Here is a 65,666-nt window from a genome sequence, read left to right as displayed (position 1 = left end):
CCTCAGTCCTGTTCACATGTAATCCCAGGTGGACCACTTCCATCTGATGACATAATGTTCTGAGCCTTCCCCACATTAAGGCTTGGGAGGTTCACGAAGTGAAGCCGTGATGCCCAGTTGTGGCCACATGGTCCCGGGGTATCCCATAGGCAAGCATTGTGTCTCTACTCGGGCCCTGCAAAGCGATGGCACAGGATTATTTTCCTAAAGGTGCACAGTTCTCCACTGCAGAAGATGTGGCCTTGCCTCTGTGCCCCAGCAGTCTCTGTTGTGGTTCTCCCACCAGGGCTTATCACATGGCATCTCTTCCCACTGCTGATACCTCCACTGTCATAGATTCTGCTGAGCCTTAGGACCCAAGTGGTAGGGCTGCTTGCTCTGTATCTCAACCCTGCTGCACAGTCCTTCTCTTCTCTGAGTCCTTCTCAAATCTGGAAGCCTTGGACCTCCCTGCTGGTACAGTGGTTAAGAATCCACCTGCCAATGCAGGGGACACAGGTTCAATCCTTGGTCTAGGAAGATTCCACACGCCTCAGGGCAGCTAAGCCTGTGTGCTCCAATGACTGAGCCTACATGGTGCAACAACTAAAGCCCATGTGATTAGAGTGTGTGCTCCACAGTAAGAGAAGCCACCACAGTGAGAAGCCTGTGTACCTCAGTGAAGAGTAGCCCCCGCTCGCTGCAACTACAGAAAACCTGAGCACAGCAATGAAGACCCAGTGCACCCCAGTAAATAAATAAATTGTCATTTAAAAAAATAAACGTAGAAAAATCTGGCAGCTCTAATGTGGTTCAGTATGTGAGTCAGAGAAATATTCCCAGGTTGAAAAGAAGCTTTGCAGAAGCCTAGCAAGTACTGGATTTTCTCCTTTGTGGTGAAATATGCAAAGACACAATGTTTTGTCCTTGACTTTGGATGGACTGTCCCAGTACTCTCTTGATCACTAGACCCTTGAAGTTTGTACTGAAATGGAAAGCCCTGAATTTTCATAAGTTTTATTTCCTACCCACTGGGATACATGTGAACTACCCAGGCCTTGAGTGTGTTGGGCATTTTTTGCTTATCTGGTTTAATGAGTATGGTATCATTAACTCAGTGGGTCAACCTGCTATTCTCCAGAGTGTCCAGATGGTCCAGATGCCTTTATATTTGTCTTCTATTGTGACCTGGGGTTGGAGATTTAACAGAGCTTTGCAGAAAACCTCTAACTGCAGACTACGTCCATCCCATGCTAGGGCAAATGGTTTCTGATCCTCCTTTCTGACTGGGTGGAAAATAACACATTCACCAAATCCATGGCTACATACCATGGACATAAGGCCATGTTTATCCACTCTTTCAAGGACTCCACATCTGCCATGTCAGCTACAATAGGAGCTGCTGCTACTTGGTTGAGTTTGTCTGCCATTTTGACACCTCTGCCATTCTCTGTGATCTCAGTGTTTTTTTCAGTGGACATTAACTGACGAACACAGTGAGGTCATGATGGAGACCACCACCTCTACATCCTTCAATTTATTTATTTTTCTCTGCATCCTTTGGATCTTTAAGAGTGACACTAACATCTGCCACTGTCATTTGCCATTGGTACAAATGTTAACATTTGACCTGCCACTTTGTGCTGGGGGCTATTTATGCTCAACCTGCCACCAGTAATGGGTCCCACTCCTGCCTGGGCAGATACAAAACCTTATCTTTGTGCCAGCTTTCTTGAACCATTCCAGCTACTGACTGTTGCAGGTCAGGTTTCTCAGGAATTAGACTTGGAGACAGTTCAGTGTGCAGGGTGTTTACTAAGGAACACCCTTAGAATCAAAGACTGTGGAGGGGAAGGGATAGAAACAGGACTAAGTAGATGGAGAAGTTGAACTGTGATTCAGACCCACAAGTGTCTGACCAATCCCATAGGAGCTAAAATGTTCCTTCAGAGTTCAGGCCAAGATGTCCAGGCCTTTGTGTTACACCCATTAATTATTATATATCTTCTCCCTTGTCCCTCGGGAAAGCTCATGACTTGGGCAAGGTAGAACTCCCTTAATGGGCTTTCAATGCAGTCAGCAGAACCCCAGCCCCTAGTTAACAGGCCCTTCTCAGTGGGTCTCAGTGTGTATCTGTGTCCACCACAGCGTGGTTTGCAGCTTCTGCTCCCGTGACTATATCCTCACTCTCTCACCAAGTCTTCTTCATTCAAGTTCACAGAAGAGAATCAGATTCAACTAATCCAAGTATCATGAACTGACAGCCAGCTGTGGGTTGGGATGACTTTCGAAGGAGTCAGATGCAAAGGAAGCAGGCTGAGCTTTGGCCTTCTAGTGCTCTTATCTGTACGATGGAGATGTCACCACCTATTTGTCACAGCACTGCTGGGGAAAGTCAATGCAGTTACCTATGCTGCATGGCTAGTGTACAGTAGGCACGAAGCTAGTGTAAGCTTTCTTATACCATTCCTCTCTTCACCCTGAAATCGAGACCACTTCATTTCAACTCATTTCCTTCATTTCAATCAGTTCAACTCAACAAAGGTACACTATGGCAGCCAAGGTCTGCTGTCTACTCTACAGGCATGCCTTAACTGTCTCCCAGATCACCCCAATGAGTCCCATCTCCTGATTCACATTGATGTAGTCCGACCCCACACTGGGCCAGGGTTGGTCTTTGTGACCGGTAGAATAGAGCAGAAGGTAGCATGTTATTTTTGATATTAGGTTATAAAACACATTGCAGCTTCCATCTTGCCCCTCCTCCTCTTTTTCTCTCCTCCCTCCTTCCTTCCCAACACTCTGGCCCAGCTCACTCACTCTGGAGAGGCCAGCTGTCACATCATGAACAGCCTTATGGAGAAGCCCACATGACAAGGAACTGAAGTCTTTTGCCAACAAACACAGAAGTGATCTTGAAAGCAGATCCTCTGGCCCCAGTCCAGCCTTCAGCTGACTACAGCCCAACCAACAGCTGGACTAAAACCTCATGAGAGATCCTGAGCCAAAACCACCTTGCTAAACTGCTCCCAGATTTCTGATCCTCATATGAGCCTATATGAGACAATGTTTATTGTTTTAAATTGTTGATTTTGGAGTAACTTAATATCCAGCAACAAATTATATACTCCTCGCGACTGCTCCCCACTTCTTCTAACAGAACCATGATTTTCCAGGTGTCTGGGAGATCCTTATGTTCAGGGAAGACAGTTCTTTATTGCAATTCATAATCAGAATCGTGACTTTAAAAAAAAAAAGAGTCATAATTTAATTAAAGCAGTTTTGGAAGCTTCCTTCTGCTTGGGCAGTGACTGGCCTACAGCATGAATATCTGACCTGTTTTGACCAAATCAAGGAGAGTAGGAGAGAGCCCCACTTCACAAATAAAAAGATATAGGTTTGAGAAGAGATGGCCTTTGCCCTCTTGTCTTCACCCTCCTCTGTCCCTGAACTTAAAGCCCTGAGCACAACTCTCTTCCATCCATGGCACGATAGGGATGAGGGAAAAGCCAAGAGAATCATCCACACACTGGCTCTGACGTCATCAGGGCAATGGACCAACACTGGGATCCCTCACTTTCAGATTTATTCTGTGAAAAGAAATTAAACAATCGCAAATGAATACAACCTTAATTGAATTATCTAAGCTCCTACTATTTTTGGAGCACAGTATAGGACACTGAGAACAGAGCAGTGAACCAAACAGCCATGGTCCTGCCTTTGTGAAGTTTAAACCTTTGCTCAGGACAGAGTTCAGTTCAGTTCAGTCCCTCAGTCCTGTCCGACTCTTTGAGACCCCATGAATCGCAGCAAGCCAGGCCTCCCTGTCCATCACAAACTCCCAGAGTTCACTCAAACTCACGTCCATCGAGTCAGTGATGCCATCCAGCCATCTCATGCTGCGTCATCCCCTACTTCTCCTATCCCCAATCCCTCTCAGCAGAAAAGTCTTTTCGAATGAGTCAACTCTTCACATGAGGTGGCCAAAGTACTGGAGTTTCAGCTTTAGCATCAGTCCTTCCAATGAACATTCAGGACTGATCTCCTTAGGATGGACTGGTTGGATCTCCTTGCAGTCCAAGGGACTCTCAAGAGTCTTCTCCAACACCACAGTTCACAAGCATCAATTCTTCAGCGCTCAGCTTTCTTCACAGTCCAACTCTCACATCCATACATGACCACTGGAAAAACCATAGCCTTGACTACACAGACCTTTGTTGGCAAAGTAATGTCTCTGCTTTTGAATATGCTGTCTAGGTTGGTCATAACTTTCCTTCCAAGGAGTAAGTGTCTTTTAATTTCATGGCTGCAATCACCATCTGCAGTGATTTTGGAGCCCCAAAACAAAAAGTCTGACACTGTTTCCACTGTTTCCCCATTTGTTTGCCATGACGTGATGAGACCGGATGCCATGATCTTCATTTTCTGAATGTTGAGCTTTAAGCCAACTTTTTCACTCTCCTCTTTCACTTTCATCAAGAGGCTTTTTAGTTCCTCTTCACTTTCTGCCATAAGGGTGGTGTCATCTGCATATCTGAGGTTATTGATGTTTCTCCCGGCAATCTTGATTCCAGCTTCTGCTTCTTACAGGCCAGCATTTCTCATGATGTACTCTGCATATAAGTTAAATAAGCAGGGTGACAATATACAGCCTTGAAGTACTCCTTTTCCTATTTGGAACAAGTCTGTTATTCCATGTCCAGTTCTAACTGTTGCTTCCTGCCTTAATACAGGTTTCTCAAGAGGCAGGTCAGGTGGTATGGGATTCCCATCTCTTTCAGAATTTTCCACAGTTTATTGTGATCCACACAGTCAAAGGCTTTGGTGGAGTCAATTAAACAGAAATAGATGTTTTTCTGGAACTCTTGCTTTTTTGATGATCCAGTAGATGTTGGCAATTTGACCTCGGGTTCCTCTGCCATTTCTAAAACCAGCTTGAACATCAGGAAGTTCACGGTTCATGTATTGCTGAAGCCTGGCTTGGAGAATTTTCAGCATTAATTTGCTGGCGTGTGAGATGAGTGCAATTGTGCAGTAGTTAGATCATTCTTTGGCATTGCGTTTCTTTGGGATTGGAATGAAAACTGACCTTTTCCAGTCCTAGGGCCACTGCTGAGTTTTCCAAATTTGCTGGCATACTGAATGCAGCACTTTCAGAGCATCATCTTTCAGGATTTGAAACAGCTCAACTGGGATTCCATCATCTCCACTAGCTTTGTTCGTAGTGATGCTTTCTAAGGCCCACTTGACTTTGCATTCCAGGATGTCTGGCTCCAGGTGAGTGATCACACCATTGTGATTATCTTGGTCATGAAGATCTTTTTTGTACAGTTCTTCTGTGTATTCTTGCCACCTCTTCTTGATATCTTCTGCTTCTGTTAGGTCCATATCATTTCTGTCCTTTATTGAGCCCATCTTTGCATGAAATATTCCCTTGGTATCTCTAATTTTCTTGAAGAGATCTCTATTCTTTCCCATTCTATTGTTTTCCTCTATTTCTTTACATTGACCCCTGAGGAAGGCTTTCTTATCTCTTCTTGCTGTTCTTTGGAATTCTGCATTCAAATGCTTATATCTTTCCTTTTCTCCTTTGCTTTTCGCTTCTCTTCTTTTCACAGCTATTTGTAAGGCCTCCCCACACAGTCATTTTGCCTTTTTGCATTTCTTTTCCATAGGGATAATCTTGATCCCTGTCTCCTGTACAATGTCACGAACCTCCACCCATAGTTCATCAGACACTCTGTCTATCAGATCTAGTCCCTTAAATCTATTTCTGACTTCCACTCTATAATCATAAGGGATTTGATTTAGGTCATACTTGAATGGTCTAGTGGTTTTCCCTACTTTCTTCAATATAAGTCTGAATTTGGCAATAAGGAGTTCATGATCTGAGCCACAGTAGCTCCCGGTCTTGTTTTGGCTGACTGTATAGAGCTTCTCCATCTTTGGCTGCAAAGAATATAGTCAATCTGATTTTGGTGTTGACCATCTGGTGATGTCCATGTGTAGAGTCTTCTCTTGTGTTGTTGGAAGAGGGTGTTTGCTATTACTGGTACGTTCTCTTGGCAAAACTCTATTAGCCTTTGCCCTGCTTCATTCCGTATTCCAAGGCCAATTTTGCCTGTTACTCCCGGTATTTCTTGATTTCCTACTTTTGCATTCAAGTCCCCTATAATGAAAAGAACATCTTTTTGGGGTGTTAGTTCTAAAAGGTCTAGTAGGTCTTCATAGAACCATTAAATTCAGCTTCTTCAGTGTTACTGGTTGGGGCATAGACTTGGATTACTGTGATATTGAATGATTTGCCTTGGAAACGAACAGAGATCATTCTGTCGTTTTTGAGATTGCATCCAAGTACTGCATTTTGGACTCTTTTGTTGACTATGATGGCTACTTCATTTCTTCGAATGGATTCCTGCCTGCAGTAGTAGATATAATGGTCATCTGTGTTAAATTCACCCATTCCAGTCCATTTTGGTTTGCTGATTCCTAGAATGTCAACGTTCACTCTTGCCATCTCCTGTTTGACCACTTCCAGTTTGCCTTGATTCATGGACCTGACATTCCAGGTTCCTATGCAATATTGCTCTTTACAGCATCGGACCTTGCTTCTATCACCAGTCACATCCACAACTGGGTATTGTTTTTGCTTTGGCTCCATCCCTTCATTCTTTCTGGAGTTATTTCTCCACTGATCTCCAGTAACATATTGGGCACCTACTGACCTGGGGAGTTCCTGTTTCAGTATCCTATCATTTTGCCTTTTCAAACTGTTCATGGTGTTCTCAAGGCAAGAATACTGAAGTGGCTTGCCATTCCCTTCTCTTCAGGACAGAGATAACAGTCAAAAATCTGATGGACCTTTCAAAATATTGTAAAAGGAAAAATAAAGCTGCTACGGGAGGCAAACCACAGGGTTGCCTGATCAAGCCTGAACTCTGGGGCAGATCCCACCACAAGCGTCTTTTAAGGGGAGACCAGAAGGGTGGGTGGGAGTTGGCTGGGGAGGGAAGACAGTCCAATAAGCGTCCCAGAGATAACAGAATATTGGCGTCCGTCCATCCACCCGCCCCAGAGGGGCGGGGGATGCTGGTCAGCGAGGACATGGCGACCGGCCCGCGGGGGGCAAGACCGGGACCCAACCCTCGCTTGGGCAAGCGCACTGGGGCAGGGGCACGGCGGAAGCGGGGAGGGGCACATCGGGGGACATGAGGAAATGGAAATTTGGTGACAGCTCACGTTCTAGGGGGACTCTTGAGCCACTGTAAGAATTTAGGACTTTAGCCTAAGAGCACTAAAGAAGTTATGGGAATTTCCAACAGAGCAGGGATAGACTAAGGTTTGCTTTTTCGTTTGTTTGTAGCTTTTCTTTTTAAAAAATTTGTGGCTGCTCTGGGTCTTCATTGCTGCACGAAGGCTTTTTCTAGGTGGGGCAAGTAGGAGCTACGCTCTAGTTGGTGTGTGGGCTTCTCATTGCTTTGGCTTCTCTTGCTGGGGAGCACAGACTCTAGGGCACACGGGCTTCAATAGTTGTGGTGCATAGGCTTAGTTGGCCCTCCCAGACCACGGACTGAATCCGTGACCTTATACCAGTCTGCACTGGCAGGTGGACTGTTAACCACTGGACCACCAGGAAAGCCCCAGATTTGCTTTTTGACCAGACGGCTCAGGCTGTCACACTAAGAAGGCTGGAGACAGGGTTATAACAGAGTAGGAAATCATTTGGATGAAGCTGATGCTGGAGGGGACTATGGTGGTGACAGTGGGGTGAGAAAAGTGAGTACATTCCAGACATGTTTAAAGGATACAATCACAGAGCCTACCATCATACTTGGGTTTCTCTTACCTTGAAAGTAGGGTGTCTCTTCACAGCTGCTGCAGCCAAGTGCAACCGCTGCCCCTGACCTTGGACACGGGGTAGTTCCTCTCCACCGCTCCTGCAGCTAACCCAAGTAGGAAGGTAAGCGCTGAGAGAGGGCATCAGAGGGCAGACAGACTGAAACCACAATCACAGACAACTAGCCAATCTGATCACACAGACCACAACTTGTCTAATTCAATGAAACTAAGCCATCCCATTGGGGCCACCCAGGATGGACGGGCCATGGTGGAGAGGTCTGACAGAATGTGGTTCATTGAAGAAGGGAATGGCACACCACTTCAGTATTCTTGCCTTGAGAACCCCATGTACAGTATGAAAAGGCAAAAAGATAGGATACTGAAAGATGAATTCAGCAGGTCAGTAGGTGCCCAGTATGCTACTGGAGATCAGTGGAGAGAAAACTCCAGCAAGAATGCAGAGACAGAGCCAAAGCAAAAACAACACCCTGTTGTGGACGTGACTGGTGATAGAAGCAAGGTCCAATGCTGTAAAGAGCAATATTGCATAGGAACCTGGAATGTCAGGTCCATGAATCAAGGCAAGTTGGAAGTGGTCAAACAGGAGACTGCAAGACTGAACGTCGACATTCTAGGAATCAGCAAACTAAAATGGACTGGAATGGGTGAATTTAACACAGATGACCATTATATCTACTACTATGGGCAAGAATCCCTTCAAAGAAATGGAGTAGCCATCATGGTCAACAAAAGAGTCCGAAATGCAATACTTGGATGCAATCTCAAAAATGACAGAATGATCTCTGTTCGTTTCCAAGGCAAATCATTCAATATCACAGTAATCCAAGTCTATGCCCCAACCAGTAACGCTGAAGAAGCTGAAGTTGGACGGTTCTATGAAGACCTACAAGACCTTTTAGAACTAACACCCCCAAAAGATGTCCTTCTCTTTATAGGGGACAGGAATGCAAAAGTAGGAAGTCAAGAAACACCTGGAGTAACAGGCAAATTTGGCCTTGGAAGACAGAATGAAGCAGGGCAAAGGCTAATAGAGTTTTGCCAAGAGAACACACCAGTCATAGCAAACACCCTCTTCCAACAACACAAGAGAAGACTCTACACATGGACATCACCAGATGGTCAACACCAAAATCAGATTGACTATATTCTTTGCAGCCAAAGATGGAGAAGCTCTATACAGTCAGCCAAAACAAGACCGGGAGCTACTGTGGCTCAGATCATGAATTCCTTATTGCCAAATTCAGACTTATATTGAAGAAAGTAGGGAAAACCACTAGACCATTCAAGTATGACCTAAATCAAATCCCTTATGATTATAGAGTGGAAGTCAGAAATAGATTTAAGGGACTAGATCTGATAGACAGAGTGTCTGATGAACTATGGATGGAGGTTCGTGACATTGTACAGGAGACAGGGATCAAGACCATCCCTATGGAAAAGAAATGTAAAAAGGCAAAATGGCTGTCTGGGCAGGCCTTACAAATAGCTGTGAAAAGAAGAGAAGCGAAAAGCAAAGGAGAAAATGAAAGATATAAGCATTTGAATGCAGAGTTCCAAAGAATAGCAAGGAGATATAAGAAAGCCTTTCTCAGTGATCAGTGCAAAGAAATAGAGGAAAACAACAGAATGGGAAAAACTAGAGATCTCTTCAAGAAATTAGAGATACCAAGGGAACATTTCATGCAAAGATGGGCTGGATAAAGGACAGAAATAGTAGGGACCTAACAGAAACAGAAGATACTAAGAAGTGGTGGCAAGAATACACAGAAGTATACAAAAAAGATCTTCATGACCCAGATAATCATGATGGTGTGATCACTCACCTGGAGCCAGACATCCTGGAATGCAAAGTCAAGTGAGCCTTAGGAAGTACCACTACGAATAAAGCGAGTGGAGGTGATGGAATTCCAGTTGAGCTATTTCAAATCCTAAAAGATGATGCTGTGAAAGTGCTGCACTAAATATGTCAGCAAATTTGGAAAACTCAACAGTGGCCACAGGAATAGGAAAGGTCACTTTTCACTCCAAACCCAAAGAAAGGCAATGCCAAAGAACGATCTAACTACCACACAATTGCACTCATCTCACACACCAGCAAAGTAATGCTGAAAATTCTCCAAGCCAGTCTTCAGCAATATGTGAACCATGAACTTTAAGATGTTCAAGCTGGTTTTAGAAATGGCAGAGGAACCCGAGATCAAATTGCCAACATCTGCTGAATCATCAAAAAAGCAAGAGAGTTCCAGAAAAGCATCTAGTTCTGCTTTATTGACTATGCCAAAGCCTTTGTGTGGGTCACAACAAACTGCGGAAAATTCTGAAAGAGATGGGAATCCCAGACCACCTGACCTGCCTCCTGAGAAATTTGTATGCAGGTCAAGAAGCAACAGTTAGAATTGGACATGGAACAACACACTGGTCCCAAATAGGAAAAGGAGCATGTCAAGGCTGTATATTGTCACCTTGCTTATTTAACTTATATGCAGAGTACATCATGAGAAATGCTGGGCTGTAAGAAACACAAGCTGGAAGCAAGATTGCCAGGAGAAATATCAATAACTTCAGATATGCAGATGACACCACCCTTATGGCAGAAACCGAAGAAGAACTAAAGAGCCTCTTGATGAAAGTGAAAGAGGAGAGTGAAAAAGTTGGCTTGAAGATCAACATTCAGAAAACGAAGATCATGGCATCTGGTCCCATCACTTCATGGGAAATAGATGGGGAAACAGTGGCTAACTTTATTTTTCTGGGCTCCAAAATCACTGCAGATGGTGACTGCAGCCATGAAATTAAAAGATGCTTACTCCTTGGAAGGAATGTATGACCAACCTAGACATCATACTAAAAAGCAGAAACATTACTTTGCCAACAAAGGTCCATGTAGTCAAGGCTATGGTTTTTCCAGTGGTCAGGTATGGATGTGAGAGTTGGACTGTGAAGAAAGCTGAGCGCCGAAGAATTGATGCTTTTGAACTGTGGTGTTGGAGAAGAATCTTGAGAGTCCCTTGGACTGCAAGGAGATCCAAGAAGTCCATCCTAAGGGAAATCAGTCCTGTGTGTTCTTTGACAGGACTGATGCTGCAGCTGAAACTCCAATATTTTGGCCACTTGATGTGAAGAGCTGAATCATTTGAAAAGACCCTGATGTTTGGAAAGATTGAAAGCAGGAGGAGAAGGGGATGACAGAAGTTGAGATGGTTAGATGTCATTACCAACTCAATGGACATGAGTTTGAGTAAACTCCGGGAGTTGGTGATGGGCAGGGAGGCCTGGAGTGCTGCCGTTCATGGGGTTGCAAAGATTCAGAGATGACTGAGCGGCTGAACTGAACTGAACTGAATCACAGAGCACTGGATGATATCATCACAGAACCCTGCAGAGCTGGGAGCGGTGGCCCCAGGCATTTCTTTGTGTAGCTGAGTCGATGGATGGGGTGCAGGAGCAGGCCTCGGGGCAGACGATACCTCCAGGGCAGTTGCTATCACCACTCCTCTCCCTCCTCCCATTGCTCTCCCTGGACCATCTCAATGACTTTGCCCTGGACCACTAGCTCTTCCAGGGCCAGAGAAGCTCCCCCCTCATATCTCCCCACTGGCAGGGGCACCTGTGCCAAAAACAGGGAACTGCAAATGAGGACAGATAACCATGCAGGAAACCATCTCTGTTTTTCAAGGGTGGGTCAAGTCAGTGGTAGAGATACCAGGAACCCAGCTGTGTGGTTTGGAGTCATGAGGAAGATAAGAGCCTGTCAGGGTTTCATCACTGCAGAGACAGATAAAACAACTGCCTTCATGTGATGAAGTCCAGGAAAATCCCTGCATGACAAACCAGGCTCCCTCCTCAAATGCTGGGCTGTTTCACAGGGTCTCTGGGCAGTGGAGTTCGAAGCTAAGAGGCTCCAGGCGATCACTAGTGACAGACAGCTGTTGCCCAAGGAGAAGGGTGTCCCCACCCCTGATTACAGTGACAGTGAAAGCTGGTTTGATCTGAAGCATTGCTATCAAGGGGGAGCTGGGCCCCATGCCCCAGGGCTGGGACCCAGGGTACCAGGTGCAAGATTAGGGAAGCCAGCTGGGATGGGGCAGAGGTTGGGGTGTAGACAGAATAGGCACACCTCCAACTTGAGCTTTAAAGATTTTTTAAAACTTTTCTTTAGAGCAATTTTAGGCTCACAGCAACCTTGAGAGGAAAGTATAGAGATTTCCCATATACCTGTCCTACATCTGGGCAGCTTCCCCAGTGAACCAGACCTACACATTAGTCACTAGTGATGAACCTGCACTGAAACATCAGTCCAGTTCAGTTCAGTCGCTCAGTCGTATCTGACTCTTTGCGACCCCATGGACTGCAGCCCATCAGGCCTCCCTGTCCATCACCAACTTCTGGAGTTTACTCAAGCTCATGTCCATTGAGTTGGTGATGCCATCTAACCATCTTATCCTCTGTCGTCCCCTTATCTTCCTGCCTTCAATCGTTCCCAGCATCAGGGTCTTTTTAAATGAGTCAGTTCTTTGCATCAGGTGGCTAAAGTATTGGAGTTTCAGCTTCAGCATCAGTACTTCCAGTGAATATTCAGAACTGATTTCCTTTAGCATGGACTGGTTGGGTCTCTTTGCAGTCCAAGGGACTCTTAAGAGTCTTCTCCAACACCACAGTTCAAAAGCATCAATTCTTCAGCGCTAAGCTTTCTTTATAGTCCAACTCTCACATCCATACATGACTACTGGAAAAACCACAGCTTTGACTAGACAGACCTTCATCAGCAAAGTAATGTCTTTGCTTTTCAATATGCAGTCTAGGTTGGTCATAATTATTCTTCCAAGGAGAAAGCATCTTTTAATTTCATGGCTGCAGTCACCATCTGCAGTGGAGTCCAAGAAAATGAAGTCTGTCACTGTATCCACTGTTTCCCCATTTATTTGCTATGAAGTGATGGGAACAGATGCCATGATCTTAGTTTTCTGAATGTTAAGTTCTAAGCCAACTTTTTCACTCTTCTCTTTCACTTTCATCAAGAGGCTCTTTAGTTCTTCCTCGCTTTCTCCCATAAAGGTGGTGTCATCTGCATATCTGAGGTTATTGATATTTCTCCCGGCAATCTTGATTCCAGCTTGTGTTTCTTCCAGTTCAGCATTTCTCATGAAGTACTCTGCATATAAGTTAAATAAGCACGGTGACAATATACAGGCTTGATGTACTCCTTTCCTGATTTGGAACTAGTCATTTGCTCCATGTCCATTTTTAACTGTTGCTTCTTGACCTGCATACAGATTTCTCAGGAGGCAAGTCAAGTGGTCTGGGAGTCCCATCTCTCGAAGAATTTTCCGCAGTTTGTTGTGATCCACACAGTCAAAGGCTTTGGCAGAGTCAATAAGGCAGAATTAGATGTTTTTCTGGAACTCTCTTGCTTTTTCAATGATCCAGTGGATGTTGGCAACTTGATCTCTGGTTCCTCTGCTTTTTCTAAATCCAGCTTGAACATCTGGAAGTTCATGGATCATGTACTGTTGAGGCCTCACTTGGAGAATTTTGAGCATTACTTTGCTGGCGTGTGAGATGAGTGCAATTGTATGGTAGTTTGAGCATTCTTTGGCATTGCCTTTCTTTGGGATTGTAATGAAAACTGACCTTTACCAGTCCTGTGGCCACTGCTGAGTTTTCCAAATTTGTTGGTGTATTGAGTGCAGCACTTTCAGAGCATCATCTTTCAGGATTTGAAACAGCTCAACTGGAATTCCATCACCTCCATTTGCTTTGCTCATAGTGATGCTTCCTAAGGCCCACTTGACTTCACATTCCAGAATGTCTGGCTCTAGGTGAGTGATCACACCATCGTGATTATCTGGGTCATGAAGATCTTTTTTGTACAGTTCTTCTGTGTATTCTTGCCACCTCTTCTTAATATCTTCTGCTTCTGTTAGGTCCATACCATTTCTGTCCTTTATCGAGCCCATCTTTGCATGAAATTTTCCCTTGGTATCTCTAATTTTCTTGAAGAGATCTATATTCTTTCCCATTCTGTTGTTTTCCTCTATTTCTTTGAACTGATCACTGAGGAAGCCTTTTTTTTTTTTAATCTCTCCTTGCTATTCTTTGGAACTTTGCATTCAGATACTTATATCTTTCCTTTTCTCCTTTGCTTTTTGCTTCTCTTCTTTTCACAGCTATTTGTAAGGCCTCCCCAGACAGCCATTTTGTTTTTTTGCATTTCTTTTCCATGGGGATGGTCTTGATCCCTGTCTCCTGCACAATGTCACGAACCTCTGTCCGTAGTATATCAGGTACTCTGTGAGATCTAGTCCCTTAAATCTATTTCTCACTTCTACTGTACAATCATAAGGGATATGATTTAGGTCATACCTGAATGGTCTAGTGGTTTTCCCTACTTTCTTCAATGTAAGTCTGAATTTGGCAATAAGGAGTTCATGATCTGAGCCACAGTAGCTCCCGGTCTTGTTTTGGCTGACTGTATAGAGCTTCTCCATCTTTGGCTGCAAAGAAAAAATCAATCTGATTTTGGTGTTGACCATCTGGTGATGTCCATGTGTAGAGTCTTCTCTTGTGTTGTTGGAAGAGGGTGTTTGCTATGACTGGTGTGTTCTCTTGGCAAAACTCTATTAGCCTTTGCCCTGCTTCATTCTGTCTTCCAAGGCCAAATTTGCCTGTTACTCCAGGTGTTTCTTGACGTCCTACTTTTGCATTCCTGTCCCCTATAAAGAGAAGGACATCTTTTGGGGGTGTTAGTTCTAAAAGGTCTTGTAGATCTTCACAGAACTGTCCAACTTCAGCTTCTTCAGTGTTACTGGTTGGGGCATAGACTTGGATTACTGTGATATTGAATGATTTGCCTTGGAAACAAACAGAGATCATTCTGTCGTTCTTGAGATTGCATCCAAGTATTGCATTTCGGACTCTTTTGTTGACCATGATGGCTACTCCATTTCTTCAAAGGGATTCCTGCCCGCAGTAGTAGATATAATGGTCATCTGTGTTAAATTCACCCATTCCAGTCCATTTTGGTTCGCTGATTCCTAGAATGTCGATGTTCACTCTTGCAACCTCCTGTTTGACCACTTCCAATTTGCCTTGATTCATGGACCTGACATTCCAGGTTCCTCTGCAATATTGCTCTTTACAGCATCGGACCTTGCTTCTATCACCAGTCACATCCACAGCTGGGTATTCTTTTTGCTTTGGCTCCATTCCTTCATTCTTTCTGGAGTTATTTCTCCACTGATCTCCAGAAGCATATTGGGCACCTTGACCTGGGGAATTTCTCTTTCAGTATCCTATCATTTTGCCTTTTCATACTGTTCATGGGGTTCTCAAGGCAAGAATACTGAAGTGGTTTGCCATTCCCTTCTCCAGTGGACCACATTCTGTCAGACCTCTCCACCATGACCCATCCATGTTGGGTGGCCCTACATGGCATGGCTCAGAGCCATGCTCAGTAAATCTTTAATCCAGTTTTCTGTTGAATGGTAGGACTGTGTTCCCTCCCTGTTATTTGACCTGAGGCCAAACTATGGTTGAGGTAATGAAGATAATGGTGACCTCCTTCAAAAGGTCCCATGCACATACTGCTACACTCAGTGCCCCCAACCCTGCAGCAGGCCACTGCTGACCCACACCTCTGCCAGAGACTCCTTGACACTTATGGGCAAGTCTGGGTCAGTCTTTTATGGGGTCACTTCTCCTTTCTCCTAAGTCCTGGTGTGCACAAGTTTCTGTTTGTGCCTTCCAAGAGTCTGTTTCCCCAGTCCTATGTAAGTTCTGGTGGCTCAATGGTGGGGTTAATGGCAACATCCTCCAAGAGAGCTTTTGCCATACCCAGATCTGCTGCACCCAGAGCCCCTGTCATTGCAGCAGTCCACTTCTGACCTGTATCTCCTCAGGAGACACTCAAACACAGTTCTGTCTCAGTCTCTGTGGGGTCTCTTGGTCCTAGTATGCACAAGGTTTGAGCCCTCTGAGTATCTCTGGCAGATATGGGATTTGATTCTAAACATGGTTTTGACCCTTCTACCATCTTGCTGGGGCTTCTCCTTTGCCCTTGGACATGGGGTATCTCCTCAAGTCACTCCAGCACGTGCAGCCACAGCTCCAGCACTGGAAAGGAGACTTAGAGACTCAATTCAGTTCAGTGGCTCAGTCATGTCCGACTCTTTGCGACCCCATGAATCGCAGCACGCCAGGCCTCCCTGTCCATCACCAACTCCCAGAGCTCACTCAAACTCACATCCATCGAGTCAGTGATGCCATCCAGCCATCTCATCCTCTGTCATCCCCTTCTCCTCCTGCCCTGAATCCCTCCCAGTATCAGAGTCTTTTCCAATGAGTCAGCTCTTCGCCTGAGGTGGCCAAAGTACTGGAGTTTCAGCTTCAGCATCAGTCCTTCCAATGAACACCCAGGACTGATCTCCTTTAGAATGGACAGGTTGGATCTCCTTGCAGTCCAAGGGACTCTCAAGAGTCTTCTCCAACACCACAATTCAAAAGCATCAATTCTACACTCAGCTTTCTTTATAGTCCAACCCTGACCACTGGAAAAACCATAGCCTTGACTGGACGAAACTTTGTTGGCAAAGTAATGTCTCTGCTTTTGCATATGCTATCTAGGTTGGTCATAACTTTCCTTCCAAGGAGTAAGCATCTTTTAATTTCATGGCTGCAGTCACCATCTGCCATGATTTTGGAGCCCCCCAAAATAAAGTCTGACACTGTTTCCACTGTTTCCCCATCTATTTGCCATGAAGTGATGGGACCAGATGCCATGATCTTCATTTTCTGAATGCTGAATTTTCACTCTCCTCTTTCATTTTCATCAAGAGACTTTTTAGTTCCTCTTCACTTTTTGCCATAAGGGTGGTGTCATCTGCATATCTGAGGTTATTGATATTTTTCCTGGCAATCTTGACTCCAGCTTATGCTTCTTGCACTGTCTCCCAAAGTCCATAGCTTAAATTAGGGTTCACGCTTGGTGTTGTACATTCTGGGTTTGGACAAATGTCTAATGATATTTATCCACCATTACAGTATCACAGCAGCTGCAAAAATCCTCTGTGCTCCACGTATTCATTTCTCTCCTAACCTTTGGCCATCACTGATCTTTTTACTGTCTCTGCCGGGGTCCAGCCCCGGCTGATCCAGAGAGTTCGAAGCAGGGACGACGTCAGCGAGGGTCAGGATACAATAGGTTCAATTAGATATTAATTAAAGATGTAAAGAGTAATAGAATGAGGATAGCTCAGTAGGAAAATTCAGTGGAGAAAAGAGGCTGAGTAGCTTGGTTTACGCGGGAAACCAATAAAACTTCAAGACAAGAAGTTTGCACCACTTACATAGGCCACAGGCATCCTTCCGTTCTCCCGAAGGAGAGGAGACACTGAGGCCTCCCCGGTCGGATCTTAGAAGCCCAGGCATAATTAGTAAGCATGGTGGGTTCCACGCTCCAGATGGAGACTCAACCAGAGTGAGAGAGAGAGAGACATGGGGAGACCAGTATTTCGAGGAACTGATCCCAATTCTTTATTTTCCAGAGTCTGTTTTTATACACTGAGATGTTATACAAAAGTCAAGCGGGGACAGCAGTCCTGACTTTTATTAAAGTCAGGTGCTTCACACAAATGTATACAGAGGTCTTAGGGGTGTTACATCATCTTCTGGCCAGGGGGACCTGCTGACAATTTTACGACCCTCTCCTTGTGACAGCGGTCAGTCAACACTTATTTCTCCAGGAGTGATTATTCTTAAAACAGATGTCACTCAAATAAAGTTACATTCCTATAGGATGAGGGTGTAGTGGGTTTTAGTTAAGGAAAGAATTTACTTAGCCTAAGGTCTAACATGATTAATATCAAAGGTTAATACTTATTTCTTCTATATATTCATTAATGTGTGTAAGGGCAGGGGATGTGGAGACTTAGCAACAAACATTGGCTCAACAAATGAAAAACCCTTCACCGATACAATTTCTAATCAGCCCATTATACTTATACTAATAGTTTTCTAACTTTTCTAAGGAACCTGTTTTTAGAAGGTTTAAAGCATCTCATGCCTCTCCCGGTTGGGAGGCTGTGAGCAATCACATGTGGCCGGACAAGCCTGTCAGGCAGGCCAGAGAACCTTCAGAGGAGTTTGTAGGTTAAAACACTCTTGTCACACCCAGGAGTTTTTATTAACTGGAGCTCTAGGTTAACTCCTTCTCCGAAAGAGGTGGTGGGGGACAGCCCCCCGTAAAGTCAGAGGTGTAGGTGAGAGCACAAAGTAGTAAAGTAGGCAGGCTCTGGTTATGGGGGTAGATGCTCGAGGATTTCCAGGGGGACTCCTGAGGCTCGATCCCGCCTTTGCGTATGTCGAGCCTCCTTCCTCATGACCTTTGCCACAGGCGGAGTACCTCACTCTGGCCCCCAACATGTCTCCATGGTTTTTCCTTTTCCAGAATGTCATATGGTTGGAATCACACAGTATGTAGCCTTTTCAGATGGCCTTCTTTCATTAGTAATGTGCATTTAAGTTTCTTCTGTGTCTTTTCACGTCTTCATAACTAATCTTTTTTTTTTTTTTTTTTTTAGTACTGAGTGATACTCCACTGTCTGAATGTATCCCAGCTTATTTGTCCATTCACTTGCTGAAGAGTGGGCTTCCTTGGTGGCTCAGCTGGTAAAGAATCTGTCTGAAATGCAGGAAACCTGGGTTCTATCCCTGGGTTGGGAAGATCCCCTGGAGAAGGGGAAGGCTACCCACTCCAATATTCTGGCCTGGAGAATTCCATGGACTGTAGAGTCCATGGGGTCACAAAGAGTTGGACACAGCTGAGTGACTTTTACTTTCACATTCACTGTACTGAAGAGCATCTTGATCACTTCCAAGTTTGGGCAACTCTAAATGAAGCTGCTATAAACATCTATATGCAGGTTTTTGTGTGAACGTAAGTTTTCACCTCCTTTGGAAGAAACCACCAAACTGTCTTCCTAAGTGGCTGTACCATTTTGCAGTCCCATCAGCAGTGAATAAACTTTCCTACTGCTCCTCATCTTCACCAGCACTTGGTGTTGTCAATGTTCTGGATTTTGGCCATTGTAATAGACGTGTAATGATGTTTTGGCCATTCTAATAGGTGTGTAAATTTGTTGTTTTAATTTGCATTTCCCTGATGACATTATCTTCTTTGGTGAGGCATCTGTTAAAGTCTTGATTTATTTTTTAATCATGTTGTTAATTTTCTTATTGTTGAGTTTGAAGGGTTTCTTTGAGTATTTTGTATAATAGTCTTTTATCAAATGCGTCTTTTGCAAATATTTTCTCCCACTCTGTGGCTTGTCCTTTCATTCTCTTAACATTGTCTTTCACAGAGCAGATATTTTTTAATTTTAATGGAGTCCAACCTACCAGTTTTTTCTTCCATGGATTGTACTTTTGGTGGCATGCACCTAAAAAGGCATCACCACACCTAAGTCATCTAGACTTTCTCTTGTGTTACCTTCCAGGAATTTGATAGTTTTGCATTTTATACCAAGATCTACAGAACGATCCACTTGGAGTCAATTTTTGTTAAGGATATAAAGTCTTTGTCTAGATTCAATTTGTGCAGCACCATTTGTGAAAAAACTATCTTTTCTCCATTGTATTGCATTTGCTCCTTTGTCGAAGATCAATTGACTATATCTCTGTGGGTCTATTAAGCTCTGTATTCTAGTCCATTGATCTATTTGTCTGTTCTTTCACCAATACTGCACTGTCTTGATTATTGTAGTTTTTACAGTGAGTCAAAATTAGGTGGTGTTGGTCCTCCAACTTGTTTTCCTTCAATATAGTGTTGACTATTCTCGGTCTTTTGCTTCTCCATATTAACTTCAGAATCATTTTGGTAATATCTGCAAAATAACTTCCAGGGATTTTGATTGGGATGGGATTGACTCTATAGATCAATCTGGGAAGAACTGACATCTTTACAAGATTGAGTGTGTCTGCCCATGAATATGGAATATCTCTCCATATATTTAGTTTTTTTTTATTTTGTTCATCAGAGTTTTCCCCATGTAGATCTTGTACATATTTTGTTAGCTTTATACCTAAGTATTTCATTTGGGGGTGCTAACATAAATGATATTTCATTTTAATTTCAAATTCAACTTAGTCATTGCTAGTACACAGGAAAGTGATTTACTTTTGAATATTAATCTTGTATCTTACAAATGCTGTAATTGCTTATTATTTTCAGGACAATATTTTGGGCCAATTCTTTTGATTTTCTACACAGATCATCATGTCAGCTACTAACAAAGACTGTTTTATTTCTTTCTTCCCAATCTGTGCACCTTTTATTTCCTTTTTTTGTCTTATTGCATAAGCTAGACCTTTCAGTATAATGTTGGAAAGGAGTACTGGGAGGGGATATCCTTATTTTGTTCCCGATCTTAGGGGGAAAGTTTCAAGTTTCTCACCATTAATATGAAGTTAGTGGTAGGTCTTTTGGTAGATATTCTTTATGAATTTGAGGATCATCTTGAGTTTTTAGAATAGAGAGTTTGTCATGGAGAGGAATGCAGGGATTCAGTTGTTAGGCATAAGTACCTCTGGCTCTCAGAAACAAGGTTGGACCCGGAGGCAAGAACAGAGTCTTAAGGAGGTCTGGGAAACTTCTACAACTCTGTTTATTCTTCCTGTTGTAGGTCAGGATGGATCTGAGCCTCCAGCTGGGGAATGAGGAGTGAGGAGACAGTGGCTAGCCATGAGGAAATGAGACCTAGGAACATCACTGATAATGCTCTCCTGCGAGACTGAAGACTGTGCTCCAGGCAAGAATTCAGAGACCCCTGGAAGGCATCTTGGGGAGAGGCCTGGACAAAGAGATCCTGTGAATGTGACTCTGATCAAAGGAATCTGAAGGCAGATGTCTGACGGAGTAGTCAGGAGAAGGGGTTGTGAAGCGCTGGGCTCAGAGAGAGCAGCCTAGTCTGGGATCCTGCACAGTCTTAGGGAACCAGAATCACTAGCTCTGGTTGGGGGAGCTGACAGAGAGATGGGAGGTAACTTAAGCCCCTCATGGCCCCCTTTCCCATCCAGAGGATCACCATCTCACCCCACCATTGGCAGGGACCTGCCCAAGACTCAGGGAGTGCTCATCCTCTGTTCCTAAGTTTAGCTGCATTTTCTCAGGGGTACTGCATAAGATCCTGCTTCTCTCTAAACTGTGGTTTTGGTGCTATATCTAGACTGAACTCTCTGTTACATAATTTGATTCTTTTGAATTGATAATTTCTTGAGTACAAAAGAGGAAGTGTAAAGCATGTGTCTTAGGGTGATTAGCATGGGAGTAGGGAAACTGACTGGACAGATGGGGTTTCTCACATGAGATGGTCAGGCAATGAGGCCAGGTGGGGGTTAGAATTTGGTGGGAAGGCAGATGAGGAGAGCGAAGTAGATTCAGATGCATGGGGTCATCAGCTCTGGCTAGGGTCCAAGGCCATCTGGGCCTCTCCCATCTGAGTGCTGCCCCAGGACCTGACCCCCAGCACTGCTCTCTCCTTCCAGCCTGGTTGATGGGGTGGCTTTTCATGCAGCTAGTTCTCCTGTGGGCTTCAGAAAGTCTCTGTATCACTATCTCTCTTCAAGGGACCACTCCCTCTGTAGCCTCAATACCCACTAAGGCAAGAGGCCTCAAAAGTGCCATAGGGCATTCCGCATTCTTGGGACTTTGTTTCCCTGATAATTACAAGATAAAACTTGACAGAGGTAATAAATCTGGCTACTTGAGGGAAGTCTCAAAGGTTCTCCCCTTCACAGATCACTGCAGCCATCAAATCAGAAGATGATTGCTTCTTGGCAGGAAAGCTATGACAAACCTAGGCAGTGTATTGAAAATCAGAGACATCACTCTGCCAACAAAGGTCCATATAGTCACAGCTAAGGTCTTCCCAGTGGTCACATACTGTTGTAAGAGCTGGACCATAAAGAAGGCAGAATGCCAAAGAATTGATGCCTTTAAACTGTGGTGCTGGAAAAGACTCCTGAGGCAGCAAGGAGATCAAACCAGTCAATGTTAAAGGAAATCAACCCTGAATATTCATTGGAAGGACTGACACTGAAGCTGAAGCTGATTTGGGGCAACTGACACAAACAGCCAACTCATTGGAAAAGTCCCCTATGCTGGGAAAGATTGAGGACAGAAGGAGAAGAGGGTGTCAGAGGATGAGATGGCTGGATGGCATCACCAATGCAATGGACATGAACTTGGGCAAGCTCCAGGAGATAGTGAGGGACAGAGAGGCCTGGTCTGCAGCAGCCCATGGGCTCACAAACAGTCAGATATGACTGAGCAACTGAACAACGACAAAGGTTCGGGAACTTCCATGGACCTTCCTCTGCACAGAACGGGTCAATGGTGCTCAGTGATGTTATCTCGGCTTCAATCACCTTGGGGAAGATCACCTGTGCTTTTTTTTTTTTTCTAGAAGGAGGAACCACACTCATCCTCAATTATGCCTGAGGGAGAGGAAGCATTCATTCATGCCTTGGCCCTGAATTATCAAGAATGGAAGAGGGGTCAGCTATCCAGTGGCCCCAGGCCAGCTGGAACTGGTTATCATCTTCCCCAAAGGGCCATCAGGCCAAGGCCAGCACATTGACTTCTTCCTTATTCACCCCAGCCACTGCCAGAATTCCAGACACCCAGGGCTTCCCTCTTAACCTAGAACTGAATTCTCTGTATGCTTCCTAATTGGACCCTTGTCTGATCTGGCAACCCACTCCAGTATTCTTGCCTGGAAAATCCCATGGACAGAGGAGCCTGGTGGGCTATAGTCCACGGGGTCGCAAAGAGTCGGACATGACTGAAAGACTTCACTCACTCACTCTGATCCTTGAGCCTTTCCAAACCCTTCCTGGTCTAACAACAGCTCATGTTTCCTTTTCTGACTCTTCCCATCATTCCTATTAAGGGGTGAGTTGCATCTCCCCTCAAAACAGTTCATGGACTTCTCAGATGGCTCAGTGGTAAAGAATCTGCCTGCCAATGCAAGAGACACAGGAAACTTGGGTTTGATCCCTGGGTCCTAAAGATTCCCTGGAGGAGGAAATGACAACCCAATCCAGTGTTCTTGCCTGGAAAATCCCAAGGAGAGAGAAGACTGATGGGCTGAAGTTCATGATATTGCAAAAAGTCAGACACAACTGAACGACTAAGCACACACCTACCTACCTTCAGTATGAGAAGGTAAAGATAGGACACTGAAAGATGAATTCATCAGGTCGGTAGGTGCCCAATATGCTACTGGAGATCAGTGGAGAACTAACTCCAGAAAGAATGAAGAGACTGAGCCAAAGCAAAAACAACACCCACCTGTGGATGTGACTAGTGATGGAAGTAAAGTCTGATGCTGGAAAGAGCAACACTGCATAGGAACCTGGAATGTTAGGTCCACAAACCAAGGTAAATTGGAAGTGGCCAAATAGGAGATGGAAAGAGTAAACATCAACATTTTAGGAATCAGTGAACTAAAATGGACTGGAATGGGTGAATTTAATTCAGATGACCATTATATCTACTACTATGGGCAAGAATCCCTTAGAAGAAATGGAGTAGCCATCATGGTCAACAAGAGTCTGAAATGCAGTACTTGGATGCAATGTCAAAAACGACAGAATGATCTCTGTTCATTTCCAAGGCAAACCATTCCATATCACAGTAATCCAAGTCTATGCCTCAACCAGTAACACTGAAGAAGCTGAAGTTGAATGGTTCTATGAAGACCTACAAATTCTTCAAGAACTAACACCCAAAAGAGATGTCCTTTTCATTATAAGGGACCAGAATTCAGAACTAGGAAGTCAAGAAATACTTGGAGTAACAGGCAAATTTAGCCTTGGAGTACAGAATGAAGCAGGGCAAAAGCTAATAGAGTTTTGCCAAGAGAACACACTGGTCATAGCAAACACCCTCTTCCAACAACACAAGAGAAGACTCTACACATCGACATCACCAGATGGTCAATACTGAAATCAGTATTATATTCTTTGCAGTCAAAGATGGAAAAGCTCTATACAGTCAGCAAAAACAAGACCGGGAGCTGACTGTGGCTCAGATCATGAATTCCTTATTGCCAAATTCTGACTTAAATTGAAGAAAGTAGGGAAAACCACTAGACCATTTAGGTATGACTAAATCAAATCCCTTATGATTATACAGTGGAAGTGAGAAATATATTCAAGGGATTAGATCTGATAGACAGAGTGCATGAAGAACTGTGGACAGAGGTTTGTGACATTGTACAGGAGACAGGGATCAAGATCATCCCCAAGAAAACGAAATGCAAAAGGCAAAATGGTTGTCTGAGGAGGCCTTACAAACAGCTATGAAAAGAAGAGAAGTGAAAGGCAAAGGAGAAAAGGAAAGATATAACTATTTGAGTGCAGAGTTCCAAAGAATAGTAAGGAGAGATAAGAAAGCCTTCCTCAGCGATCAATGCGAAGAAATAGAGGAAAATAATAGAATACAAAAGACTAGAGATCTCTTCAAGAAAATTAGATATACTAAGGGAAATTTTCATGCAAAGATGGGCACAATAAAGGACAGAAGTGGTATGGACCTAACAGAAGCAGAAGATATTAAGAAGAGGTGGCAAGAACACACAGAAGAACTATACAAAAAAGGTCTTCCTGATCCAGATAATCACGATGGTGTGATCCCTCACCTAGAGCCAGACATCCTGGAATGTGAAGTCAAGTGGGCCTTAGGAAGCATCACTAAGAGCAAAGCAAATGGAGGTGATGGAATTCCAGTTGAGCTATTTCAAGTCCTAAAAGATGATGCTCTGAAAGTACTGCACTCAATACACCAACAAATTTGGAAAACTCAGCAGTGGCCACAGGACTGGAAAAGGTCAGTTTTCATTACAATCCCAAAGAAAATCGATGCCAAAGAATGCTCAAACTACTGCATAATTGCACTCATCTCACACGCCAGCAAAGTAATGCTCAAAATTCTCCAAGTAAGGCTTCAACAGTACATGAACCATGAACTTCCAGATGTTCAAGCTGGATTTAGAAAAAGCAGAGGAACCAGAGATCAAGTTGCCAACATTCACTGGATCATTGAAAAACCAAGAGAGTTCCAGAAAAATATCTAATTCTGTTTAATTGACTCCACCAAAGCCTTTGACTATGTGGATCACAACAAACTGTGGAAAATTCTGCAAGAGGTGGGAATTCCAGACCACCTGACCTGCCTCCTGAGAAATCTGTATGCAGGTCAAGAAGCAACAATTAGAACTGGACATGCAACAACACACTGGTCCCAAATAGGAAAAGGAGTACGTCAAGGCTGTATATTGTCACCCTGCTTATTTAACTTACATGCAGAGTACATCATGAGAAATGCTGGACTGGATGGAACACAAGCTGGAATCAAGATTGCCAGGAGAAATATCAATAACCTCAGATATGCAGATGACACCACCCTTATGGCAGAAAGCAAAGAAGAACTAAAGCGCCTCTTGATACAAGTGAAAGAGAAGAGTGAAAAAGTTGGCTTAGAACTCAATATTCAGAAAACTAAGATCATGGCATCTGGTCTCATCACTTCATGGCAAATGGATGGGGAAACAGTGGATACAGTGACAGACTTTATTTTTGGGGGGGGCTCCAAATCACTGCAGATGGTGACTACACCCATGAAATTAAAAGACACTTGCTCCTTGGAAGAAAAGTTATGACCAACCTAGACAGCATATTAAAAAGCAAAAAAACATCGCTTTTCCAACAAAGGTCTGTCTAGTCAAAGGTCTGTCTATGGTTTTTCCAATAGTCCTGTGTGGATATGAGAGTTGGACTATAAAGAAAGCTGAGCACCGAAGAATTTGATACTTTTGAACTGTCGGGCTGGAGAAGCTTTGAGAGTCCCTTGGACAGCAAAGAGATCCAACCAGTCCATTCTAAAGGAAATCAGTCCTGACTATTCATTGGAACAACTGATGCTGAAGCTGAAACCAGTACTTTGGCAACCTGATGCAAAGAACTGATTCATTTGAAAAGATCCTGATGCTGGGAAAGATTGAAAGCAGGAAGGGAAGGGGATGACAGAGGATGAGATGATTGGATGGCATCACCAACTCAATGGACATGAGTTTGAATAAACTCCAGGAGTTGGTGATGGACAGGGAGGCCTGGTGCGCTGCAGTCCATGGGGTCGCAAAGACCATGCTCCAGTCCATGGTGGGACACAACTGAGTGACTGAACTGAACTGCTGCTGCTGCTGCTGCGAAGTCGCTTCAGTCATGTCCGATTCTGTGCGACCCCATAGACAGAAGCCCATCAGGCTCCCCCGTCCCTGGGATTCTCCAGGCAAGAACACTGGAGTGGGTTGCCATTTCCTTCTCCAATGCATGAAAGTGAAAAGTGAAAGTGAAGTCGCTCAGTCGTGTCTGACTCTTAGCGACCCCATGGACTGCAGCCTACCAGGCTCCTCCGTCCATGGGATTTTCCAGGCAAGAGTACCGGAGTGGGGTGCCACTGCGACCTACCCTCAATCTATATGCTGGAGTCCTAACCCCCAGGACATCAGAATGTGTCCTTATTTGAAGACAGAGGCTTTTTAGAGGTAATCAATTTAAAATGAGGTCACTATGGGTCAAATGAGGTCAAAATCAACCCCTAATGCAATATAACTGGTATCCTTATGAAAAGAGGAAATTTGGAAGCAGGCACATCCTTATAAAAAGAGGAAACTTGGAGATAGACAAACATACAGAGAGAACACTCTGTGAATATAAACACCATCTACAAGCCAAGGAGAGATGCCAGGAACAGACCCTTCCTTCTTGGCCCTTGAAGGAAACAGCCCTGCCAACAGCTTGGCTTTAGCCTTTGGCCTCCAGAGTTAAGAGAGAATTTAGTTGGTTGAGCTACGCAGTCTATGCTACGGTGTTAAGGTAGCCCCAGAAAACTGATTCCCGTCTAGCTCTGACTCAAACTTGCCCTCCCTGGAGGGCACCTGCTTCTTCTGCAGCTCTCTCTGGTGGAGGAATTTTTTTCTCCCAATCCATCCCCTACTCATGTGAAGTTCACAGCATCAGATTCTACCTGACTCCCTTCTGTGTTCCCTGGCATCTGCCAACATTCCAATTGACCCCTTGCCGGGGTCCAGCCCCTGCTGGATCCAGGGATTCCCTCGGGAGGACGGCGTCGGCGAAAGAATAGATAAAGAGATAGGGAAAGAATTTTGCAGTTAAGAAAATAGAGGAGAGAAAAGAGGCTGATATTCCTTGTTTTACGCAGAAAGCCAATAAAGCCCCAGCACGGGACTTGCTCTGTTCACATAGGCCGCAGGTGACTTCTTGAATCGCGGAAGGTGCCCCACCTTAGGCACCTTCTCGAGTGGGTCTTAGAAGCCCAGGCAGGAAAGTGAACGCAGAGAGCCCCTGCGCTCCAGGGAAATCAGCCTGAAAAGGAAAAGGAAAGAGAAAGAACGACATGGGGAGACCAAGCTTCAGTGAGCAAGGCCCGCACTTTATTTTCCAAAGTAGTTTTTACACCTTAAGTTGTGCATAGAGGAGAATGGGGGAAGGGGTAGAGTCCTGCAAGGTCAGCAGTCCTTGATCCTTATCGAAGCCAGGCTTTCTTTCTGCAAACTTATCATATGCAAAAGTTTTAGGTGATTTACATCATCTTCTGGCCAGGAGGCCTGTTAACATTTTATGACCCTTTCTTCAGAAAACTTATTTTTCTCTAAAGGTGATTATTCTAAAGTCAGGCACCACCCTCCGAAAGCATGAGATAAAGTTGCATTCCTATAGGGCAAAAGTGTGGTGGGCTATAACAAGAAAAGAATTAACTCAAGGGTCCAAGGTTACAAACATTAAAGCTACTACTTACATTTCTATACACCAACTATATTAATCAATACACTCCCAGGGACACAGTAGGTAAGGGATACAGAAACTTGGCAGCAAGCATTATTTCTACAAAGAAATCCTCTACTAGTTCTATTCTCTGAGAAGCTCTGCATTGTTAGAATATCTTAAGCTTCTCGTTCCTCTTGTGGTTGGGAGGCTGTGAATATGAACAAACCTGTCAGGCAAGCTAGAAAGTCATCAGAGGGGTTTGAATTGAAACACTCCTATTATGTGCAGGAGACTTATTAACTAGAGTTTTAAGTTGATTTTCTTACAGAGAAAGGTGGTCAGGGATAGCTCCCCATTAATGTCAGAAGAGTTGGTGAAAGTCGTGAAATAGTAAAACAGATTCTGGTTTTGGGGTAGATGCTCAGGCAGGCCCAGAGGGGCACCCCTCGAGTTCTGGCTCGCCTTGCCCACCAGAACCCTCCCACATGAACTTGTCATGGGTGGGGACTCCCGTGCTGGCTCCTGGCAGCCCCTGTCAATCACTGATGGCTCGAGGACCTGGCTTGCTGTCTTCTTCCCTTCACATCATTTCCAAGATCGATCCATCCAGCACCTCGGCCCCTTAAGTGGCAGGGATGTGGTTCAGAGTCTTTTTTTCCTTCTACAATCCCACAGCCAACAGGTGAAGCATCTGGATTCTGGAGTTAATCTACCTGGGGTTGATTTCTGTCACTGCCACCTAGAGCTGAGTCGTCAGGCACATCTAACCTCTCTGTGTATCAGTGTCTTTGCTTATAAAGTGAGAATAAGACTAGCATCTACTTTATGAAGTTGTTTTGAGGACTAAATGAGAAAAGACAAATAAATTATATGCCACATAATAAACTCATAATAAATGCTAATATTGGGGCTTCACTGGTAGTCTTGTGGTTAAGACTCTACACTTCCAATGCAAGGGGCATGGGTTCAATCCCTGGTCAGGGAACTAAGATCCTTGTACCATGGGATCTTAGTGGTATCACATGCTGTATCATGCAGCCCCCTAAAATTGCTAGTATTAGTATTAATATTAGTATATCCTGGAAATAAAAGCAGTCTAGCAGGTAGAACTTTGTAACCCAGGAGGATGATAGCAGAATGAGAGGAACAAGGCAAGAAATTGTTTACTTGATTATATACTATATTCTTTATATACTGGTTTCTTTATATATTGATGGTAGAAACAGGTATGTAATACAGACTTTCTAAGTCTTAAACAGTGACAATGCAATAAACAGAATTAACTCAGTGTATAAGTCAAGGTCCAATCCAGAGACGGAAATTACGTGATTTGACTTTGCTATATATACAGCAGAAATTAACACAATGTTGTAAATCAACTCTACTTCAATAAAAGAAATTTTGTAAATTACATGATTTATTTAACCAGAGAGAATTTGACATAAATAATTGTTTAATATGAAGTTGGTAACTGAAAGTTTAAAAAGAGAGACAGAGAATATAAGATGTCATGGAGGTAGCAACTGTAGGATGTAGTTACCAGCCTGAGGTCTGGAGAACAAAGGGGAGAGTCTGGCATTATAAAAACTTAGAAATTGGGAGAAGGGACCCCATTAAGGCCAAGTTCAGATCTCCGAAGAGACAACATTGTTCAGCACATGCTAGTGTCTAGGGAAGTGGGGGGCAGAATTGCCCAATGAAACTGGTATTGCCAGGGCTGGAAAAAATGGCAAATAGATAGGAAAGAATTGCCACTGGTGGGGTGAGGTGGAGTTCCCAAAGCGAGGCTCATTAGAACAGCGAGGAGGCAGGAAGGAGCAAGTCCTTTCTGCCTCCTCCAGCCTCACAGCATCTCTCTTGCATCCCCACCAACAGACACTAAGAGGGAACCAACTGAAAGAGCAGAAATGTGTCTGGGAAGTCTCAGGACTCACATGGCAACAAAGCGGAAAACAGAAGGAGCTAAGAGACAATAGCTTAATAATCAGTACAGGTGAGTTATAGATATGGGAGAAAAATAAGAAAATGGGGTGGTTGGATTGGGAAGGAGCTGGGTTATCCAATAAAATGATAAACTTCATAATTCATGCCAATACATGTGTACTTATAATGGCAATTTTTGTCCTATATATTTATTATGCATTTGAAGGAGATACAATTTAGAAAAATCTTCCATAACCACCCCCCCCAACACCCAGAAAAAAATACCCCGCTGGATTCCTATGACTAAGCTGATCAGGGAATCCCTTGTTTTGCTTTATTTATTTTTTAAATATTTATTTCATATTGGAGTAGGCTTCCCAGGTGGCTCAGCAGTTAAAAAAAAAAAAATCCACCTGCCAATGCAGGAGACATGGGTTTGATCTCTGGGTCGGGAAAATCCCCTGGCAAAGGAAATGGCAACCCACTCCAGTGTTCTTGCCTGGAGAATCCCATGGACAGAGAAGCCTGGTGGGCTATAGTCCATTGGGTTGCAAAAGAGGTCTACAATACTGATGACTAAACAACAACAGAGTTCATTAACAACATTGTGTTAGTTTCAAGTGTACAGCAAAGTGATTCGGTTATATACGTACGTGTATTTATTCTTTTTCCAATTCTTTTCCCATTTAGGTTATTACAGATTGCTGAGCAGAGTTCCCTGTACAATACAGTAGGTCTTTGTTAGTTATCTATGCCTTTGTTTTTTTTTCTGAGAGCCACTGAGTGACATTCTTCCAGAATTTAAAAAGCAGATCACACCTCCCAGAGCTAAACTGTAATTGCACAGGACTAAGATGTGGTAAGCAACCTTCTAAGACATCAAGAAAGTGACAGGCTGAGGGAAAATTTTTTCTAAACATGCCAGACACAGAGCTGATCTCTATAGAAAGAGCAGTATTACAAATACTTAAAAAAAAAAAAAAATGAAGATACCAAGTAACGATTCATACAGGAAGAAATGTAAATGCCCCATAAATGTGAGAAAAAAGTTTAACCAAGAAAGTGCAATGTCATACCATTTTCTCAGTAAGAATAATAGACTGAAAAAAAAAAATACTAATATTCAATGTTGCCAAAAGTTAGTAAAAGAAGAGGGACTCAAATTCTTGTACACTATTGGTGAGAGTATTGCAAACTTTCAGTGGGGCTACTTGTTAATAAGTATCAGTAGCTTTAAGTAAAGCTATGTATATCCTTTCACCCAGATAGTTCTCTTCTGGGAATTTATTTGAAAGAGATACTTAAAGAGAAGTATATGGGCTTGTACCAGGAAGTTTTTTTGTTTTTATTTTTGCCCATGCCATGTGGCATATGAGATCTTAGTTCCCCAATCAGGGATCAAACTTGAGCCCTCCGCATGAAAAGCATGGAGTTTTAACCACCAAATCACCAGAGAAATCCCAGGAAGTTCTCTGAAGTGCTGTTTATAGCAAAAAAGAGAACGAAAATAAAAGAGAAAAGGAAACCATCTAAACATTAAATGAGAATGTCAGTTACATAAGTTATGGAAGATACACAACCATAAAAAGATGTTCTCAATGTATTGTTAAGTAAAAATGCTGGTTGAAAAATAATATTTGATCCAATTTTTCTCCCCAAATTATACTTACGCAACTATAAAAGGAAATTTAAATATAAAAATGTAAAAGGAAAAGACTGGAAGAGCTAAAAAATGTCAAAAATTTTTTCTCTGGCTAGGACTATGGGTGATTTTTGGTTACTTCTTTGCTTAGCTGTAATTTCTTATTTTTCAACACGTATTGTTTATGAACAGGGCAAGAAAAGAGAAGTGAAAGCTTACTGGTCACTGAAACTGCTAGAATACTTGAAGATAGCTATACCATCAGGAAGGACATGAGGAGCCCTTGGAAGGGCACATGGACAAGGGTGATGGTTGGTGTGGATTGGAAGCCGGTAGCCTCATCTGCCTAACCAAGGAGATTCTGACACTAGACCAGAAATAAAAATAAATTCTCAAATTTGTTCCAAACACAGCAAACATCCACAATTCAAGAGTAGAAGAATAAGAGCAGGCCTCTGTCTAACCACATCTCGATGTCGAGAAACCCAGGAATGGTGCAGTCCTGGAGTTCCACCGGAGAAAATATGTCATCTCAAAAATTAAGGAAAAATGTTGGAAGGAACTGAAGCATTCAAATAATTGGATTTCAAAAATAAAGGCAAATACTTCTTATCTCATGGTAAGATAAGCAGTATTGAAAAGGCTGAGACAGAACTGCCTAGGTTCAAATCCTACTGTCAGCAGGACTTCAGACAAGTTACTCAGTCTCTCCACACCTCTGTTTCCTCACTTCCAAACTGGGGATGCTTTGAAGGTTCAGTGAGATGATCCATGGAATGAGCTTAGAGCCTGCCCCGGCAAAGTATGTGTTCAGTATACGCTTCTGCTGCATTACCCTGTATGGCTTTGTTTTATCTTATTTTTTGCTTCTCTTTTTTTCCCTTCCTTTCTATAGGTCACATTCTAGAATTTTCCCTAATTAATTTTGATATGTCTATGCTGTTTTGAATGCATATCTTAGTACATCAGTTTAAAAATTAAGTATAGTTGATTTACAAGGTTGTGTTAGTTTCTGGTGTACAGCAAAATGAATCAGTTGTATATATAAATGTGTGTACACACACATGGGCTTCTCAGGTGATGCAGTGGTAAAGAATCCTCCTGCCAATGCACAAGATGCAAGAGACACCAATTTGATCCCTGGATCAAGAAGATCCCCTGGAGTAGGATATGGCAACCCAGTCCAGTATTCTTGCCTAGGAAATCCCATGGATAGAGGAGCCTAGTGGGCTACAGTCCATGGGGTCACAAAGAGATGGACACAACTGTGCAAGCATGCATATACTTACATATTTATTCATATTCTGTTCCTTTATGGTTTTCTGTTTAGTTTTTATTTCATAACCATAAACTTAACTTTGCCATCCAGCTACACTCGGAGGGAGATTAGGAAAATGTGGAACCCAAAGAACTGCAGTGAGAGCACAAAGATTATAGGGTATTTTGAGCAGATGGGGGTGTAGAGGTGGTCTCCTGAGCTACAAAAGAACAGACTGGTGGTTAAGATAAAACACAAATCAAAGGCTTCTCTGGTGGCTCAGTGGTAAGGAATCTGCCTGCCAATGCAAGAGACACAGGTCTGATCCCTGGACCGGGAAGATCCCACATGCCATGGAGCAACTGAGCCCATGGGCCGCAACTACTGAGTCTGTGCTCTAGAGCCCAGGAACCGCAACTACTGAGCCCACCACGCCACAGCTACTGAAGCCTGCTCACCTAGAGCCTGTGCTCCACAACAAGAAAAGCTGCCACAGTGAGAAGCTGGCACACTACAACTAGAGAAAAGCCCTGGAGGCAATAAAGACCCAGCGCACCTAAAAATAAATAAATAAACAAACAAAAATCAAATTTATTTATTAAATCTGTCCACAGTGAGCTATGGTGACCTTCTTGCTGGTCTTGCCATTCCTGCACCCAGAGCATGTCATGGCTTCCACAATACTCATGCCCTCTTTCACCTTGCCAAGATCACATGCTTGCCTTCCAACTACTCAGTCTTGGCACTGCAGATAAAAAACTGAGAACCATTTGTGTTGGGACCAGCATTTGCCACGGACAAGATGTCAGGACTCATGCTTCAGGATGAAATTCTCATCATCAGACTTCACACCATACATGGACTTGCCACCAGTGCCTTTATGGCATGTGAAGCCACTACCCTGGCATGCAAATCCTGGAATTATTCTCCCCAGTGCTCAGAGCACAGAAGTTTTCTGCCGTCTTTTGAACTTTGTCTGCAAACAGCTCCAATCTGTTAACAGCTTTACTAGATGAGCTGTCGCTTCTTGGTTTCCAGGTCCCTTATCTCAAAGGAGATGCAGCCCAAGGGCTCAGTCAACGGCGATGTGGAAGAATACAGTGTGGCTGGCCATGGCTGACAGCACCAGAGGCTCCAGGGTGGCAGCCTCTGCAAGGTCTCCATTGTGGTTTATTACAGGGTATTGAATATAGTTCCCTGGGCCATACAGTAGGACTTTATTGTTTATCTATTTTATGTATAGTAGTGTGAAGAGGAACTAAAGAGCCTCTTGATGAACATGAAAGAGGAGAGTGAAAATGTTGGCTTAAAACTCAACATTCACAAAACTAAGATCATGGCATCTGGTCCCATCACTTCATGGGAAATAGAGAAACAATGGAAACAGTGACAGACTTTATTTTGGAGGGCTCAGCCCACTCCAGTATTCTTGCCTGGAAAATCCCATAGATGAAGGAGTCTGGTAGTCTCCTGTCCATGGGGTTGCAGAGTCGGACACGACTGAGCGACTTCACTTTCCAAAATCACTGCAGATGGTGACTTCAGCCATGAAATGAAAAGATGCTTGCTCCTTAGAAGAAAAGCTATGACAAATCTAGACAGAGTATTAAAAAGCAGAAACATTACTTTGCCAACAAAGTTCTGTCTAGTCAAAGCTATGGTTTTTCCAGTAGTCATGGATGGATGTGAGAGTTGGACTATAAAAAAGTCTGAGCACCAAAGAATTGATGCTTTCAAATTGTGGTGTTGGAGAAGATTCTTGAGAGTCCCTTGGACTGCAAGGAGATCAAACCAGTCAAGCCTAAAGGATATCAATCTTAAATATTCATTAGTAGGACTGATACTGAAGCTAAAGCTCTAATACTTTGGCCACCTGATGCAAAGAGCAGACTCATTAGAAAAGATCCTGATGCTTGGAACTATTAAGGGCAAGAGGAGAAGGGGACGACAGAGGACGAGATGGTTGGATAGCATCACCAACTTAATGGATATGAGTTTGAACAAACTCCGGGAGATAGTGAAGGACAGGGAAGCTTGGTGTGCTGCAGTCCATGCAGTCAGAGTCGGACACAACTTAGCAACTGAACAACAATGAAAGTATGTATCTGGGGCTTCCCAGGTAGGAATAGTGGTAAAGGATCTGCCTGCCAATGCAGGTCTGAGCCACTTATTGGGTGCCAACAGCCTCGACAAGATATTCAGAGGAAGGGCGGCGGGCGAGGGGGCTGGGGCGGGCAGGCATCTGGCTTCCTGCTCTGGCCACCCCTTTGCAGAAGGCTGGCAGCAATGGCTCCTACCAGATGACCTCCACTGTCCTTGGGACCAGGGCTTCCCTAGTGGCTCAGGTGGTAAAGAAACTGCCATCAATGCAAGAGACCTGTGTTTGATCACTGGGTAGGGAAGAACCCCTGGAAAAGAGAATGGCAACCCACTCTAGTATTCTTGCCTGGAGAATTCCATGGACAGGGGAGCCTAGTGGGCTACAGTCCATAAGGTCACAAAGAGTCAGACAAGATTGAGTGAGTAACATTTTCACTTTCTTTCCCTGGGACAAGGGGACAGACAGCACCACTGTTGGGCCGTCACCAGGAGTCTTTTGACTTCAGGTGGCAGAAACACTTTGTCCTTTTCGTACAACTTTGGTCTCATCTGTCCCATGTTAGTTTGTTTTTTGGGAGGTCTCTGCCCTGCTCACTCTCCCAAACACACACCCTGATCTTCAGAGATTCTGTGACTCAGACATTGGGGGTTCCAGGATTCCAACTGCTCAGGTTTCTGAGGTTATAAGACTTTAGCATCCACAAGAACTGCTTCTCAAAGGTCCCAGTTTCTGAACAGGAAGGATGCAAGCCCCGGTCCAAAATCACCAAACATCCCAATGGGTCCAAATGCTGTTTATATCAAAAGGATGAAAAAATCAAATCAGCCTTATAGGAAATCTCCTGATGAATTCTCGACAGGCATGAGAAGAAAAGGACGTGGCTTATAAAAGTCCACTTAACAATAATAACCACGTCACCAGCACAGTCCCTGGATGGTTTTGTATTTACAGGACCAGATGGGGGTGGGTGGGGTAGGGTAGGAAAGTATGACCAAAGTGTCTACAATTCCCTCCAGACTCCAGCCAGCCTGCACTGCACCCCAGTTCCCCGTGGGGCCAGGGGCCCCAGCTCAAATGCTCAGTTTCTCTTAAAGCTTAGACTTCTTTCCAGGTGGTCTTCTCTTTATTAAGTCAGTGTTTTGGAGGTGAGTGTTATATGCCAAGGAATGTACAAGTTAGACATCCTTATTTTCACAAACTCTGTGACAAAGGAAGGTGCTACCATCACAAACCCATTTTACACATGCAGAAACTGAATCTCTAACCCAAGTTACCCAACTAAGAAGTGATGAAGACAGAACCCATGTTTTCACCCATGCAGCCCGATGCCTAGCCTGTTTTCATGCTATTCACAGCCTCCCTCCAGCTGGCAACTGCTTTTCCCTTTCCTCCCCATGCCTTCCAAAAGTTGGCCCCACACTTCCTTCCTTTGGTCCCTCCCTCAGTGCCCCTAAAAATAAATCTCCAAACCAAGGCTATTGTGAGGGTTTACTGCACCAGCTTCTGGGGAAATGGACCATGAGCCAGAATTTCAAAGGAGGAAAGTCCCAAAGTTTACAGCCTGGGAAGAGGGCTCCAAGTCTCACCACAATAGTGTTTACTTGGATCCCTGCCCTGGCCTCTCTTCGCCAAAGCCAGGCTCGTCAATCCACAACCTCATCTGGCCCTATCTTTCAGGAAAACCCCTCTTCTATCACATCCATCAGCCAGAAGAGTCAAGGAAACATATTCAGGTCACGTTCACGGATCTCAGCCTTGAGCACTGCAAAGAATAGAAGTCACTCCCTCCCAGAAAAGCAGCATCCTCTGTTTATCAGAGAGATGGGAAATGTCAGCTCTCAATCCTGTCATGCCCCTTCTGGAGCCAGGAGAGAAAGACTTGATCAGTGTCACTTCATGTCCATGCATGTCCAAAGTGACCCAAGGGAGGGAGCCAATGCTCTCATAACATCATAGAATAATTAGTTCACACAAAATGAACCTGAAGTTGTGAAAACCGGAGAGCGTGAATCTCCCATGGAAACTAACTCTTAAACTTTTTATAAATTGAAGCTGATTTAAAATGTTGTGTGAGTTTCAGATGTACAGCAAAGTGATTCTGTCGTATAGGTAGGGTGGGGGAAAATGTTACTAGATCTTAAAGTAATCATCTGTCAAAGGTCAAAGGACTAGGAGGAAATATTTTCAAATGACAGAAACGAAGACATGTAGAGTGTGAGGTTACGGGTGATTTTTAGTGTCCCTGTCATGTTTTTCTGTATTTTCTAAGAGGAATATGTTGTTGTTGTTGTTTAGTCACTAAGTCGTGTCTGACTCTTTCATGACCCCATGGACCATAGCCAACCAGGCTCCTCTGTCCATGGGATTTCCCAGGTAAGAATACTGGAGTGGGTTGCCATTTGCTTCACTAGGGATTGAACTTGTGTCTCCTGCATTGGCAGATGGATTCTTTACAACTCAGATACCAGGAAAGTTCAGAGGGACTAAATATCATCTCTATAATCAGGAAAAATTACAATGAACATTAGTAAAAGCATCATAATGTTTTAAAAAGTCAGGCCAGCTTCTTGACTTAGAACTCATATCCACACGGAAGAATATGACACCTGGTATTGTATAGATCTTAAACTTTTGAAGAACTTCAAAATTTGTAAAGATGTCTAATTTGGGGAATTGGTGAGAAACGCTTTTGAGTAAGGTATCTACTGAGGCTCTGCTTTCTATGCTGTGCTGTGTTGTGCTTAGTCACTCAGTCGTGTAACTCTCTGTGACCCCATGGGCTGTAGCCCACCAGGCTCCGCTGTCCATGGGATTCTCCAGGTAAGAATACTGGAGTAGGTTGCCATAACCCTAACCCTAACCCCATGCCTGAAGGGTGGCGGCCAAGAGGAGTTACCCCATGTCTGAGGTCAGGGGCAGCGGCCGAGAGTGCCAGACTGCGACGGCGCAGAAACGGCCGAGAGGAGATACCCAGCGTCCGAGGTCAGGGGCGGTGGCCGGGAAGAGATACCCCACACCCCTAAGCCCGAGGCCAAGGGCGGTGGCCCAGAGGACCAACCCCATGTTCAAGGAGCTGCGGCTGCACGGGCGCAGGAGGGCCTAGAGGAACTATCCCACTTTGAAGGTCAGGAAGGGCAGTGGTGAGGAGATACCCCTCGTCCAAGGTAAGGAGCAATGGCTGCGCTTTGCTGGAGCAGCTGTGAAGAGATACCCCACACCCAAGGAAAGAGAAACCAAGTAAGACAGTAGGTGTTGCAAGAGGACATCAGAGGGCAAACACACCGAAACCATACTCACAGAAAACTAGTCAATCTAATCACACTAGAACCACAGCCTTGTCTAACTCAATGAAACTAAGCCATGCCCATGGGGCAACCCAAGATGGGCGGGTCATGGTGGAGAGATCTGACAGAATGTGGTTCACTGGAGAAGGGAATGGCAAACCACTTCAGTATTCTTGCCTTGAGAACCCCATGAACAGTATGAAAAGGCAAAATGATAGGATACTGAAAGAGAAATTCCCCAGGTCAAGGTGCCCAATATGCTTCTGGAGATCAGTGGAGAAATAACTCCAGAAAGAATGAAGGAATGGAGCCAAAGCAAAAAGAATACCCAGCTGTGGATGTGACTGGTGATAGAAGCAAGGTCCGATGCTGTAAAGAGCAATATTGCAGAGGAACCTGGAATGTCAGGTCCATGAATCAAGGCAAATTGGAAGTGGTCAAACAAGGGATGGCAAGAGTGAATGTCGACATTCTAGGAATCAGCGAACTGAAATGGACTGGAATGGGTGAATTTAACTCAGATGACCATTATATCTACTACTGTGGGCAGGAATCCCTCAGAAGAAATGGAGTGGCCATCATGGTCAACAAAAGAGTCCGAAATGCAGTACTTGGATGCAATCTCAAAAACAACAGAATGATCTCTGTTCGTTTCCAAGGCAAACCATTCAATATCACAGTAATCCAAGTCTATGCCCCAACCAGTAACACTGAAGAAGCTGAAGTTGAACGGTTCTATGAAGACGTACTAGACCTTTTAGAACTAACACCCCCAAAAGATGTCCTTCTCTTTATAGGGGACAGGAATGCAAAAGTAGGACGTCAAGAAACACCTGGAGTAACAGGCAGATTTGGCCTTGGAATACAAATGAAGCAGGGCAAAGACTAATAGAGTTTTGCCAAGAAAATGCACTGGTCATAACAAACACCCTCTTCCAACAACACAAGAGAAGACTCTATACATGGACATCACCAGATGGTCAACACCGAAATCAGATTGATTATATTCTTTGCAGCCAAAGATGGAGAAGCTCTATACAGTCAGCAAAAACAAGACCAGGAGCTGACTGTGGCTCAGACCATGAACTCCTTATTACCAAATTCAGACTTAAATTGAAGAAAGTAGGGAAAACCACTAGACCATTCAGATTATTACTTAAATCAAATCCCTTATGATTATAGAGTGGAAGTGAGAAATAGATTTAAGGGCCTAGATCTGATAGATAGAGTGCCTGATGAACTATGGAATGAGGTTCGTGACATTGTACAGGAGACAGGGATCAAGACCATCCCCATGGAAAAGAAATGCAAAAAAGCAAAATGGCTGTCTGGGAGGCCTTACAAATAGCTGTGAAAAGAAGAGAAGCGAAAAGCAAAGGAGAAAAGGAAAGATATAAATATCTGAATGCAAAGTTCCAAAGAATCAAGAAGAAATAAGAAAGCCTTCCTCAGTGATCAATGCAAAGAAATAGAGGAAAACAACAGAATGGGAAAGACTAGGGATCTCTTCAAGAAAATCAGAGATACCAAAGGAACATTTCATGGAAAGATGGGCTCAATAAAGGATAGAAATGGTATGGACCTAACAGAAGCAGAAGATATTAAGAAGAGATTGCAAGAATACACAGAAGAACTGTACAAAAAAGATCTTCACGACCCAGATAATCACGATGGTGTGATCACTCACCTAGAGCCAGACATCCTGGAATGTGAAGTCAAGTGGGCCTTAGAAAGCATCACTACGAACAAAGCTAGTGGAGGTGATGGAATTCCAGTTGAGCTATTCCAAATCCTGAAAGATGAGCTGTGAAAGAGCTGCACTCAATATGCCAGCAAATTTGGAAAACTCAGCACTGGCCACAGGACTGGAAAAAGTCAGTTTTCATTGCAATCCCAAAGAAAGGCAATGCCAAAGAATGATCTAACTACCGCACAATTGCACTCATCTCACACGCTAGTAAAGTAATGCTCAAAATTCTCCAAGCCAGGCTTCAGCAATATGTGAACTGTGAAATTCCTGATGTTCAAACTGGTTTTAGAAAAGGCAGAGGAACCAGAGATCAAATTGCCAACATCCGCTGGATCATGGAAAAAGCAAGAGAGTTCCAGAAAAACATCTATTTCTGCTTTATTGACTATGCCAAAGCCTTTGTGTGGATCACAATAAACTGTGGAAAATTCTGAAAAAGATGAGAATACCAGACCACCTGACCTGCCTCTTGAGAAACCTGTATGCAGGTCAGGAAGCAACAGTTAGAACTGGACATGGAACAACAGACCAGTTCCAAATAGGAAAAGGAGTACTTCAAGGCTGTGTATTGTCACCCTGTGTATTTAACTTATATGCAGAGTACATCATGAGAAACGCTGGACTGGAAGAAACACAAGCTGGAATCAAGATTGCTGGGAGAAATATCAATTAACCTCAGATATGCAGATGACACCACCCTTATGGCAGAAAGTGAAGAGGAACTCAAAAGCCTCTTGATGAAAGTTAAAGTGGAGAGTGAAAAAGTTGGCTTAAAGCTCAACATTCAGAAAACTCAGATCATGGCATCTGGTCCCATCACTTCATGGCAAATAGATGGGTAAACAGTGGACACAGTGTCAGACTTTATTTTGGGGGGCTCCCAAATCACTGCAGATGGTGACTGCAGCCATGAAATTAAAAGATGCTTACTCCTTGGAAGGAAAGTTATGACCAACCTAGATAGCATATTCAAAAGCAGAGACATTACTTTGCCAACAAAGGTTTGTCTAGGCAAGGCTATGGTTTTTCCTGTGGTCATGTATAGATGTGAGAGTTGGACTGTGCAGAAGGCTGAATGCCGAAGAATTGATGCTTTTGAACTGTGGTGTTGGAGAAGTCTCTCGAGTGTCCCTTGGACTGCAGGGAGATCCAACCAGTCCATTCTGAAGGAGATCAGCCCTGGGATTTCTTTGGAAGGAATGATGCTAAAGCTGAAACTCCAGTACTTTGGCCACCTCATGTGAAGAGTTGACTCATTGCAAAAGATTCTGATGCTGGGAGGAATTGGGGGTAAGAGGAGAAGGGGACGACAGAGGATGAGATGGCTGGATAGCATCACTGACTCGATGGATGTGAGTCTGAGTGAATTCTGGGAGTTGGTGATGGACAGGGAGGCCTGGCGTGCTGCGATTCATGGAGTCACAAAGGGTCGGATACGACTGAGTGACTGATCTGATCTGATCCTAAAATTTTAATCTCTAGGATACCTTTAATGTCTTAGTGATATTTAGAAAAGAATATATGTAACATGTGTGTAAGCTACAAAGTATAACAAACAGTTGTGAACCCACTACTCACACCTGAGTCCTGCAACACATTACCCATCATTTTTACCCAACTGTCTTTCTCCCCTATGTATTCCCTCCTTTACTCCTGGAAGCAACTCCTATCCAAAATTTTGTGTTTGCTATTTCTTTCTTCATAGTTTTTGAGCTTCATAAAAATAGGAACCTCAGTGCACCAGCCCCAAGCACATCCTGTATCATGCATTGAACCTGAACTGGCAATCCGTTTCATATATGATATTATACATGTTTCAATGCCATTCTGGGGCTGGTGCACTGAGACGACCCAGAAGGATGGTACGGTGAGGGAGGAGGGAGCAGGGTTCAGGATGGGGAACACGTGTATACCAGTGGCGGATTCATGTTGATGTATGGCAAAACCAATATAATATTGTAAAATAATTAACCTCCAATTAAAATAAATAAATAAGAATAATAAAAAATAAATAAAATAAATAAAAATAGGAGCCTATCTTCTGAGACTTAATTTTTTCCAATTGGTTATATTTCTGAAACTCTTTCATGTTGCCATGTGTGTTTCACCATTGTGTTCGAATCAATGAATGAACCTACAGTTCTCTGGATGAGAGCTCAGCTGGATAACCTTGTTGGGGGTTATTGCAAAGAGAGCTGCTGTATCCCGGTCCTGTGCAAGAGTTCGCTGTTGGATCATAAACTACATGAATGTTCAACTTTACAAAACAATGGAAAATGGTTTTCCAAAGAGGGTGAATTAATTTACATCCCTCTTATTATTACTGAGCATCTTTTCATTATTCATTGGCCATTTATTTGCTCCTCCCTGGTGGAAAATATATTCATGTTTGTTGTTCATTTTAAATAGAATTGTTTGTATTTTTCTTTTCTATATGTGGGAATTCTTTATATATTCTAGACTAATCTTTTTTCAGTTATATATCTTGCAAATATATTCTTTTAGCTTTTGGCTTATTTGGTCTCTTACGTCTTTTGGTAAACAGAACTTTGTATGTTTAACGTAGTCAAATGTATTAATATTTATTTTTGTCTTGTTTAAGAATTTCTTTCCCACTCCAAGATTAGGTAGGGAATATTAGGTATATCTTCCCTAAGTATTGTTTTTCCTTCCTACAACCTAATACATCTAAAACTGCCTTTGGGAATTGTTTGACTTAGGGATTCAGTCTCATTCGTTTTGAGTTCCATATGATTGAATAATTTGCCCAGGTACCATTCTTTGATTTTCTTCTTTGATTTTCTTCTTTCCCATGTGAAAGTGAAAGTGAAAGTCGCTCAGTTGTGTCTGACTCTTTGTGACCCCATGGACTATACCGTCCATGAAATTCTCTAGGCCAGAATACTAGAGTGGGTAGCCTTTCCCTTCTCCAGGGGATCTTCCCAACCCAGGGATCGAAGCCAGGTCTCCCACATTGCAGGCAGATTCTTTACCAGCTGAGCCACAAGGGAAGCCCAAGAATACTGGAGTGGGTAGCCTATCCCTTCTCCAGGGTATCTTTCCGACCCAGGAATCGAACCGGGGTCTCCTGCATTGCAGGTGGATTCTTTACCAACTGAGCTATCGGGGAAGACCACATCTCCAAAATTTTGTTGCTGTTTAGTCACTAAGCCATGCCCGACTCTTTGCAACCCCATGGTCTGTAGCCCTCCAGGCTCCTCTGTCCATGGGATTTCCCAGGCAAGAATACTGGAGTGGGTTACAATTTCCTTCTCCAGGGCATCTTCCAGACCCAGGGATTGAACTTGCGTCTCCTGCATTGGCAAGCAGATTCTTTACCACTGAGCCACCTGGGAAGCCCACAGATCTGCAAAGTTACTTCTATCATATATCAAATACCATTTATGCATGATGTTCCTGAGCTCTCTGTTCTGCTCCATTGCCAGACTGTCAATTCCTGTCCAAATACCACACCATTTTCTTTTCCGTTGCTTTAAAATAAGTTTTGCTATCCGGAGGGCATGCCTCATCACTTTATTCTCTTCAGGAGTACTGACTATTCCAAGTCCTTTACTCTTCTCATATCAATTCTAGAATAGGTTTGTGAAACTCTAAACAACAAAAATATTATTGGAGTGTATTTTCTAATTGCATTAAACCCATGGATCCCTGTGGATCAGGGGGAAGAAGTGACATCAACATAGACAGAGTCTGCATCAGCATTTGTCAGTGCTGATTTATCAGCATCATCTTAAATGTTGGAAGTTCTGTAAATGACATTCTTAAGACTGAACTCTTTCAAGAGTGTCAGAGTCTTAGGCTTTGTGATTGCAGCAAGCACAGTCAGGAAAAAAAATGTGTTTACCCTTGCTCAAAAATTCTTTGTTTGTGGATTGTAATGCATAAATCCCACTAGGGAGAAATTAAAACTGAAACACTGCTTTTCATTAGAAATTCAGGAAGGGGGTGTGCATAACAGTTTTCCAGGAAGGATGATAACATCTCACCAGTCTGGTTTGTTGGTTTTTTTTTCTCGTCCAGAATGCCTGCACTGAATATGCACCACGGGCGCAAAGTGGTTGCTAATCAGTCAGATGATATTTCTCTCGTTACTCATGCTGTCTGGTTTGCACAATAGTGGACAACACTTCTTACCTAAACTAAAAAGAGGTTGGCCGCTGCTTCACAATCGCTTTCTAAATGTCTCTTGCAAAATGTCTCTTTTGGCTCATGCTAACCTGGATTCACGCAGTGAAGAAAATTCTAGGAAATACAGTTGCAGTTTAGCTAAGTCAATACAAGTCCAAAAATTATGTTCACCTTTTTGTTTATCATTTGCTCTTGCATCTCAGATTATCCCTCAAGGGCCATTTTCCTTATTCTTGAAGTGTGTATTTTAAAGATAATTTTAGTTCAGGTATCTTTTTTCTTTGTTGAAGTATAGTTGATTTACAATGTTGGGCTAATTTCTAATATACAGCATAGTTCAGGTATCTTGATGACAGATTTTCCACTTGTATCCATACTTCATTTCATTTCACATTCATTGCCTCCTTGGTGACTCAGACAGTAAAAAACCTGCCTGCCATGCAGGAGATCTGGATTCGATTCCTAGGTCAGGAAGATCCCCTGGAGGAGGGAAAGGCAATCCACTCCAGTATTCTTGCCTGGAGAATTCCATGGACAGAGAAGCTTGGCAGGCTATAGTCCATGGGGTCACAAAGAGTCAGACATGACTGAGCAACTAACACACACACTTTCATTATTTTTATTTATTTTTGGCTGCGGCGGGTCTTTGTTTCAGCACATGAGCACGTCATTGCTGTGTGGACATTTCTCTCGTTGTGGCAAGTGCTGGCTTTTCTTGTTGTGAAGTATAGTCTCCAGAGCGCCTGGACTTCAGTAGTTGTGGCTCACAGGCTTAGTTATCCCTGTTGCATGTAGGATCTTAGTTCCCAGACCAGGATTGAACCCATGTTCCTGCATTTGCCGGCTGATTCTTAACCACTGGACCACCAGGGAAGTCCTCTCACCTTCATTACTGACCATAAAGTTCTAGATTGAAAGTTATTTTCTCTAAAAATCTGAAGGTACAATTATAATGGTTTTGTCTTCCATTGGTGAATTGAAAAGTCTGCTTCTCATTCTAATTGTCATTTGATAGTGATCTCCACTTTCTCTGACTCCTTTTAACATATTCTCTTGGGCTTCCATGTTCTGTAGTTTTGATCTATTGTAGCCTTAGCAGCAGCAGCAGCCAGTTATGACCATTTTTTATTCATCCTGCTTATCCATACATGTTTCTTGTATCCATAGATTTAAGTTTTTCATCAGTTTTGAAATAGTGTATCTGCCATCTATTTAAACATCACCTCTTTGCCATTCTCTGTATTTTCTCATACTGAGATTCTAATTTTTTTAAAAATCTCATTCTATTGTTTACATCTCTTAATTCCATCTTTATACTCTCCAACTACTTGTATCTGTGTTATATTCTGCGTAATTTCTGGTTTTATCTTGCAATTCACTAATTTTCTCATCACCTGTGTGTAATGTTTTGATACTATTTAACTCATCCACTGTCTTTTCTGCCTCAACAGATGTACACACACATACACCTGTGCATACATCATTTTTCTTTTGCAAATCTGCCTGGTCATTCACTTTAGGTCATTCAGTTTTATGATTTCATCCTTTATTTCTTTGAACACTTTAGCCATGCACTTCAATAATCTGCAGACCCTGGGCGTCTAAAGCTACCATTTATTCTCACTGCCTATTGTCACTCACAGAGATTAAGTGATCTTTGACTAGGAGATTTTATTGCATTTTAATTCAAGTGGCTCCAGTCAGCCTAACTGGGAACACTTCACTCCAGAGGGGACTTTCTTCTGCTTAGAGGCAGGGATACCACTCTCTCGGAATCACCTCATCCTTTCCCCTTAGGCCTTGATCTAGCACAAGAGCCCCTGGTCCAAGCTCTTTATGCCATGGCCTCCCTGGGCCTAAGCTTTCTAACAGTAGCACTGCTTCTGCATTCCAGAACAACCTCCCAGAGGCTGTGGGTTCTGACCCCAGGTCTTATCATGGGATTTTTTTTTTTCAGCAGGGGTGGGTAGTAGTATGGGAGGGTCATTGGAGAACCCACTGCTTCTTATTAGGCTCATGATTCTTCAAAGAGTGTGTGCTATCTAGGGTCTCATTGTGCTGCAGCAGTAGGGCCTCTCAACTTTCAATGGTTGGTTTTTAGTACTTTTTGATCAAATGTTTGTTTCACTGAGAAGAGGGGTCTGCCAAGCTCCTCCTGCAGTCTTACTGAAGGTGATACCTATTGATATTTTGGCTGCTTAGGAGAGAAAAGGCTTCAGCTCACAGAGGGAGATCCTCCCATTCTGCTTCTTCTTCCTCCCCAGAGGGGCCAGAGTCCGCCCTCCCTTCACCCCTTACTTACAATGAAGACCACCAACAGCATGACTCAGGTCTCTGCCCTTCTGCAGAGCAGCAGGAATAAGAGGGCAGAGGAAGCCCTTGACCTTGGTCACACAGAGGACTTGGTGTTGGCCTGACCCAGAGGGTACCCAGGGAAAGATGACTTTCATGAGGCCAGTGGTTACTCCTTGGAAAGGGTTTAAAAGGGAGTGACCAGAAGGGACAGGAGTGTCACTGGGTTTCCCCACACAAGGGAACAAGGTGAGGAAACAGGTGGCTGAATTAGGGGCACAAAGCCAGGGCCCTCTTCTGTATATAAATGATCCCTCAGTGATACTCATGAATGGGTTTTTACTTCCTCTCCTCTCTTTCCTCCAAAGACATTCTCTTCCTCAGCCTGCCCCTTTGAGATGAAATGGTTTATTTAATTCAGAGACCAAATGTACAAGCCAAGGTCAGCAGGTCTGTCCAACTCAGAACCAGGAAGTCTGTCCCACACGCCCAGCCCTTCTTGGTCCTAATGCCCTCAGAGGGCTCTTTGCCAGGAGTCCCCTCACTGCCCCAGGGACACCACTGGCTCAGGGGACTGTGTTGTAGACCTTGTAGTTGTCCTCCTGGGTGACGTGCAGCTTCCAGGGGAAGAGACGCTTCTGGGAGGGGAGACCTCGGGCCCGCTTCACCATGAGCTTCACGTCCTCATCTGACAGCAGCCGAACCAGGTCCCCCTCAGCGTCACGGTAGTTGAGGGCGATGTCCTCTCTCTGGAACTCCCGCCTGGGTGGGAGAGATCAGAGTTCGGGAAAGGTCCAGCAGCCTTTAGGCCTAGGTGTGGGAGCAGGGAGAGGGGATGGAGGGAGATTTAGGGCCGGGATCTAAGAATTGGAAGGGGTCAGAGCTGGACACTGGTTCTATCATCTGAGTGGTCCAATCTCCCATTGTACAGATGGGGAAATTGAGACCTCCAGGGGAAAATGGGACTTTCACAATAAATTTGTGGAACAGCTTGAAATGTCTTATAATGTGCTGAAGACTTTAAGAACTGTCATGGGGAAGAGAAGTGGGTTTTATTGAGCACAGAGTAGAGGAGGATAAAGCCCCCGAGACAGCCCTGTGTGTGGCCACAAAGAACTCATGAAGGACTGGAAGTGTCTGATCTGGGTACAGGTAGACGGGTGAACAGCCATTCAAATTTTCCACAGGTAAATCTGACAAAATGAGTCAGAAGCTCTATCTGACTTGCAAACACCTTGATCCCCAAACCTCACTTCTAATCATCCTAAGGAAATAATCAGGCAAAACATCAAATAGGCGAATCGCAGCACTATTCACAGTAGTATGTAAAAAAGTGGAAGATAACTTAAATGCCACAAAAGGGGATGGCTGCTTTAGTTATGGTGCAGCCACACCACTAAATAATAAAATTATGGGGAGTGGGGTGCCGGTGGGGTGTGAGCTGAAGAAATATGAATGCACATCAGATAATGAGAGGAGTAAAATATGAGGTGATTTCAGTTCTTTATACTTTTCCATGACTTCTGACATTCTTTTTAAAAAATAATGAATAGATATTACTTTTACAGTCAGTAATATAACAATGCCATTTCCATTCTGTAAAGCAACTGTTCATAACTGGGTCTTGGGAGGTGGTGGTTCCCTGATGGAGAAGGGTTCAAGTCCAAGGTTTTGACTTAGAAAAACTTCAGCAAATCCAGACCCACAAACCTCAAGCCCCTTTACCTCTCTGCAGCCCCCTCCCCCCATCTCTAATGTGGTGAGCAAAACAAAAAGGTGAAATAGATACAAAACGCCCAGCCCTTGAATGTGCTGTGTTCCTCCCTCTGTTCTCTCCTGCAGGGTGTCTGACACCCCTCGAAACTCCCACCCTAGCCCCTCACCTCATGAGCTCCAGCAAGTCCTTGAAGAGTGGGGTGCTGCTGAGGTCCTCCTCCACTGCAATGTCCCTAAGGAGAGAGTAGGCAGGAGTAAGGAAGCAGCCGGCCAGGAAGGGGATAAGGGAATGAAGCTGGCCAGGTCACACTGGACCTTGAAGTCTTGTGACGGGGTATGACTTATCTGGAGGATGGTGGGAGCCACTGCAGGCTTTCAGGTATGTGTGTTTGGTCGGGGGACATGTGATCAGGTTTTGGTCTTGGAGCCCAGAGGTGGAGTGGGGTTGGGGAGGGCCAGGGAGGCTGGACAGACCCCTCCCTCCCAGCAGGCCACCAACTTGATGGTGCTGATGGTGTCCTCATAGTAGTAGCAGCGTAGCCAGTTGGTGGGGTCTTCCTCCTCTGGGAAGTCCTTGAGGATCTTCACAAAGGACACTGGGAAGATGCCTGTGGTTCCCCGGACAGTGCCCTGAGGGAAGAAAGAAGACACTGCCCTGTGGGTGCTGGGAGAGGCAGCAGGGCCATGTCTCGGGGTCCTGCCCTTTGATAATGATGAGGAAAGTCAGACAAGGTCTGGGCCCCCTCATGCAGAAGAAAGAGAAAAAGGGGACAAGGTCACCAAGCTGTTCACCCCAAGACATCCATTTTTGAACAAGTCAAGACCTGAATTTATCTGGAAACCTGCTTTCATCTCATTCATTTATTCACTCAGTCATTCATTTGACTACTTCTTGAGTGCCAGCTAAGGGGTAGGCTCTGGGCACTCAGAAGGGATGGAAATCCCTGCTTTTCCCCCTGGAGCTTCCACTGTGCTCCAGACAAGGCACAGGCAAACAGGTGAACTTTACGGGCAGTCATATGATGGTAGGTGTCCAGGAGGAAAACGGGATAAGGGAGGGAGAGGGTTAGAGGCAGGGCCCATTCATTCATTCATCCATCCATGGACACCACCTGCTCTAGACCAAACAACCAGAACTCTCCCTCCAGCCAGGCCTCTTTACTAAACTCCAGCCAAGACCTAGCCATTGCTGTGGTTTGTCAACTGTTCTCTTAATCTTCATAACCCTTTGGAAGACATATTGTTCCAGCCTCTTTTACAGACATATAAACTGAGGCTGAGGTAGTACTCTTGCTCTTTCCCTAACCCTCCCGTCCATCTGAAGCCAGAAGTCATTTAGCATACTGACCCACAAAACCTTCTAGAAAACAAGAAGTCAACAAACATTTCCTGTTTCTGGAGAATGACCCAGCAATACCCTTCAGCTGTCAGAGCTCATGAGTACCCGAGACAGAGCTGCGGGACTGGGGTAAAAATCAAACCAAGTTGTGAGATGAACAGTTGGCCCATACTCCTCTCCAGCCCCTGGGCGCTAGGGATCCTCCCCTTCCTTCAGTGGTTTCCGGACCCCTGGCGGCTGGCCCTGCCTCAGGACCTGTTCCATAAGCTCCTTCACACACCGCTTCAGGAGCCCCGAGAAAAGGGAATCTTTCATAACAAGAGGACTTAATCCAAAAGGCTGCATGAGGCCTGGACTTCCCACTCGGTGATATCCCCTCCATCTCCAGTTGTGCTCTGAGCCTCTGTAAGGGCCATGCTTGCTGCTGGCAGGGACAAAGCGTGGCCAAGATGCCACACACCCAGGCCCTATATGGGCCGAGCCCTGAACAGCTGCGTCTCATTCAACCCTTCCCAGAAACCTATGAAGAAACAGCCAGGGTTATCTCCATTTACGGGAGAGGAAACCACGGGGTTGAGTAAATTTCCCAAACTCACAAAGCTAGCTAAAAACAGCTAGGATGTGACGTCAGACGCTGGAGCTCAAGTCAGTCTCCCTCCTCACTTTCACTCACTCCCTGAGTGGTGAGTAACTTTATCCGATTATAGACAGCATGTCTCCACTGGGCATGATTCTGCCTTCTGGGGCCAGAGGTCTGGGGACGCTCTTGATTGCTGCAGCTGGAGGGGTGCTACTGGCATCTAGCAGATGGACGCCAAGGTCACCATTAAACACCCCACAGTGCACAGGGCATCCCCCAACAGAGAACTGCCTGCTCCCACAAGTCAGAGTGAACAGGCTGAGAGACCCTGTTATAGAACAAGGAATGAAACTCAGAGGGTTAACTGACTTTCTAATGTGACCACTGATGGGGTCAGAGGCAAGTGTAGGTGCCGGAATCTTCTGCTCCTGTCACATACACAATATTTCCTCAGGCTTCCCCGATCTACACCTTTGGACAGCATTTTTTCCCTGGGGCCTTCTCAGATCCCTCCTCTTTCTCTGATCCCTCATAGAATCAAAACGACTTCACCTCCAACTTACCTGCAACCTCACTTCCTCCTCATTTTCAGTCTCACCTCCATGCTCACCTCCAAACTTACCTCCAGCCAGTCTTTATTGATCCGACTGAGAAGGAAGATCACATCTCCAACTTTGAAATTCAGCTCATGTTTGCTGTTCCCAGTGAAATCAAACAGGGCCTGGGAGAAGGAAATGGTAAGGAAGGAGGGAAGAAACATTCACCAAGTTCCTACTACAGTGCTTTACATACTCCAGTGTCGCATTTAACAGATGAGGAACCTGAGGCTCAGGGAGGATGAGTGACTTTCTGATGCTCCACTCTATTTGTTAGGGAGAAGCCAGGTTTAGAACCCAGGTCTCCCTGACTCCAGAGCAGCTGCTCTTTCCAAGCCTGGGGGCATGAGCAAGAGGGAAGGGTTCAAACTCCCCGGACTTGGTAACTTCCCCATCCCCCAGGCCTCACTGGGGACTCCTGTGCCCCCATAGTCCCCAGGGCATTGACCACATTGGTTTTGAAATGCCATGTTTAAGAGTGTGTCCCTGGGGAGCTGTGAACCCCTTGAGGACAGGGCCTGGTCTAAGTCACCTCTGAAGTTTTGGTACCCAAGGCGGGGCTGAGCTTGCTGAATGAATGCTGGCTGGTACCCTCCGCCTCTGTGTGCTCATCACAGGCCCTCCCCTGGTCTGGCTGGGGGTTCTGACATGTCTGAGGCTGAGGCTGTGGGCCCTTCCCTCCCCTCCCCTCCCCCGCCCTGTACCCAACCCCCGCCCTAGGCACACAGTGGGCACCAGCAGGACGGGCTCAGGGGCTGGAGATGGAGCCAGGCTGCTGCCCAGTGGTGAGGTGGGAGGGTACCTCTGCTCGTGGAGCTGCCATGCGGTCAATGCCAGCAGCTTGTGGGGACTCGCTTTTTCTGTGGAGAGAGAAGAGGGGCTTGTCATCCCTTCTGCTTCTGTGCCGAGGAGGGCCTCAGCAGAGGAGTTAAAGATGCAGCTACAATTGCTCCTCTGTGCCAGCATGCTACCCACAGCTCTCATCGCCCTGGAGGAGGGACTGCACCCCCCCTCTGTGGACCAGAAAGCAGAGGCTCAGATAAACATTTGCTTAGGGCCATAGCTTGCCAACTCTTTCCCGTTACTCCCCACACTCAACCCCTAATCTTCCAGCTGAGTAAATGGGCTTCAGAAAGTGCTGAGCTCCACTCCAGGACCCAGGGTTGCTGTGGGGCACAGATGGAATTCAGGCCACACCTGCCTGGGTGCCTGTGGGAAATGGCCAGGCACGACTTGGAGAGGACACTCAGAGACACTGGCCGGAATGGAGGGAGGAGCTGGATGGGCAGGCGGGGCTCAGGAGCCTTGTCCTGCGATTCTTAGCAGCAGCAGCAACATAGAGTTGTTCATCGGCTTGAATTTTCAGTGATTTTTTTTACCCCCTGCTTAGAAGGGGCCAGAGGGAGCTGGGGGCCCTTTAGAATAAAGGAGTGAGCAGCAGCGTCCCCTGGTGGCCAGTGTCGGAGGAGCCACCAGGAGCCACAGCCGGCCCCATGGAACTAAAACTAACCAGGAACAAGGCGTGCCAGGCGATGATGGGAAGAATGTTTGCAGACAGAACCATTCCCCCTCCCTTCCCGACTCTCCCCGCCCCAAGCACCCAAAGCCCTCGGGCCATCGCCAATGGTTGCCATGGCAACAAGCTTTTCCCGTCACAGCCCCTGTCCTCTGGCCTGTCGTGTCATACATCAAAACACACCCACTTTCTGTCCGTCCAGACCCTACGCTTGATTTTCCAAGCTTACCTAACAACCCAAACCACCCTGGAGGACTCAGACAAGAGAACCAGTTTATATGCCTGCCTTCTTTCAGGGGAAAAAGTGCCTTCGCGGCAGGGGCCTCCAGGACAGCCCACCCGGTCAGCAGCAAGTGGCCCAGGGCCGTTGTGAGCACCGGGCCCCATCACTTACACTCGCCGGGTGCGCGGGCGGAGCCGCCGGAGCGCCTGAGGCACCTGCTCGGCGTCGTAGGACGACTGGTAGAAGAAGATGCGAACGTCCTCGTCCATCAGCACCCAGATAGGCAGGCTGAGGAGGTGCTGCGTTTGCCGAGAAGGCAGGACAGGTCGGGGGTCAGCAGTCTTGGCATCCCAGCCCCGTAGCTCCATCCCCACTCCCCCCCCACACACTATTCCCCGGCCATTAATGCATTCTCTGCCTGATAAAGAAACAAGATATATTTTGAAATTTCAACAGGGTGAATGAAACATGTCACAAGATCTACCCCCGGGTTCAAGGTCAGGAGGAACCACCTAACTTGAGAAGAGCTCGTTTGGAAAAGACCCACAGCCCTCCAGACACAACAGATGACATGATGCGGTGGTGACTATTCAGGCGCGGCACTGAGCGCCACACCGTGTGACCTCACTCCCTCTCACAATAACCTGGGAGTGAGGGTCACAGAGGTGAAGGGACTTGCCCAGGGCCGCACAGCCTAGTGAGCGACAGAGCTGGTCACCCAGAGCCATCTGCCACCAAAGCTCATCCCTTAGGTCAGAATGAGACAATGGTCGGGGAAGCACCTCCCAGATAAACCACATTAACAACACTTGGTGATATTACCACCTAAATGACGCTTCCTGATACTGTATGTCATATTATAGGATCAGAGTGGGAAAGTGCCCAGGTCAGTGGGCAGAGCTAGGAAGTGGTAGGGTTGAGATTGATTATCTGATGCTGGTTGCAACACCCATGATGCAATGACCCTCAAGCTGCAAAGATGCAGAGCACCCAGAACCTGGCAGGGTCATCCCTCCAAGCTGTCCACTGCACAGGTCCCCAGGAGCACTGCAGTTGGCTTTGGGTGCTACAGCTCCAGAGGCACCCAGAGCCCCCCCCCAGAAAACCCCATGGGGACGGCAGGATGGAGGGAGGCCGGGAACTCCACCCCAGAGGGACTGCAAACTCAGAGCCTAGAAAAGGCACAGTTGCTTTATGGGGACGATGGGAGACAGCAGCCCAGAGATGAGCTCACGGGCACAGATAGAGCCAGGCTGTGCCTGGGACAGAATCTGCCACTCATCTAGGTGACCTTGGCAAGGATGCCTCTGTGTATTCATTAATACAATGAGGGTGAGGGTACCTCCCTTGTAGGATTGTGGAAGGACTAGATAAGTGAATTTGTGCAAAACACTTAGAACAGGCATCTAGCAAGGGCCCCATCCAAGCCGAATGTTATCATTGTTGCTATTACTTTTATTCCAACACAGTACAGTGGATAGAGCAAAATCCTGGAGTCAGAGAGATGTGTGTTCAAACCCCATCCTACTTACTAAATGCTCTGTGACACCAAGGGAGCGACTCTACCTCTCTGTGCCTCCATTTCCTCACTTTAAAATACGGATAAGAGTACTGAACTCACAGGTTATTGAGAGAATTAAATAAGCCATTTATCCAACAAATGCATGGATATATCAAGAGCCTCTTAGTTGTACACCGCCTGGTTCCAGGCAATTGTCGTTATCACATGAACCCTATTCTTAATGAGGACAGAGGTGAGACCACTGAGCAGAAGTCACAGGAAGCTGGGCCTTTTTAATAGCTGTCCCACAGTGGATGAGCAGCCCGGGTCAGGAAGAGTGGTAATGAGCTCCCTGTCTCTGAATGTTCCAAGCCCAGGGTGGGGTTACCAATACACTGATTGACCTTTTGGCTTCAAGGAACCCACTCAGACAGACAGGTAGAGATGAGATTCTCCAGGCTGCTGGTTGCCAAGACCAGGTGAAGAGCAAAGAGCTCCAGCTCCACACGCCTTCTCGCTCTGGCTCCTTCCAGCCCTGCTGGAGGAGACTAGAGGAGCCAGCCACCCTGAAGGAGCAGCTGTCACAGCGCCCCCTGGAGGGGAGACACCAGCAGTGCTGGAGCCCAGGTGCTTTCCTACCCTACCTGTTCTCCACCCAGAGCCCAGGATTCCTGCAGCCGCTGGGGAGGGCAAGCCAGCCACCTGCTCCCTTTTGCTTCCCCCTCCACACTCCTCCTGCCCCCTCACTCCATTAGGAGTCATGCTGTCTCACATTCTGGAGGCAGGTTCACAGTTTACAAAGCACTTTTCTGTCCTTTTCTCAACATCAGTCCCCTCCTGTGAAACCAGAAAGTTGGGGGCACCATCTCATTTCATAGGCAAGAAAACTGAGACCTAGATAGGATGAGCAATTAATCCTAAATCACGCAGGGAATGACAAAGCACAGACCAAAGAGACTCCTAGCTCGGTGCTCTTTTCCCGTAAGAGTAGGAGAGGAAGGGGCGATCTCACTGTCTCTGAGGATGCCTCTTGGCTCTGAAGAGGGTTGCCTTCTCCAGTTTCCTAAGGTTGCCATCAAGCCATGTCTTGTATACCTCTAGTGACGGGGTGCCCACTACCCTAGGAACGCTATCCATTTCTTGCACAGCTTTAATTGGTGTAAGGCTTTCCTAACCAGCCTTGTGTCTGTCTATAAGATGCTCCTTCCTCTGTGCTCCCATCTCCTGAGGATGCAGACAATATACAGGTTGGGGAATACATAAGGGCATCTGTCCAAGGCCCATGGATGCCACTAAAATCCAGCCTGTGTCCTGTTCATGTGTGTTATGTGAGAAAGCTGGGGGCCTGGTTTGCCATGCCCCTGTTATACAGGCCGTTCTTCATCTGTCTGTATTCCCATAAGACAGTGGGGACCTCGGGGCAGGCATTGGATCCTATTCTCCTCTCTACCAGGAGGCTCAGCACAGCCATTAGTCAGTTCAAGGTGTGTCTTCCTGAATCTTCTCCACTGCTCCTGCCCCATCCCCTGGAACCCTGAGAATATGTCCTGTTTCTCTCCCCAGGCCTGGCCTTTAAGGATTGAAGATGAGGGCCATCAGAGCAGGAGAGCCAGCCCCAGTTCCCAAAGCCACCTGGGCCCCTCCCTGTGCTCAGCACCCTGTCCCCTCCCAGGAGCCACGTGGCCTAGCCCCGCCTTACCTTCATGTAGGCGTTGAGGGCAGGTATTCGCATCTCGGCAATCTCCTGTTTCACACCCACGTAGACTTTGGCTGAGAAAACGCAAAAAGCTGTCCTGGGAATCTGGCCCAATAGCATTGTCTCCAGGCCAGGAGCTGCCCACCGGAGGCAGGAACCCTTTCCACTAGCTCAGCGCTCCTCCCGCTCATCGGCCCACGGCGCTCTGGGGGCCACCATCCAATGTGCATTCTCTGTTATACTATCATCAGCTGATACTTTTCTTGTTTTAACTGTTTATCTATTGCCTTTTCCTACACACGTACACAGACACACGCACACAGACACACACACACACACGATTCTTAGCTCCAGGAGAACAGGATCTTTGCATTGCTCACAGCTACAGTCTCATCACCTGGAACTGTGGTCCTCAAGTCTGGTTGTGCATTCATGTTGCCCAAGGAGTGTGTAAAATCTCATTGCTCAGGACTCACCCCAGAAGAATTTAAATCAGAATCTCTGGGGGTGGAACATGGGCATCAACAATCTTTTAACCTCAAGGTACTTCCAATATGCCACACAGGTTAAAGAGCCATGGTGTAGAACAAGGGCCGAACTAGTAAATATTTGAGGAGTGGATGGGTGAAGCCTTCCTCGAAAGCAAGACAGAGTGTTTGTGGGGAAAGGGAAACTGATGATGCTGATCAAAGACAAATGTCCTCTCTGGGAACTTCAGGGGGCTCTGAATCACCCACTCAGAGAGCCCCCCAGAAGGCAAATGTGAGATAGGTCTGGCTCCTGCTGGCCACTGCCCCTGAGGCACACTGGTGTCTGGGAGTGGCAGGAGGGCAGCATCTGAGGCCTGGGGGAGTGAGAAACTGGGAGATTAGTAGCAAGTAAAGGGCAACTAAATTAAAAGATGCTTACTCCTTGGAAGGAAAGTTATGACCAACCTAGACAGCGTATTCAAAAGCAGAGGCATTACTTTGCCAACAAAGGTCCATCTAGTCAAGGCTATGGTTTTTCCAGTGGTCATGTATGGATGTGAGAGTTGGACTGTGAAGAAAGCTGAGTATCAAAGAATTGATGCTTTTGAACTGTGGTGTTGGAGAAGACTCTTGAGAGTCCCTTGGACTGCAAGGAGATCCAACCAGTCCATTCTGAAGGAGATCCGCCCTGGGATTTCTTTGGAAGGAATGATGCTGAAGCTGAAACTCCAGTACTTTGGCCACCTCATGCGAAGAGTTGACTCACTGGAAAAGACTCTGATGCTGGGAGGGACTGGGGGCAAGAGGAGAAGGGGACAATAGAGGATGAAATGGCTGGATGGCATCACGGACTCGACAGATGTGAGTTTGAGTGAACCCTGGGAGTTGGTGATGGTCAGGGAGGCCTGGCGTGCCGCAATTCATGGGGTCATAAAGAGTCAGACATGACTGAGCGACTGAACTGAACTGAACTGAAAGGGCAACTAAAGTCATAGGCATGCAGGTCAAATTATCTGTGTGGGGCGGCAGAGAGGCGGAAGGGAGGGGAGTGAGAAGACAAAAGTGAGGACGATGGGTGCCTGCCTTCCCAGGAGCACCAGAGGAGGCGACTCTGTAAGGAGATGGAGGAGCCACGGGAGACAGGAAGGGAATTGGGAAAGGCTGGCACCACAGCAGTTTGGAGAGAGCACCCCAGAGGAAGAAGTGGGCTGATGAAGTTGAGGCCTGAGTTGTACCCATGGATCATGTCATGGGCCACTGTCCCCAGAGGAACTCACAGAGCAGGAAGAGCTGAAACCCGGCTGGTGGGTTGAGCAGAGGATGGAAAATGAGAAGGTCAGACAGCAAGTCAAGATTTATTGTGGAAGGAAGGAGAGATCTTTGAGGGCCCTTGGGGCTAACAGAGGCTTCTGGCTAGGATGCTCACTTAGGATACGTTTTTGCTTAAAGATGAAACAGAACCAAGCCCGCCCGTGGTGAAGCTTGGCAGACAGTCAGTAGATGAAGGAGAAGGTGAATCTACAGGGGTAGCAAGGGACAAGCTGTCAGGGAGGAGAGATCAACTGAGAGCAGGAGGGGCCCCTCCTCCCTGCCACCCAGAGATGGGGAAAGGGTGAGTGAGGGAACGGGTGAGTTTCCTCCCTGGGGCTGGCTGCTGGCTGGGAACCTCAGGCACTGGCTAAGGCAGAGAGGAAGCCCAGCTGGAGGTGGGGTTTGAAGCTTGAAGAAGGGAAGGTCAGGGAGTATTTTGCAGCCTGTGGGGTGGGGCAGGCACAGCCAAGGCACACACCATGAACCCTATACCCCACTCTGGCAGGGTTCTCTCCTGCTGGGCTCACGAAGGCTGGCCTTGAGAAGCCGAGAAGTTTGCACCTTTCCAAGGTGCGTGTTAGGACCGAGTAGGGGTGGAAGGCCAGGAGACAGGGGGGTGGAGGCCCATCCAAAAGCAGCAGTGGGTGTCCCAGCAGAGCAGGGAAGGAGGAGCACCCATGGGGGACGGAGGAGTTACAGGGCAGTTCCCCTCGAGGGGCTGGAAGATGAATCTGTGTTTAACATGGGGAACACAGGGATCCCTGTCTCCAGGAGGAGAGGCCGGGGCTGATGCGCTCAAACCTGGTGGTGGATGGCTAAACCGGGGCAGCTGCGCAGGTCATAGAGCACAGGAGGTCAAGGGCTCAGAGGTTAAGGGTTCCGAGGCCGGAGAGCCAGAGGTGGCAGCCTGTGACTGGCAGGAGGGGGGCATGGATTAAATAAACAGTTTTCACTAAAATAGAATGGTTTATGCTAAAACAGAAGCACCGAACAGCACCCAGAGAGCTGGGAGGAGAGGCGAGCCAGTGGGCTCCGACCTGGGGCAGCCAGTCGCTGCCTACCTGGGAGCGTGGGGAGGATACAGGTTAAGGGGCTGGTCTTGCTCTCCTGCCCGAAGCGCTCCTCCAGCTTGCTCTGTAAGGCGTAGAACTGGCGGTAGCGGCGGTAGATGAGGTACTTGGACCCCCCTTTCGTCTTTACCTCGATGACAAAAACCTAAGGACAAAAACCACAGGCTGAGCTAGCAAGCCAGGGATTGGGGCTTTGCAGACCGGGGGCAGGGGGAGGGGTGGCCTCACAGGCCAGAGGTAGAGGATGGTGGAGGTCCAGAGGCCCTAGGGTTAGATAATAATTTCTTGACCTCAGTATCACTTTGGGGGTGAGGTATTTCCCGGTCATGGGCACCACATGACATGAACTAGAATCCCTGGATGCCATGCAGTAGATGCCCCACCCCAGGTTGTGGTCATTAAAACTGTCTGCAGATATTTACTGCAAAGTGTCCCCTGGAGGGTAGAATTGCCCTGGTGAGAACCACCAGGATAGAACTTAGGAGAGGAAAGCACTGGAGGCTCAGAGGTCAGAGGGTGAGGGTGCAGGGGTCTTTCTTACAAAATGGCTGGTGAAGCCTCTCTTCTCCTCAATGTCAGCGATGTTGGCTGAGATGGCAATGTCGTCAGGAAGCTGGTCGAAGTCGCTGAGGGAGGTGGGAGGAGAAGAAATGCTGGTTATCATCCTGAAGTGTTGAGGGGCTGCAAGGTGCAAGGCCCTGTGCCAAGTGAACCCATGTACCCAGCATTCTCTGTTCAACACCCTTCACATGCCAGGCTGTGACACAGACCAGGCGTCTGGAGTTGGAGCCACATGTCAACAACCATACTAGAATCTAGCAAATCTCTGTGGGGCTGCGTTATTCATTCAGGAGCAGAGCATCAAGCACCCCTGCCTATTACACCCTGTTCTAGGCCCTGGGTCACCTGCTTCCCAGAGAGGATGGCTGATTACACCCAGGGAAAATCCTCACAGAGGAGGTGACATTTGAGCCAGGTCTAGAAGGATGAATAGGAGTCCACCGGGTAGGACCAGAGCAGGGGAATGCCTGCCCTCCTCCCTGGCAGACTGAATGCAGGTGCTAAGGCTCTGAGGGCCAAGTCTATTGTGGTTGGAGTCTGGTGTGCTCAGAGTCTGAATAGGCAGATGAGGCCAGGCTGAGGAGGGTCTCCAGAGCCGAGCTAAGGAATTTTATAAGCAACAGGGAGCCATGGACAGCTTCAGAAGAGAGAGAAAACGCAACAGGGCTCTGGCTTTAGGATGCCAACTCTGGCAGTGGCGTGGAGAGAAAAAGGAGGGCAGAGACTGGGGGACAGAGCGCCACTGGGAGGCTCTGACGTGGTCCAGCTGAGAGATGAGGTGGGCCTGAGCCAGACAGTGGGGATAAGAAGAGAAGACAGACAGGAGGGATACCTGATAACAGACACTGTGCCATTTTTGTGCCCTCTGCTTCTTCCTAACTAATCAAGCTCCAGTTCTTTTCACGATGACAAAGCCTAGCCCCAAGGTGATAGATCACTTGGCCTGAGCCAAACATAATAATCCCATTGCTGTTTCCCAGACCCACTTGCAGCTAGGAGCAGCCATGTAACCTGTTGTGACCAAAGAGACCTAAGAGGAAATCTGCTGTAGGAGCCTCTGGGAGACGGTTTGCATCAAGATCCAGAGAGATGAACAAAGCTAGTAGGGTCTTCTCCTCTTTCCCCAACTGCCTGCCTGGAAAGTAGATGTGACATCTGGACTTGCAGCAGCCACATTGCATTCATGAGGCAAAAACGTGGGAATGATCACAGGAATCTCTGGGACTCTGGTCCTGAAGTCACTGAGCGGCAGAACCAGTTGTGACCTACCTCTGAACTTCTCATTATGTGAAAGCATAAACCTCTGTTTGTTTCAGCCACTATCAGTTCCTCTGTTCTCTGCAGCCTTCTGCATTTCCAACGGATACACTGGTAATTTAGGAGTCATTCCAGAGTTACGACCAGCAGGGTTTGGGGACTGTTTGGATATAGAGGTGAAAGAAAGGGCAGTGTCAAGAGTGACGCCCACATGTTACCCGTATTGTGACCAGGATGGGTGGAAGGGGAGCAGGGTTGATGGACACATTTTGGAACATGCTAATCTGAGAGGCCCCTGGGGCACCCAGGTCATGATCCTGCAAAAGTTGGTGTGTGGCTCTGGAGTCCTGCAGGGAGTGGAGTTGAAGAGGGTCCCAGCTGGATTGCGAGTGGTAAGAACCTTCTGCCCTGTGACTAGTGGTTAAAACCCCCAGGGAAGAGCAATCCGTGAGCAGAGGAGGGGATTGAGAGGGACAGATGGAGGAAGAGAAAACGGAACACCAAGGCGGGGGAGGAGGAGCAGCTAGGGTCACCCAGTCCAGCCGCTTGTAGACAGATGAAGAAATTAGAAGCCATCAGCAATCGTGTTCCTGTTGCAGCAGTTGGGAAACAGGGTGGGAGAGGGGGGCAGGGCTGCCTGAACCTCGGAGCCAGATGGAACCTCAGTCCCAGCCCCCACTGGGCCCCAAGTGACGTGGACTGCAGGGATCTAACTCAGGACTCTGGAGGCTGGCCCAGGAGGTGACTCAGGATGGCGGTGGGCAGGCACAGGAAATCCCTACCACTCCCAGGCTAGCAGCCTCCCCACTCACTTTCCACACAGGGTCCTATGGTAACAAACACCCTTGGGAGAAGCTTCCTCCTCCACTTTCTCCCCTGAGACGGTGAATTTCCTGACTATTTCACCTTCAGTAGGAGGCCGGTGGGGCAGGAAGGAACTGGAGAGGCAGAACGGCCCTTTGCAGGGAAACAGGTAATGGTAACTACAGCTGACGATGTCCTAAGCACACGGAGCACCAGGGACCCTTCTAAGACAGTGTCACCTTTTTCCAGACTGAGGTACAGAGGTTAACAAACTTGTCCCAAAAAGTAAAAAAACTGGGATTTGGCTCCAGAATTTTTTTCCAGTCCACTGGCCCTGGTTTGAAGCTCCCAACAGCTGGCTGTGTTAAACTCAGATAAATCCCAGCCCCTCACAGCATCAGTCTCCCATCTAAAATAATAACAACAGTAATAATATTGTTAGCAGCTACTGTAACTCAGACATTGTCCTAAGAACTCTAGGATGTGGCCTCTGCCTTCCTGGGTTTCATGGTTGATTGGAAGAGTTGGATAAATAATTACATAATTTCAGTAATCATAGAAGCTGTGAAGGAAAAGTCCACAACGTTTCAAGCTACAGCAGGAGCCCAGCCATTACTATAGTCCCTGGAAGAATCAGTAGTACATCAGGCAAGAAAGCTCACCAAGCCGACACTTCTAAGATGGGGGTGAAGTTATCAGAGGGAGAAGCAAGGATGCTGTACCTGCAGGGAGGGCAAGGTGTGCTCAGACTGAGGATGATCAGGGAGGGCTTCCTAGAAGAAATGGCACCAGGTAAAGAGGAGTCGACTCAGGACAACAGGCAAGAGAAAGAGTGGGTGCAGAGGCCTCAACTATGCAAGAAGGGGTAAGTTACAAGGGATGAGGCCAGGGAGACCAGCAGAGCCTACTCATGAAGGGTGCTTGTGCCCCGCCTTGGGGTGGTGGGGCAAAGAAGGGTTATGTTGGGAGACCTGTGTGTCACAGAGAGGAGGGCACAGGTGAAAGATGAAGACCTGAATTCCCGCTCTGACACTGCCAAGGTCAGCAGACTTGGGAAGACTCCTCTCTGAGCTCTGACCCCTCCACCACTCCGAGATGGGGCCCAAGGAGGTATTTATATCCCGGGAGGGTTTGGAGGTCACATCTGTAACAAGCGTAGCTGGAGAAGCCCCAAAGGAGCAGGGACCCTGCTCACTGCTGTATCCCCAGTGCCCAGAACAGCACTGGCACATAGTAGGTGCTCAGGGAGATGCAAGCCCACTCCCCGTGTCTGTTTTACAGCAAGTCCACTGTGTGCTGACACTGTGGCTCAGCAGTAAAGAATTCACCTGCAGTGTAGGAGACTTGAAGGAGACAAGGCAGACGTGGGTTAGATCCCTGGGTTGGGAAGATCCCCTGGAGGAGGAAATGGCAGCCTACTCCAGCATTCTTGCTTGACATCCCATGGACAGAGGAGCCTGACGGACTATAGTCCTTGGGGTTGCAAAGAGTCGGACACGGCTTAGCAACTAAACAACAACAAAAGCAACCACTGTGGGCCACGTGGGAACAGCCTGGCTGCCTGCAAGGCGGGGCCAGGGAGTTGAACCAAGAAGTCATTGCACCAGGCAAAAGCAGGGGTGCAAAAAAATGGGCAGCAAGTCCCCCTAGAAGAGTTGCCCCCTGTAGACCTCAGCCAGAACCCCTCTGAACTGAAGTCCACTCAGGGCCCATAGATTGATATTGTTCATGAAAAGTCCATTTGGGAGGCCTGGACAGGAGGAGCTGGGTGACGGGTGGAAAGACCCTGGGGCAGCAGCTAGTTCAGGGTTCCTGCCTCCTACACACAGTAGGCGCTCAAAACACGCTTGTGGAAAGTGCACTCAATGCCCCCACAGCAGTCCTTTCCATCTTCAGATGCCTCACGCCTTAGAAAGTCCTGCTACCAGAAATCTGCTGCCCTCCCATTACATCCTCCACTTCGGCCTCAGGCATCCAGACCTCACTTTTAAATAGGCATCCAGGTACAGGGAGACAGAGACCCCAGGCGCGGCTCCATAGCCCCATGAAAGAGGGGGGAAGGGCACCTTTCCTCCATAGAGGGGCAAGCACAGCTTCCAGGGGACCAGGACTAGGAGGGAGGGGTCGGCTCTGGGCATCATCTCTCTGACCCACGTGCCCTGAGAAACAGGAGGTGCACCAGCCTCAAACAGCAGCTATTTCCTGAAGGTTCAGGTTTACATGCCAGGCCCAGCCTCCACTGAGGACTTGGGGGCTGGAGGAGCTGGAATCTGTGGGGGGACCTGAGGACATAGGGCTTGGCTCCTGCCTTCCTGAACCTCACCCCAGCCCCCAGCACCACCCTCTGTGGCTCTTGAAGACCATTCTTTTTCTTTTTTTGGCCGCACTGCGTGGCATGTGGGATCTTAGATCTCTGAGCAGAGATCAAACCCATACCCCCTGCAGTGGAAGTGCAGAGTTTTAACCACTGAACTGCTAGGAAAATCCCTGGAAGGGCATTCCTGAATCACCCTCCAAGCATTTGCATTTGATATCCCTCCTGCAACACATACACACACACACCTTCCTTCTGACATTTGACATTCAGGAATTCCATCCCGGCTCCCACTTCTAGCTGCAGAGTCCCCCAGGGGCCCTCTGCTGCCCACTTCAGCCAGACCAGCCTGACCCATCCCCGGTGACCCTCTGAGCCACTTCCATGCTTTTACCACACTCTTTCTGATGTCATCTGCAGCTCTGATCCAGAAAGGCAGGAACCAAGCCCTATGTCCTCAGGTCCCCCCACAGCTCAGAGCACAGGCTGACCTACCGAGGAAACTCAGAGAATGTCTCCTAAGAAATGAGGCGAGGCCCTGGCAAGGCTATGCTCGGAGCCCCAGCCTTGCCACTCACTCCATGTGACCCTGAGTGAATATTTTATTCTCCTTGGGGCTCAGTTTTCTCATCCATACAATGACAGTGTTGGTCCCGAATGATCTAAAGACATTTTCCAGCTCAAAGATTCATCCATCCATCTGTTATTCGTTCATTCACTCACTCACTCAGCAGCATTTACTAAGTACTTAGTACTGGCATTGTTCAAATCCTGGGACATTTGCTGTTCACTTGCTAAGTCATGTCGACTCTTTGCGACCCCATGGACTACAGCACACCAGACTTCCCTGTCCTCCACTATCTCCCAGAGTTTGCTCAAGTTCATGTCCATTGAGTCGGTGATGCTATCGAACCATCTCATCCTCTGCCACTCCTTTCTTCTCCTGCTCTTAATCTTTCCTAGCATCAGGGGCTTTTCTAATCAGTTGGCTCTTCACATCAGATGGCCAAGGTAGTGGATTCAGCTTCAGCATCAGTCCTTCCAGTGAATATTCAGGGTTGATTTCCTCTAGGATTAACTATTTTGATCTCCTTGCTGTCCAAGGGACCCCCAAGAGTCTTCTCAGCACCACAATGACAAAGCATCAATTCTTTGGCACTCAGCACTTTTTACGGTCCACCTCTTACATCTGTACATGACTACTGAAAAGACCATAGCTTTGACTAGATGGACCTGGGATATAGCAATGATCAAAAGAGATAAATACTCTATGGGACTTCCTTCTAATTGCGGAGCCAGTGACAAAGAAAACAGATGAGTGCGTATAGACTATTATGCCAGAGAAGTAAGGACTACACAGAAGAAGGAAACAGGGTAAGTGTTTGGAGGGGGCTGTTAAGGAAGGTTTCTTGAAGGAGTTGACATTTGAGCCAAGCCCTGGAAAACAGCCAGATTCTGTGCCTCCATCTGAACAGAAGATGAAAAGCCATTACTCAACACTGTGGAGGAGTGAGGTCCCCTGGGCCCCAGACACCTGAGTTCCCGTCCAGACTCCACCACCCACTTCTCTGTGACCCTGGGAAAGTCACTCCCCCTCTCTGAACCTCAGTGTCTTCACCCATGCCTGAGGGAAGTGAGCCACTACTAGGAGTTTCCTTTAAAAAGTTCTCAGAGTCTGTATTTCTGAGTATTTGGGGTCTGACTCAACTCCAACCTCTCAACTTTTGACATTGATAAGCGGCTGCAGGACGGTGGGCCTCTGCCCTGCAAGGCCTGCCGGGAACAGTGAGGAAGCCCCGGGCGGGCAGCGCCCCTGCACTCACCTCTCAGCCCGAAGTTGCTGTGCCTTGGCCATGGCTGTCAGTCCAGGGCAGGGGTGGCGGAGGTTCTCACGACTGGGCCCAGACCAAGGTCACCTCTCACTTCCCTCCAGCTAGCCTCGTCTAGGCTGTGGTCCCAGGAGTCCCCAGGAGCTGCCTCTGGGGAGGCCCCCAGCCAAGCTTCTCTCAGCTCTAGAAGAGGCTCCTCCTCCAGGCCCTCTGGGGCTGGCTGTGGCCCATACTTCCTCTTCCCCACCATGCAGATGTACCATAGCTGGGGAAGTACACACTCTCTGACGCTGGGTATGTGGGGTACACTGATTTGGCAGGGGCATTTGGGGACTTCCTCGATGTCAGTTCTTGGTGCCAGATCTTGGCTGGGTATCAGAGACCTGCTCTCCATCAGAGACTGGGCCTCAGTGCTGACTCAGCCACCAGAGGGGGCTTACATCCTTGGGGAGTCACTTCACATCCACTGACTCATCACACCCAGCCTGCACCCCCTCACTGTCGAGACTTTACCCAACCTATTCCCTAAGCTGGGAGTGCGGGCCTCCACCTCACCTTCCTTCCCAAAGTCCTCTCTCAGATGCCACCTCCTCCAGGAAGCCTTCCTGGTACCCCCAACAAAATTAGTGCTCACAGGCACTTGTGTCATATTAGAATGTGAGGGTTGGTTTATCTTTCTCTATTCCCCCTTTCCTGGAATTCTGGGCTGCACTTCTCTCATGCCTAGATCCCCAAGCCTACTTGGGCCTGGCACAGCCATTTCTCCCTACAGGGCTGCCAACCAGAGTGAGCATCACATT

At 46.3% G+C, this 65,666-nt stretch overlaps 1 protein-coding gene across 3 annotated transcripts; it reads right to left on the bottom strand.

Annotated features, from left to right (window-relative positions):
- Positions 1–46,475: 46,475 nt before the first annotated feature.
- NCF4 (neutrophil cytosolic factor 4) lies at positions 46,476–65,094 on the bottom strand. Of its 3 annotated transcripts, none has more exons than XM_086403992.1 (10): positions 64,861–65,094; positions 58,643–58,727; positions 58,093–58,246; positions 55,254–55,324; positions 52,225–52,352; positions 51,117–51,174; positions 50,341–50,439; positions 48,299–48,429; positions 47,967–48,032; positions 46,476–46,845 (listed from the first exon to the last, which is right to left on the bottom strand). In XM_086403992.1, the coding sequence occupies exons 1-10, from the start codon at positions 64,890–64,892 to the stop codon at positions 46,650–46,652; spliced, it is 1,020 nt and encodes a 339-aa protein (XP_086260118.1). In that variant the 5' UTR covers positions 64,893–65,094; the 3' UTR covers positions 46,476–46,649. The 3 variants fall into 3 exon arrangements, with proteins under 3 accessions (XP_086260118.1, XP_086260119.1, XP_086260120.1); XM_086403993.1 differs by lacking the exon at positions 64,861–65,094 and adding an exon at positions 59,932–60,079; XM_086403994.1 differs by lacking the exons at positions 50,341–50,439; positions 51,117–51,174; positions 52,225–52,352; ... (2 more) ...; positions 58,643–58,727; positions 64,861–65,094 and adding an exon at positions 49,419–49,753.
- Positions 65,095–65,666: the final 572 nt, after the last annotated feature.

The sequence above is a fragment of the Bos grunniens genome, chromosome 5 (genome assembly GCF_055505025.1).
Source record: "Bos grunniens cultivar Pamir isolate PY7600 chromosome 5, Bosgru_T2T1.0, whole genome shotgun sequence".
NCBI lineage: Eukaryota > Metazoa > Chordata > Mammalia > Artiodactyla > Bovidae > Bos > Bos grunniens.
Note: the sequence above shows the minus strand (reverse complement) of the source record. Positions and strands in the feature narration are given on the sequence as shown.

What these genes read in the sequence shown, in the direction of transcription:
- NCF4 (XM_086403992.1), bottom strand. Translation starts at nt 64,892, where the DNA reads ATGGCCAAGGCACAGCAACTTCGGGCTGAGAG. An exon ending in TGGCAGCTCCACGAGCAGAG is followed by an intron (nt 50,440 to 51,116) that starts GTACCCTCCCAC and finishes TCCTTCTCCCAG; the next exon opens with GCCCTGTTTGATTTCACTGG. An exon ending in GACTTGCTGGAGCTCATGAG is followed by an intron (nt 46,846 to 47,966) that starts GTGAGGGGCTAG and finishes TCTCCCACCCAG; the next exon opens with GCGGGAGTTCCAGAGAGAGG.